The 68,204-nt window shown below is 36.1% G+C and overlaps 2 protein-coding genes across 3 annotated transcripts; one reads left to right on the top strand and one right to left on the bottom strand.

The window, feature by feature from the left end:
- Positions 1 to 10,535: 10,535 nt before the first annotated feature.
- LOC129261048 (uncharacterized) lies at positions 10,536 to 26,981 on the bottom strand. The gene is made up of 10 exons (XM_064114402.1): positions 26,480 to 26,981; positions 21,475 to 21,595; positions 20,695 to 20,865; positions 20,018 to 20,152; positions 19,286 to 19,444; positions 18,654 to 18,851; positions 17,297 to 17,362; positions 16,066 to 16,452; positions 15,383 to 15,597; positions 10,536 to 11,375 (listed from the first exon to the last, which is right to left on the bottom strand). Exons 1-10 carry the CDS (start codon positions 26,912 to 26,914, stop codon positions 10,872 to 10,874), a joined length of 2,391 nt encoding a protein of 796 aa, XP_063970472.1. The 5' UTR covers positions 26,915 to 26,981; the 3' UTR covers positions 10,536 to 10,871.
- Positions 26,982 to 40,939: 13,958 nt separating this feature from the next.
- LOC129261049 (major facilitator superfamily domain-containing protein 6-like) lies at positions 40,940 to 66,122 on the top strand. Of its 2 annotated transcripts, none has more exons than XM_064114474.1 (8): positions 40,940 to 41,144; positions 50,375 to 50,553; positions 53,095 to 53,919; positions 54,907 to 55,142; positions 56,941 to 57,154; positions 57,671 to 57,883; positions 61,575 to 61,769; positions 64,251 to 66,122. In XM_064114474.1, the coding sequence occupies exons 2-8, from the start codon at positions 50,490 to 50,492 to the stop codon at positions 64,334 to 64,336; spliced, it is 1,833 nt and encodes a 610-aa protein (XP_063970544.1). In that variant the 5' UTR covers positions 40,940 to 41,144; positions 50,375 to 50,489; the 3' UTR covers positions 64,337 to 66,122. The 2 variants fall into 2 exon arrangements, with proteins under 2 accessions (XP_063970544.1, XP_054755065.2); XM_054899090.2 differs by lacking the exon at positions 40,940 to 41,144 and adding an exon at positions 42,742 to 42,862.
- The last annotated feature ends 2,082 nt before the right edge of the window (positions 66,123 to 68,204 follow it).

Raw genomic sequence — 68,204 nt, 5'->3', positions numbered from 1 at the left:
GTGTGCATTCGCGCAGTCCCTCGACGGCAAATTAAATAACTTGGAAACAACCAAGGAACTTTTTTAAATGACCATCATAATAAGTGTGATGTTATGCACGTTGTTTTTCAAATCGCGGAGAATAGGTCCTACGTACATCTTGATATCTGGGCAGAGTACCAGGTACCGAGAGACGGCTTCCTTCCCTTTCCTTGCTTTTCATCTTTGCTTCGTTTCTCTAGCTGTATTTTTTTTTCTTTACTTGTCCAGGGTATGAAGGGAGGGAGAATTATGGTTGCTTGTGAAAGGGCTATTCTTATTTTTTTTCCCGTTTTTTATTTCTATTTTATAATTATATTTACATACGCATTTTTGTTTCGATTCCGATTCACTGAATCGTTATCAATTTCTTCAGGTTCTGTATTTTGATTTGTTCATTATTATAACGTGTTGTAACATTTTTTTTAAAGGAAAAGGAAATCATTTTGTATTGAACTAGCTTTGCCGCCATTCTTCATTATTTTGCTTTGTGCGTTATATAGGCCTATAAGATGCTCTTTCTCTTCCAGTGATTATTTGTCAATATACTGCCTCAATGTATTTATCACAAAAAAATGACAAATACCGCGTGGCCTATGCCTTTTTTTTTAAACAATATATTCTGGGGCGGATCCAGCTTTCACTAATAACGGGGCCGGGGTGAACAATATTTTCATCCACATTTTTCCCGATCGATCGGCAGCTCAAAGCTAGTTTTTGTTGGAATCTATAGTCGTAACAGTACTAAACCCTATAAAAAATGCGAGCGTGAGGTATTATTTTCGGACTGTGTATTGTGTCCTGAAAATTGATCTGAGCAATATGATCATTAAACAATTAAGATGCACACTGACGGATAAGGTGCTCAAAAATTTGAATAAGTAAAGGCCTATTTAGTTCCCTTGTTCGTTTTACTATAAGCCCTTCAACAATGTTTCCGTGTTTTGTATTACATTGATCAGTTAATATTTCTTTATGTCTCATACTATTTCGATATGAATTATACCTTGTCATTGTACTTGTTACTATGATTTTATATACTAATAACTCTGAACTTGTGAACCTGTTTAACCATGACTGAATGAATAAATCAATAAATGAATTGGTATAGATGAATATATGTTCCATCGAACAGGCAATGCGAACACAAAGCGCGGGCTAAATTGTTTTTATACTTGTGTAGTGACATGATTGGCTCCCACCCCTCCCCAAGTCTGAATTCCCCTCACCTTTTTTTATTCATTCTTCCTCTTATATTCCCCCCCCCCCCCTCTGCTTTCGTTCATATTACTTTGCGCCGCCAATATCGGGGGGGGGGGGGCGTAACGTCGGCCTCCTGGATCCGCCTATGATACCGGTGCGTAGGTCTGTATGTTATAACCATGTAACATCGATCCCCCTCCAAGTTTCTCTTTGCATTTTTCTTTTCAACTTGTTATGGTAGTATACTGAACAAGAACAAGTATGACGTCTCCTAGGTGCCTCTCCCTCCACCCACTCCTCCTCGGTCCGCTGCATGTGCTCGGATAATAAAATTACGTACTTATCATGGTGATATATATATATAATAAAATTGCAAATTTTATTGCAAAAACTGCATTACTCGTGAATTTGTGTTTCGCATTTCTGATGTCTTATTAAATATATATATATATATTCGAGGACATACAGCTAGGCGGAACTATTTGGGGGAAGGGGTCTTCCATCTCTGTGTGATTCCGAAGTTCCGATGATGGTTCAGAGAATGTACTTCATGCAAAATCACGTTTTGGCATGACCTCTCAGCGCTGGGCATATCGACGGACAAAAAAATGCAAAAATGTGATGGATCGAAATGGTAAAAAATATATATTTTAAAGAAAACCATCGTTATAAAATGCAGTCATACCAACATATTTTTGTTAATACCAGTTTGAACTTAGATAAAAATTATAACCCGAGGCTATATTAGCAGCAGGGGCGGCGGAACCGGGGGGCGGCAGGGGCACTTAACCCCCTACATAAAAAAATCCCAGTAGGAAAAAATGCCTTTTTTAAATGGAGAGTGCACTTATTTCAAAATGATGTACATGAATGTCCCTTTTCAAAATAAAATACCCTTTTTGAAGTCAAACGATACATTTTAGGTTGGAAATCACAAATTTTTTGGCTCGCGCTTCGCGCCCACATCATTTATTTTTTAGGAAGGCACTCACTTTGTTTTGGTTACAACTTGTGCTTATAATGTTCAATTTTCAGGTTTAAATGTCACAAATCTTCAGCTCGCGCTTTCCGCTCGCATCAAAGGTACACATTATGTTCTTGGTTTCAAACTGCTTAGAATATCCAGTTTTCAGGTTGAAATATTACAAATTTTCGGCTCGCCGCGCTTCGCATCAATTATTATTTATTAAGACACACAATTAAGTTCTTGGGTTAAAAAAGTGCTTAGAATGTCCAGTTTTCTGGTTGGAATATCGCGCTCGCATCCATTCTTCAATTAGATGCACATCTTTTTCATAACAAAATTGCTCGGAATGTTTGATTTTCATGTCTTATTAGTCATGTTAGTACAAGCAATGTCTAGAATTTATAGCTCGCGATTTGCGCTCTTAACACCTCGCAAGAATGCTCTTTTAACAATAATTTGCGCGATTTGACCAAAAAGCGGCGAGTTTCACAACTTCAGATTTGAAAATGTTCAAACTGTTTGCTTGCTACGCTCGCTCCCGGAAAAATAAAGCCTAAATAGATATTTTATCAATCAGAAAAGACTTTAAAAAGGTTTTGCTCAATTTAATTACTACAAAACGCACAACTACTTAACACAGATGATAATCTCATGGTGAAAATATAAGTTTGCATAAAAAATGCAATTTTTTGCATATAAGTGCCTTTTTTCGCTTTGTCCCCCCCCCCAAAAAAAAAAAAAAAAAAAAAAATTGAAAATACGTTCCGTCGCCTATGATTCCGTCACCTATGGCACTCGCTGGTATTTGAATATATCATCATTTACACCCTCTCAAAGAAAGCAGACTTACTTTTGCCCTTTATTTTGCCCACAATGGAACTTACAGGAAAGCATATCAAACAGGGTGCAAATGGAGGTCTATTCAGCCGGACGTTATTATACGCTTTGGAGTTTGGATTCTTGTTTGCCTAGAAAACGTAAAGTATTTCAAGAGTTTTTATATTTTCATTACATCTTTGTCCTTATTTCTCTATATCCGTAGCTCTACCATGTGCGTATTCGGGGGCGCCAAAATAGGGAGAAAAGGGAAGGAAAGAAAAAGGGTTGACGAATTGCTGTTTGACATGGGGGGGGGGTGGATGCGCCGAATTGATGTTCAACCTATAGTATGTATATAGCGGGCGCCGAATTGATGTTCGACCTAGGATGTGCCAAATTGATCTTCATCCTAGGGGGGGGGGGGCGAATTAATGTTTTACCTCGGGGCGCCGTATAGATGTTCGACATAGGGGCACCGAAGGGCACCGAAATGATGTTTAACCTTGGGGATGGGGCGCCGAATAATTTTTTTCTATATACGGTTGTCGAGTTGCTGTTTGACATATAGGGGCGCCGAATTGATGTTCAACCTAGGGGGTGCCGAATGGATATTCACCACACGCCAATTTGATATTTGTCTCGGTGCATCAAATTCAGGTTCAATTTACCTAGGGAGGGGAGGGGGTGCCAAACTCATGTTTGCTCCCATCAATTACCAATCATGTTCATGATTACCAAAAGTGCCTAGAAAGTCCTAATTTTAGATCAGAATATAAAAACAAATTCATCCTACTCTTCGCATTAATTGTTAAGTAAGGTGGCGATCCTGTTCATGGTAAGATAAGTGCTTAGAATGTCTGACTTTGTATCAAAATATATAGATTTTTATTCAGCTCGCGCTTCGCGCTCGCATAAACTGTTTTGTTACTGATCATCCTTTTCATGATAACCGAAAATGCTTACTCAAATGTCCAAATTTTAGGTAAGAATATGAAAAAAATTTCATCTCGCTCTTTGCGGACGCATCAATGTTTAGTTAGATGACAATCCTGTTCCTGATTACCAAAAGTGCTTAGAATGTCCACATTTTAGGTCAAAATATCAATCACTTTTTAAGCTCGCGCTTCGCACTCGCACAAATTTACGAGGTCAGAATATCAAAAAATTTGAACTCGCGCTTAGCGCTCGCATTAATTATTTAGCTATATACCCATCCTGTTCATGGTTATAAAAAGTGCTTATGATGTCCAGTGTTGGATTGGGAATTCAAAAATTGTCAGTTCGCACTTCGTGATCGCATAAAATGTTTTGTTACTGATCATCCTTTTCATGATAACCGAAAATGCTTACTCAAATGTCCAAATTTTAGGTAAGAATATGAAAAAAATTTCATCTCGCTCTTTGCGGACGCATCAATGTTTAGTTAGATGACAATCCTGTTCATGATTACCAAAAGTGCTTAGAATGTCCACATTTTAGGTCAAAATATCAATCACTTTTTAAGCTCGCGCTTCGCACTCGCACAAATTTACGAGGTCAGAATATCAAAAAATTTGAACTCGCGCTTAGCGCTCGCATTGATTATTTAGCTATATACCCATCCTGTTCATGGTTATAAAAAGTGCTTATGATGTCCAGTGTTGGATTGGGAATTCAAAAATTGTCAGTTCGCACTTCGTGATCGCATAAAATGTTGATAGATACTCATCCTGTTCTTGATTGCCAAAAGTGCTCATAGATTTTTTTCCCCTCAAATTTTAGGTCAGAATATAAAAAAAATTCAGCTCACGTTTCGCGCTCGTATCAATAATAATTGTTTAAATAATTCATATACATATCATGTTCACGGTTGCAAAAAGCGTAGAATGTTTGATCGGAAAACAGATGAAAATATCCCCCTCCCCTATTGGCGAAAGCTGGATCTAGCCCCGGTTAAGAAATTACAGCTCCCGCACATAATTTTAGTATGGTCTACCACTCTGATGAAAAGTTGAACTAAATTGAAACCCCAAAACGCTTAAAAATTCTATGCTTTCTGGTCGCATTTATTCTTTTCAAGAAGTGGATACAACTTTGATCTTTTTTTACATGGACACACTATGGACACATTAAAAAAAATGGTCTTCGATTGCCTTTTTCACGTGGTTGTGGAATAAGACAATTCAAAATGCATTTAGGCACTTTGATTGCCTGAGTGGTCGGGTCGGGGTGCAATTTTCCGAAAAGTTCACAGGGGCGCAAAAATAGTGACCCCCTCGTGGTGCAAAATCCTGGATATGCGCATGTCCGTCGGGCATCGTTTCCACTTTTGTACCTCTTTATCTATACCGGTGTGATACTATATAAGTCCATGGATCAGTTTACTTCCATTTCGTCTGATGCCAAATCGTCAAATTGCCAACTCGCCTACTATCATTAAAGTCTACCATAATTATGTTCATCCACTATCGTCTAGTAACCAGTTGGTCCAATAGCCATTCAGTCCATATACCATTTGGTCTAATTGGACAACGTGCTATTGTGCAAAATGAATGAAAATGAATTGGATACTGGACCAAATAGTTGTTCGACGAAATATTGATGGACGGAATGGATATGGACTAAATTAAATCAGACCATGTGGTGAGTGCAAGTTGGCACTTGGCAGTCGACGACTTGGCAATTTACCAATGGACCTACTAGGCCACTAAATTGAACTTGTCCGAGTGTGCCATAACACCTAAACTGCAGGCTTTCTCATATCCGATAACCCCCCCCCCCCCCATCCCCGCCGCCCCAAGAAAGGGAAGGGGGGCATGGAGGAGAGAGAAGAAATAAAGAAAGAAGTAGATTGTTGAAAGGGAATCAAAATAATATGAATCAAAGAGAATGTAAACGCAATATCATACTCTGTTTGAATCGCTTCTCTTTCATGGAATTTATATTTTGAATAGATCGTTTCATTTCAGTCTTTCACATTATTTTACTTTCAACCCTGTATTTCATCAGCTTTACTATCAAAAGCCTGCGTAGCGAATTACAAAACGTCCCATCCTTGTTTCACCACCCATGACATTACGTAATTATCATTTTATTATTATCATGTAATGAAATTCATACTGTGTTTACACGCTGCATCTGCTGTCAGTTTGACTACCTTGTAAATATTTATTTACAAGGTAAAGCTTATTTCCAAGGTAATATTTATTTACAAGGTAAAGCCTATTTCCCCACTGGAAAATAGCTTTAGAGCTTTCGTGGGTCATCCTGTGTAAGCCTGTTGTTTTTAATGCTACTGTATATATATTATGGTGACTTGCGAAATAAAATCAATCAATCAATATTTTTTGACGATATCCAGTTGAAATCAGTGGCGTTCAAAATAATGGGGAAGGATTGGGGCTATATGGATTCCCAAATTTGTCACGGCCAATACAAAAAGAAAGCGAGAAGGGGAACTAATATCTGAATATTATGTCAAAATCTATCACCGATAAAAAATGATTTGTGCCCGACACATATATCTGGCCCCTTAATTCATATATTTTACGTTTATTATTTACGCCAATAGTTCAAGCAAGGTTCCTAACATCTTTCTGTATTTTTCGATGTTTACACAATTCCTAGCCTTGGGTTGGGGGTTGTGTGTATTCCTTATGTTCGCATTTTTTAATGTTATTTTTCTATTTATTTCAATATTATCCTCTCCAACTTTATTATGGTATGACTATTCAAGGAATTATAATTACTCGTTTGCTTGCATGCTCCATGACCGCTTTGCCTTCACTCCGGGGGGGGGGGGGGCACTTACATTGACGAGTGGATACCATGCGCGACCCCAAAAACACGTAAAAAGGATGTCTTTTTGTCAAAAACACAAAAATATTAAAAAAAGGGTATCTATGTTGCTAGGAAAGCTACGTGTTTAGGGTAATATTTTCGGGGATGATGAAACAAAATTAAAATGTTTTATAAAGGATGTCCTTTTTGCCCCAACACTACGTGTTTAGAGTCCGACTTGCGCGAGTTGTGGAAGGTGCATGGGGCCGTACTAAACCAAAATAATGATGTGTAAAGGTAAAACCAACGACCGACGGACCCGACATAACAATAAAATATCGCTGTACTTGTTTAGGGGTTCATTTCGGGAATACTTGCCAAGAGTATCGTTTTGTTTCCAATACTTGTTAAGGGTCGGTTTGAAACGCCAATACTTGTTAAGGGGTGCAGTTTGAGAATATGGAAAATACGTGTTTGGGTGCTTTTCGAGACCCCATGGTCGCGCATGGTATCCACTCGTCAATGGAAGTGCCCCTCCCCCCCGGCCTTCACTTCTCTCAGTGCGTATTCAGAACTATTACTGTATTCTCATTGATCCCCCTGGAGTTGTAAAAAACCCATAAAGGCAAAATATTATATTTTCATCGGCAGCACATGTGCATTAATTACATCATCATAAATTAAGTACATCAGGGTCCATGATCAGAAAAAGCGTATACCCATTAAACCTCGCCAGATGGGGCTTGTCCCAAAATAAAAATTTTATTTTTGTCTCGTTTCGAAATTTCATTTTTATTTTGGCTGCTATATGCTTCAAGCACATATTTGCTTACTGTATATAGTTTGCCTATGCATTTTACTCATTATATATATATATTTTTTTATATATTGTATTTCTCCAGTCACTACATATACGATTGTCACTTGTATTATGATCATGTCTCAAGCATTGTAAATTTGTTTTGTATATTATTCCAATAAATGCAAAAAAATCCTGCAAAAAAAGCCACATCACCACATAGTTGAACCATTCCAACTATTTATACGATCAATACGATCGCCTCGACTGATCTGATACGATTAATTATTCCGCGATTATAATTAAGGCCCTTGGAACCGGGGGTGCAAAGCACCCCCAAGATTTTACAATGGGGTGCGGCGTGCATTATTTTCCATGTAGGCAGCTCCCCCTGGAATTCTGGTATAGGTGTCGAATTGGATAAATGTAGGAAAATTACCAACATTTTGTATTGGAACCTTTTTTAATGTTTTTCTTTTGCTTTGTCAAATTTTCCTCAGCACCGCCACCAAAAAAAAAAATCGTGACAGTGTGAACTTGGCACTTTTTTTTCAATCATAAAAAATGATTATATTATTTTCCCGCATGAGTTTTGAAATATTGACACGTACGCCAGAATCTCTTTGGTCCTAATATGAAGCATAAATTTCCACGTCTATAAAACAACAGTTATCATTCGTTTTTCCTATAGTTATAGCAGGGAAATGGGAGTTACAATTCCATTGATAAATAAGTCTAAAATGTTATGCCAATCAAGATGCAAGTCCCGGATGCAAGTAATGTCTTTGTCCTGCTCATGTCGCAGTCATTCACATTTTTTCAACGGTTGAACTGCTCGTGCACACTCTGTATGCGTATAGGCCTTTCCCGGAGGCCTTTCTTCCTCTCATTTGTTATAAAATTTCATCTTTTTATCAATTCTTTCTACTTGTTTACTGTCTATGAAGGGGTAGCAAGTTGATCTCCCATGGGGTGCCCCTATCTATTGCTGCATCATTTGTATCCATTTCTCTTTGACCATCCATTTCTTGGGAAAATACATCAATTGGATGATCCATTTATATATGCCTATCCATCCATTCTTTCAGTCATCCATCCACCGGTCGTGCTGATGGTTTGATTATAGCATGGACGTAATAGGTCCATGATTGTATAAAGTATAAAGCGCCCTACTATATCATTATAGGCTACCCCCACCCCCTCCCCATACTACATAAAAACTCGGCGACCCATGTACACATTTCAAAGCAGACGTAATGTACATGCACAATTCCCTTGTACATGTTGCACCTTGCTGCTTCTCCAGGTTTGCTTAGTCTTCTTTCACATACGTTGTTGCACTTTGCCCCACGGCGTGCCTTGTAAAGTTCTGTTGTAAGACTCTACATGCTGGTCGGCCCTGGAAATCACAACTCTGAAGCACGTGCACCGCGCAATACTCAACTTCTCATTTTTCCATATCTCGATGCAAGCTTTCTTGTGTGGATGCAAAAATAAGAGTTTTCCCAGAAATCTTGTCCCTGACGTCATGTCTGCCCCCCGGGTCTGCCCCCCCTCATTTTTTGACTCATGACGCCTTTACTCTGCTTGTTCGACCTTGAGCCGTTTGTCCCCTGGTTGCTTGCTCACAGGCATTCGTGCTTTCTTAGCAGTCAGGTAAAAACCTCGGCACAGAAATAACAGAAATTAGCAACTTGATGCGTACGTTGGTCACATTCATGCTATCACGGTCTACACAATGTAGACTACACGTACGTACTTCGCATCAACAGGTTTCTCAGCTCACCTTTTGACCTCGCGAGTTCAATCTAAACAAACGAAGAGTAGTCAAGTGTTGCATTGGGATTGTATCTTCGTTATGTTTTACTACAGGCCTATATTTAACCCCGCATTGGGGTTGCATCTTCGTTATGTTTTACTATAGGCCTATATTTAACCCCGCATTGGGGTTGCATATTCGTTATGTTTTACTATAGGCATATATGATTGCATCTTCGTTATGTTTTACTATAGGCCTATATTTAACCCCGTATTAAACAAACCCTGTTTTATATCGTAGAACCTGCTCTGAAAGTGATCGTTTTTCTCTTCGCCCTTTCCCTTCATGCTTGGCTGTAGACAGAATGGTGGTGGCCGTCTGTTTAGAGTTTTAAATATTTTTGGTCTAACTTTTTTTTCCAATTTCTCCTCTGTACTTTGCGAGTGGATCTAAATAATCTGAAACTGACTGAAACATTCAGGAAAGATAAAAAAACACCAAAATATCAAATTAGGGTATGTTGTATCCATATCCCTTTATGATGGCTCTCCTGATTCTCTTTCACCAATCCACTTCTTTCTTTCTTCTCTCTCCTCCCTCCCCCTTTCCTTTGGGGAGGGCCAAGGAGTCAGTATACAGAGTATACATACAGTGAGCTGCGCTATAGCGCCTCGCTGTAGTTCCCGTATATGTATCACGCCAAGCTATACATGAAGGGAAAGGTGCATAAAAGAGCTACAATCCACATGAATAAAGATCAAACTCGGAACTCGGCCCTTGCCCATCTCTGGGATTCTCGTATCTCTTTTAGTCTTGGAGTACTTTCAGATTCATGACATAAGAGTCCGAAAGTAAGCCGTATTGGGCAATCCTTTGCTTCGTCATTCACGTCAGATAATCAACGTGTCTGAATCCTTTTTCACGCGTACGATACATTTATGGATATAGCTCAATATAGTATTCTTATCCTGTGTGTGCTATCGCAAATAGTGGATTATATCTGAAACTAATGCAGAGCGCAAGCATGTCGCTAGCCGCCTAGCATCGGCTCATTGAGCTTGCACGCACCGTTCGATGTTTGCTTTCTACTCAGCTACACACACAGAGTACTGCACTTTGTTGATACGGGGATTTCTTGATACTGCGCATGCGCCATGACGTATTTCATCAATATGCATGAGTCGTAATGAATATGCATGATTCGAACGGTGTTCTAATATCAATTTATTTTTTAACCCGAGAGGGCGTCAATAAGAAAGTTCAAACTTTTATCGTTTAACCGAGATTTGTTATAATATATGTTTCACCCCTCAATATCATGAGAATATAAAAGTTATGCAAGTTTCTTTTCCGTGATAAAATAGAGCAATAATATAGGTATTTAATGAATGTAATAATTTCAAAATTGATTCATTGCCCTTGTCTGAGATCAACCAATCATACACTATACCTTTAAGTCTAACTATATACAAGTAGTGTATTGAATCCATAAATAGTGTTTAAATATTCCCTTCTAATCAAAATCAAAAGATTTTAAAACATGCCCGTTATGGTGGCTTTATATCCTTCATGCATAGCCAGGATTCTGAGGAAAGAAATTGTAGCAAATCAAGGACTTTACCCTTGGGGCATTTGAGCCTGATCTTGTAATCTTCACAAGCATTTTCTTGCGGTACGAGTTTCCACGACAGCACCACTATAGAATCATTCATCGTCTGAGTCTCTACCAAATCTACCGTTGCATTCCCACACTGCACGGTGGTATTGAGGTACAGCGGCGTGTTGGCAGTGGTGCTCATAGCCATAGTGAAGGTGCCAGCAGCACCCATTGTGGCGGTACTTGCTAGCCCACCAGTGGTGCCTGTGAAGGGTGTAGTGGTTGGTTCAGCTGTAGGTCTCTCTGTGTAAGGCTCGAGGTAGACTAGGCTCCCGTTGGCAGCAACGCCATAAAGCGAGCAGCCATATTGCTGTATCTGGGTTGTGACGTTGATGTCGTAGACATCATAGTTGGTAATGTTGATTGTCACATTGAAATAGATGGTCTGATCCTCCTGATAGAATTAAGATAATAGGACAAGGAAGATATTTTGATGTTGAAAGAAAGTTACTTGGTAAGTTCCAGTATCATATAATGTACCTTCCCAACATGGACTATTACCCCAGATACAGTTTCCACATAGACGTTTTCCTAGAATACATCACTCCTAGAATAGAGCTCTCTGGAGGGCGAGTCAGACTCGGAGAACACATATTGAAGCCTCGGCGTCTCCTGATAAATCTTACCAGCTATCAGGGGGGTATTATCCTAAAACCACATTTATAACATTCAGTTCTTGTATGGGCATATTGCATACCATTTCACATCTTTATTTGCTTACAAAGGAACTTGAATATTATCATCATGGCTTTAGCATGGCAAGCCTTTCAAAGAGCACAAACTTTATGTATAGATTAAGTGCACTCTTCTTTTGGCTAGTATCACGAGTATGAATGTAGTAAAAACATGTGATTCTCGCCAGTACTTTCTATTTCATCATATTTCATCGCCCTCATAATAATTTGGACTCTTTGCCTAATCAGTCTTTCCCTTTAAATGAAGCAACGATTCTACAGAAACCATGGACAGCATTGCATAGACTGTAACATAGAGCTTAGACTGTAACATAGAGCTTAGTTATTGATTATGAGGCTGATTTTCAGGTTGATCATGCACAATAATCAATGCAATCAATCACAGAAATCAGTCGCATGATCAATCGCTAAGCTTTACATTACAGGCCCTGGAATCACTCAATCATTTCTTACCAAGAGAATGCAAGGTTCTCATCTTACAGTCTCCCAACATCAAACAGATATATTGCCAAGGAGCGAAGAGACTATCATATGTCTCCAAATGCTCCTGTTTTCTGATTCACATGATTGTCATAATTTCTACTCAAATTCAAAATATTTTCATTTGTTTTATCAATAGGATTTAATCAAGACTACATTTCGGTCTATTATCTCTTTGGGAATCTACCCATTGTGTATTATAAACCTCTCTTTAAGAATGTTGAATCCTCTAATTGGTCAAAAGTGGGGTCATGTATTCCACTATGTCTGCAATTACAACAAACTGAGGTGGTAACCAAGGGCAACAGCATAGTTTACAAGATTTCTGCCCGTTGCCCCCTGATCCGCCCCTTAACTACGGGCATAGTTAAATTTGGCTGAGATCCCCATTTGATTGCATGTAAAATGCTGCTTTCTGCGGTGATTGCGGCTACCATAAAGGTCCGTGCGATTAAATCAAAAATTCTAGACAACTTGCGCATTTACTCACTTATTGTGCAAGTGCGCACAACGGATATGGAACGATACTGGTTTGTGATTTTATCAAGTGTTGTTCAAGAATAAAGACATTATTGGAAAGAATCTAAAGGGAACTAATCACAAACTGTTTAACGGATGGATCAATTCAAGCCTTGTTTTGTTAAAGTTAATACTCAAGCTTATTTAGATTAGCTTGCAAAAGTTGAGTTTGGGGTTTGGCTAGAATCTAGTATTACTAGGGCCTAGATCTAGGCCTATTAAAGTTAGATCTAAAAGTTAGGCCTAACTAACGTTAGAATCGACGTTAGGGGATGCTATTTAACTTAGGCCTAGAGTATATTTAGATCTAGATCTAACCTTTTTAAAGATAAAGTTTCTAAAGATGTGATGTAGTTTTAGATATACAGTGCGTCCCAAAAAAAACTATACACTTTTGAAATGGTTGCCAAATAAAAAATGTAGCACTTTGGGGGAAGAGACTTATAGATATGGAAAGCCAATAAAGTCAACTTTCAAATGACACCAAAAAGTTGGAAAACTATTCATGCTTGAGCGAGCACTGCCCACTGAAACAAAGGGTATGAAAATTAGGGTGGGCCGGAATTAGCCTTCCAATTTTTTTCAGGTTTTTTTGTTTGGTACTTGCAAAGTTGAGGGTTATTTGGTGAATTAAAGATCAGATGTGATCAGTTTGTTGTTTGTGAAAATTTAATGCGTTATTAAATTGAAATTTAATGCATGAGTGATCATGAACTGCAATTTTTAGTGCAGCATTTTCTTTATCATGTGGATCTCAACAATGTGTTCATGACAGTCAGGAGAAGAGGGGGGTAATATGACTAGGTAGGTGAAGTACGTTGATGGGATAAAGGTCAACAGAACATTTAGCAACCCCTCCCTCCATCTCTACCCCCTCCCCCCACTTCTCTCCTGAGAGACTAAGCTTGGCTAGGCTGGGCAGGAATTAGCCTTACAATTTTTTGAGAGGTTAGTCCTTTGGAACTTACAAAGCTAAGGGTTTTATGCTATTTATGAGTGAGATAAGTTATGGTTACTTAGGCTAATTTCATGAGTTTCTAAATTGAGATGTAATGCATGAGTGAACAGGAATTGTAATTTTAGTGTAGCATATTCATCTTGTGGACCTCAGAAGTGTGTTCGTGAGAGTCAGAGTAATGTGATGGTATACCTGTTACAAGCAAGATGGCGAGATATGCTAAGACTTGGTTAAAAGGGCATTCCTCTTCTTTCTGTCCTTTTACAAATTAAAAAGTCATATGTCCCCTCCCCAGCCAGCCCCCCCCCCCCCTCTCTCTCTCTCTCTCTCTCTCTGTCTAACTTCCTGGATTGTAGCCTATTCAAAACTTAACTGCCAAGTGACCGGTGGCTAATGATAAGTTTTTTTATTGAATGATTACCAAGAAATTTAAAGATTATGATGATTAATGAAGTAATTTACTGAATAAAAATGAATGTTTGATTGATCACATTGCACATTGAATGAGTTGATTTACTGATAAATTGTTGATTAAATGATTGATAGGAAAAAGTTGATGCCCCAATTCAGAATTAATCATTAAATCAACATTCTGCTATGGACTTCACGTGTACATGACAATAGCCATCAGTCTCTCAACGGGAGGGTAGGGCGGGAAAGAGGGAGGGGGCGGAAGCTGAATGTTCTGTTGACCCTTATTCCATCAACCTACTTCACCCACTTAAGTCCTATCTCACCCTTTACTCTCCCGACTCCCATGAACACATTGCTGAGATCCACATTATAAAGTTGAAATGCTGCCCAAAAAGAGATCCAAATGATAAAGTTGAAATGCTGCCAAAAAAGTGTAATTTGTGTTCACTCATGCATTAAAGTTCAATTTAATAATTTAAAACATTTGCTTAAGCAACCAAGACTGGTCACGGCTGATCATTAATTTATCACAACGCCCTTAACTTTGCAAGTTCGAAAGGATTTGCCTCTCAAAAACTGACATAAATTGGAAGGCTAATTCCAGCCCACCCTAATTTTCATACCCTTTGTTTCAGTGGGCAGTGCTCGCTCAAGCATGAATAGTTTTCCAACTTTTTGGTGTCATTTGAAAGTTGACTTTATTGGCTTTCCACATATGTAAGTCTTTTTCCCCAAAGTGCTACATTTTTTATTTGGCAGCCATTTCAAAAGTGTATAGTTTTTTTTGGGACGCACTGTAGGTCTAGATCTAAATCTAACATTATAGATCTACTAACATTATTTTGGAAAGTTAGACTAAATTCAGTTCATAAACTGCTTAATGATTCGACTCGAGTCCTAACGTTAGTAACGTTCGGCCTAACGAACGTTACTCATTAAAGCCTAAGGCTACAGATCTAGGCCTAACTCTTAAACTTGTAGATCTATCATCTAGTCTGATTAAGTAGATCTAAATGTTATCTCACCTGCAGATGTAGGCCTAGTCTAGATCTAGGTCTAAGTTAGATCTATTTTGGAGAAGTTTAGTAGGCTTATTATTAATTCGGTTCATAAAATATGGACTACTTTGATATTCGAGACATGGTTTCTTTCGGCTTGCGGGTACCGCACCGGCCAGATCATGCCCTCGGGCATAGTCGCGTTGCGGACCCCTTGAGCCTCTGCAAACAATCACGCCTCTCAAAGCAGTCCATATATCTATAATATTGACCTCCTGAGGGGATAGTCTCCCTCTAAGGATATTTCTAGTATATCTGTGTATCTGAGTCCCAATACCTTTGTACAATTAATCCCGCCTTGTAATGTGCATGGTACAGCCAGAACGTCATCTGTTTCATCATAGTGTAGATCATTAGTAGTCTTACACTGGATATCAACAGGGTTGTCACACACCCATGGTTTCGCTGCTCGGAAATCATCAGGTGTCTCTATATCAGCACCATCCCCAGAGGGAGAGTCCCCACTGTACCAGTCGGTCCATGTTGTAGTTTCTGGGGGGGGGGGGGGGTTATTGGAATATGAGAAAAAAAATATTTGAACAATATATTTTTATTATTAATAGTGACTACATCTACTTTCAATAGGGTTTCAGTTCTGTTTTCAATATCATATACCGTACTTATTTCCCCTTTGAATTAAGAACTGATGCACCTACCAGGGATGGGGGGTAGGCTGATTTATTTATTCAGTTTGTTTATTATTCATTCATTTCCTGTCAAAGCTGGAGGTCATATATAAACAGTATAATACTTTTACAAACGGTAAAAACAGGTTCTTAACAAAACTAAGAAAAAAGGTTTATGTCAACACAGTACAATATTTGAGTATAAAATGATGAGGTGAGAAAGAGAGAGTGAGAAGTTTTAATGAAAAGGGGACTGTTTTTGGAGGAGTTTATACATCTACAATATGATCAATAATATTCGACATATAATTTCATGGCTTACATAGTCACTTACCAAAGAGCTTGCTCTGATAAACTGACACATATCCCTCGCCACCGCACATCAACCCGCCACCGTAGTCATTGCCCCCCTCGCACTCAATATCGCAGTTTGCCTCGTCATCGTACTCAACATCGAGTGCAGCCATCGAGTTATGACAGATACAGTGTGTTCCGTTGTAAAGAGAGGCGTACATATATCCAAGCACATCGCATTCACCCATGCATTCATTGACAGTGATGCCAGGGTAAGGAATGACGGTTGTAACATAGGGTGTGGTTACACCGTCAGTGGTGGTTGGTGCAGCTGTAGTCGTTGGGGCATTTGTAGTTGGTGGTTCTGTGGTACCTGGTTGTTGTGGGGTTCCTGTGACAGTTCCACCTCCTGCAGCTCCTGTCATACCTGGAACATGAATACAGCCAATATCATTATCAATTCTTTATTACAAAGTGTATAGTTGAATAATAAATTGTATCTCTTTAGATACCCTTTTCCTTTTGATTTTAGCTTCTTTTTTCACTAACACTGTTTTTTTATGATAACACCTAAAATACCCCAGTTCTTACTACATTTGGAATGATGTATCAAAGAGCTTCAAAGATTGGATTTTTGTGCGGACAGTCCTTTTGTACACATTGTCTACTCCCTGGGGACCATTCCAAACTCAAATACTTGGCATAATACATTGGTAATCTCATCCTGCTGGGTACCCATTATCATCTAGGTGCAGAGTGACCATTGCATTCAATTCTAATATTTTGGGATATCCTGTATGTGTATTATTTCTCTATCTCCTTTATAGTGCAGATCTTCATTCCAACCCAATATGTGTTTCTTTTTCAGTGTAAAGAACATAGTTACTAGCTCCTTGAGAAAGATATTAAAACAATGGTTGAGTGAGCACACATCAAAATAAATAGCAAGAAATGTTAATATCACTCTTAACTGCACAGTATGGTATTATGTTATATCTTCTTGTAATATTCAAAATGATACTGTCACCTTTAACATCTATTCACTCATTCATGCATGACTTCACTCATGTTTTTACATAGAACTTGTCTGTACGTGAAGGATCACTTTTAATTAGTGAATTTGCTCATATATTATGTAATTATTGATTGAATAATATCAAACAAACATCTAGTAGCTCAATGTGATCCGTCAGGGAGGCCCCTTTAAGTATTAAACAGTTCCATCATACTAGGAAGAAGCTACGCTGTAAATATGTGAGGTATATAATTACCTGAGGCTAAATTAGTGGTCCCAGCCCCAACTGCTCCGCTGACTGGTCCAATAGTTGTTCCATCCTCTGAAGAAGAGATGAATAAAACAAGTTACAAAAACAAAGTGATGAAGGAAGCTTAAAAGCAATTTTAACTAAAAAATTCAAAAAGTAAGCAATAAATTAAAAAAATGAGAATTCTTCCATTCATTATCTGGTTATATTACCAGTATTCAATTCTATGTACTTATGTTTATATTCTTTCATTATATTTTGTATTCATTAATTGATTTTCATATATTTTCATTTATATTCTATTCCCATTCTTTTGTATTCAACTGTTTTTATATTGACATACCTATTATGTATGTATGTATTCTATTCATATATCTTTCTTTCTATCTCCCTATTTGTTTATCTGTATGTTCATTTGTTTACCTTGATTCATTTGCATTTCACTTTCTTCACCCTAGCCAGGTGTGTATATATTGTGAATGGGTTCTTATGATTCACATGACTAACATTTTCAAGAAATAGTCATACCACGTTCACTATACGGGATATAGGCTTAGATCAATGTGATGTATCTCAGATAAATGGCAATCTACATTCTTTGAATATTTCTAAAGTTTCAATGGTAATGTTATAATTATAATAATGATAAATATTCATATAGCGCAACACAAAACACAAAAGTTTCAAAACACTGTTATACAAAAACAAATTTCAAATAGAATTGTATCGTATTAAACAGTGTATCCCACAGAAAAGAAAACCGGAGTTCCTGTTAACATTTTCAAAATACCCAAACGATTTATGGTCTTTCAATTGTATCATAAAATTCAACTTTTCTTCTTCATTTTGATACCAAATATGATATGAATAGTTTACGAATAGAGGAGCAAGAAGAGTTTGAAAATTTAATGTCAAAATCAAGTTGCACGGAAAAATGGGTTGAGTTTTGTTCAGGACGCTTCAACCTTCCGTAAGAAAGGGGTGACTCATTAGCACAGTCATGTTTTGTTTTCTTTGTTAGCTTTCTTTCAATGATCTCCAAGTGAGAGTGGACTGGGTTATACATGTGAGTTTCTATGCAAATCATTTCTGGTACGCCTCAGAATTTGTTTTTACTCCGCACTGTGTGAACAATTAAGAAAATATTTTGCCTTGAATCAAGAAGAGATAAATATTCTTACGATTAATGTTAATTTTATGATGAAAACATACTTAATTAGTGAGGTTACTGAGGTATCTTACCTCTAAACTTGGGTTTCCTTTTTTTATGAGACGCACTTAACATGTGATAAATGAAAGATGGGATGCATTATTCATCCAATCCCCCCTCCACAATCGTGATGGCTGATCACCCAATAATTACCTCCAGCAGTTGTGATCACATCATTTACAGTGGTTTCCTTGTTCACAGTTGATCCTTCAGCCGGTTGTGTGGTCATTTCTTCTCCAAGTGTGGTGACCTTCATGGTAGTGGTCATTGCCATCGTTGTAGGACCAGCAGGCTCAATGACCACCACACCGTTCTTTGGCCTTCCATGGTAGCATCCACGATAGCTGGATCCTGCAAAACGAAATAATATGAATAACACATCATTAATATCAATGAATTAGATTGCAAATAATCAACATTTGTAGTCTGAAGACTACTGCATTTAAAATCGATCCAATTCTGTTTTTCTTGAACAATGAGCATTCCTTTTCATTTCATTGTCCAAGCTGAAAGATTTGTAGTGGTCAATTTCATCATCTTTCAGAATCAAATTCACAAGTTTCATCTGATTGGTTACTTTGCTCAATTGAATTCATCATTTTGCAGAAAATAATTCCGCCTGTCATGTCACGCTCAGCACCTCGTGTATAATGTTTATTGCAAGAAGGAATTATGTCATTTGGCAATGACAGAATAGATGTTATCAAAGAGCTTTTGTTTGTAACAAGAACAAAGGCAACAAAATATACAAGAACATTAGTAATATGAACTGAATAACCTCATACCTGTTGCATAGATAGAGACATGTCCATCACCACCGCATGTGTGATTAGAGCTTGCCGCTGATCCTGGGCAGGGTGTATCGCATTCCCATGTAGCACTAAAATCATCTGTGTGACTTGTCATCATATTTCTTGCGCAATGACATTTACTCCCAGATATACCTGAAAGAATGGTGATTATGATAAGTAGGCATATATATCATCTCAATGAATTTGAGAAATACTTGCATGACATTATCTTTGCCATGTTAAAATGTCAAAAGAAATCTTATCAAACTGTATTAATTTATAACCCACTCATCTCTTACGTTGTTGTAGTCCTACAATTGGGCCCTAATGCATAACATTTACTATAATGGTGACGTTGCCATCTGATGCCAACTTGCATGGGATTCTTGAATGGCTATACTGAGCATCGTTACCATGGTAGTAACTGGGTGGCAAAGTTACCATAAAAGTAACTTATTAGGCAACAAGGCCCTCACCTGGAGTTAAAGTGTACATTGAGTGTTACAAAATTGCGATGAAGTTATATTGTACGCATGTGAAATGCAAATTGTGTCTATTTTTCATAAATTTCAATTAGAATTCAGCTTATCTATGATCATAATGTTTCCTTTATAACTGTCTGAAACTGGAGGATGTAGTTATTGTAGTCATTTTGCATTGTGCCAACCCTCACAAACCATTAATTGTCAAGGCTGTGGAATGTTTGATCTCCTTGGTATTACTTACCAGCAAACCTATAGCCGAATTCCTGACATGTCGCCATGCATCCTCCCAATGTCATCTGGTTATGATCATCGATCTCCACTGCGTTGTAATCATTTTTGAAGTCCGACGTTGAAATACAGTTAATATGCGGGAAAACTGTATAGAAATATAAGATTTATACAGCTAGAATACAAATCATGATATATTAGGCTATATAATCTAAACATAGAAAATCAACTCTATAAACATTATTTTGTTGTGATGAAAATCATGTTGGAACATAATTGATGTGGAGTTCTATATGCCAAGCATTGGAAAGATTATTACGATTGCTATTGTTATTATAATTATATCATTATTATTATTATTGTTATTGATATTATCGTTTTTATTATCATCATCATCATCATTTTTGTTATCACCACCAATGCTATCATTATTATGTCTACATATTTCTCCCTCCATCTAAATAACTTTTTCAATCAAGCATCAAGTTATGTTTTTTTTTTTCTGACACTGAATCTGTACTTGATTAAAATTGGATTTACAGGTTGATATTTTTTCATTTGAAGATGACGGACACAGCTACCCTTTGTCTCTGAAGTCTTGATTAGATACCAATACGCATGTCAATACCAAGTACTATATGCATATCCAATTAGATTTAAAACAAGAAATAACAGACACATTATCATTACCTGTACACGGGACGCCACAATCTCTGACTCCAGTGTTGGGACCCTCACAGTCCTTTCCTCTAGCCACAACTCTTGGGTTGGTACAGTTTCTATATCTAGTCTGGTGACACGTGTCAGAACACTCGGAGTAATCACCCCATGGTGTAAACCCGCCATTTACAGGAGCCAGAGCTGCATTAAACAAGTTGCAAGTTTCATTCATTTTCCCTTATTATTGTTCATTTTTAATTTATTTCCACTCATCATATACAATAAATTTATGTGGAGCCCTTTAAAGACTGGCTTTATTGAAAGAAAAAAAAACAAAGACAAATCATGCAATTGGAGAATATAATCAATCAAAACAAAGATTTGAGTGATTTGATGAGCTTATATGATATTAGATCAAAGTTAGAAGTTAATTTCAATAAACAGTATTTAAATATTTTGATATTGCTCTATAATTCTCTGTTAAAAAGAAGGTGAATTGGCGATTAAAAAGACAATTTCATGCTGATTTAATGTTTTTTTGAGATTTTGATGTGTTGATGAGTAATTATTACTTAATTTGTTTTAGGTTAATGCTAGTAAAAGAGGCTACATCTTGGATATTTGTAGGTCCATGGTATAAAATTGCTAATCGAATGGGGGGGGGGTGCCAATGAGAAGGAAAATTCTATCCTTGTAGAAGGATGTAATAACGGCATTATAATTGCTTCTTTTTGATAGTGTGATATCAAATATTTTTTTTTTAATGATTTTTTCTTTAAAAAAAAAAAGAAATAACTACGATGCACTCACCATCGCAATAAGTGCCCATTAATCCTTCTGGGCACTCACAAGTAAATCCATTGGGTACACATTCCTCAATACATAGGTTTCCTTCATTACATGGATCACCAGCACATGGATGTTGTTCACCCTGGAGAGAGGGGGGGGGGGGTCAATTCGATTAAGTCATTATGTCACAAATAACTTAAAGGGGAATGAAACCCTTGGAACAAATGGGTTTGTGTGGAAAGAGAAAAATCAAAGAATAAGATCATAGAAAATTCGAGAAAGATCGGACAAATAATGAGAAAGTTATGAGCATTTGAATATTGCGATCACTAATGCTATGGAGATCCTCACATTGGCAATGCGACAAATATGTGTGATATCACATGTGAACAACTGTCCCTTTGATGGACTATAAAATACCCCCAAATATCTCTTTTTGCTCTTTCTTATGGTGATACAAACTCTTTATTCATAATATATTTTTGAAAATCTGTATTACAAGCCCTCCTATAGAAAGAATTAATGATCTACTGATAGATGTGATAAAAGAGGGATTTTAGGTGAAATATATACAAAAGCAATGGGAAAGTTGTTCACATGTGATATCACACTTCTTTGTTGCATTGCCAACAGGAGGATCCACATTACAATAATGATCTAAACTTCAAATGCTCATAACTTTCTTATTGTTCATTCATTTTTTCTCAAACTTTCGTTGATCTGTTTCTTCAATTTTTCTGTTTTCACACAAGCTATCTTGTTCCAAAGGTTTCATTTTCCTTTAACAGATTGCCAATTCTAAAATTACATACTGTATATAGCGATTGGAGTTTCCAGATTTCTCTCTTTCTTTTTGTTTGCCTGATTTTTTTCAAACGTTCACAATTCTGTTTTATCTAATTTTCTCCTCTGTCACCCACCCTTTAAAAGGTTGGATTTCCATTTAAGTTTGAGTTATTCAGGTAATCCAATATCTGTGATTGCGTGTGAGGTTATTAACGTGCATGTTACCATGGTAATGATATGAAAAAAGATTGGCTCGATCTTTATATAGCTGTATTGAAAAGGTATGATTAACCGATTAGTGTTGCTTACAATGACAATCCGTCTTGCATGCAGTAGATTTTATGTTCGATGATATTGTCAAACTATGTTTATTATATTTGTGTCACCATAATGTATTGTTATGCAGAAAAAAATAGAATATTATAAATAGAATATATGGATAGCATAATAGGTCGTCGCTGAAACGTTAAGAGGAATAACCCTTCTTTCAGAGGCCTATAATACAAAAACACAAACATTAACTGATTCCCTAGCTCCAATTCGTTCTGATTGGGTTTGGGGATTCAATTCAATAACTTTACATTTTCAATAAGAATGAAAACTGCAATAATCATACATAAGATACAGAAATAAAACATTGTCACAACATACCAAAAAATATTTATGAGAATAAGGGGACAACAAAGGATCAAATAGCCTTATAAAATAGACATTTTTTGATAGACAATTTGATAGACATTCACTTATTGTTCAGACATGTATTATAATTATGTAAATAGTTGTTGTTGTTCTGCTCTGAAGCGCCTTGAGCATCTAATCAAGATGGAAAGTGCGCTATTCAAATCTCATGTATTATAAATTATTATTAAAACGTTGGCCCAGCATCTAAGACACACAATATATATATATATATAGATATAAACACGTATATACAATGAAATTATACGTATACATTGAAATAGCATTACTAGTATATACTATACAAGAAAATTATGAATACAAACTTTAGATGTGATTTATAAGAAAATTCAAAAGATTTTAGAGTTCGACAGATTTTAAAAGAATGCGGATTGTTATACCAAAGACTATATATGTCAAAGAAAAGAAAAATAGATAGAAGAAACTAACGTTTGTACGCGTGGTAAATGACAATAAAAAAAATTGTCGGTGTTGTGCTGATGGATCGAAAAATCAGGCAAAACTTCGACATTGTGAATCGGGAAATAAGTGATTTGGAACAAAGAAACATGAATATTGCAATGTTAAACATATTTATCGAAGTAAGTAAATAAAGATCGTGTTGGAGACGCCCCCCCCCAAAAAAAAAAAAAAATAAAATAAAAATAAAAATGAACAGATGAACATTTGTATTACATTTGTCATCATCATAGTTTTTGATAGAAATGATACTACCAGCATTATCAGCATACATTCCAAATGTATAAAGAATATTGAAATGTTTGAAAAACGGGGAGTTTCCGAAAACATACAACTTGAAGTCGACCATCTTAAATCTCCGTATCATATCAAATTGCAATCGGTTTCTAAATCACAACTTATTTTTTGTGTAAATCAATATAATGTTCGATTCAGATTGAAAAATGAAGAAGCATTTAGTGTAATTAAAGCACCGTATTTATGCTCAATGACATAAAAGATGAGCTGGTCATGAGACCACTTTTATGCGATTCCATGCTAGAACAAGCGTGTAGCCGGGGGGGGGGGGGCGGTAGGGTCTGTCGCCAACCCCCCCCCCCCCCAAAAAAAAAAGTCCCCAAAAAGAAAAAAAAAAAGAAATGGGAAAGAGAGAAAAGGGAAAAGCGAAAGAAAAAAGGGGAAGAAGGGTGTAACTTTATTGTTTTTTTTTCCTTATTTTTTGTCAAATGAATGAAAACATAAACTAGACGTTCTTCTCTCTCTCTCTACATACAAAATTTAGTTTCCGCGCTTGGCGCGTGATAAATATCGAAAATGCTTTTCCCCTGTGTTTCCCACACTCTTTTTCTACTCCGTTTTCCCCCTCCCCGGATATGGGACTTGTGTATTTCTTACCAGAAATTATAAAGTATTATAAGTATTATAAAGTGCATTGACACCATGCATGGTCGTACGCAGATTTTTTGCTGTGGGGGGAGCAGGATGCTTAAACCTTTTTTTTCCAAAAAACTCAAAAAGCGAGGGAGCGAAGCGACCGAGCTTGCCATTAGGTTGCTTTTAGGTGCATAGTGAACGTGGTATCTCAGCATTTCAATTAAATTCGGGTACTAGAGACGCAAGAGACGTCTTCTTTTGATTTGCTTTTTATGAGACATCCAAAACTTTTTAAAAAATAGTTTCGCTCGTTAGTGTGTGAGAAATGGAGGCATGTCATCATGAAAGTAGGTCATAAAGGGCCCCTTGTTCTATTTTCATAACTGAGAGGGCTATCCCTCGTAAAATTTAATGACAAATAATAGAAATGAATCACCTCACTTTTTCTAATGCTTTTTAAAACATTGAAATTACAACTTATTATTCTCACTTAATATACTACTTTTTCCCCCATTAGCGCCCACCTCCAAAAAAGTAGTCCAACTATTTACTCCCTAGCCTATAATATTCGCCAGATCAGCCGTATCTCTTGCGTTCAGCATAACAGCAAAGACAATAACTGCAGCCTCCGCCTAGATTATAGGCTATCTACTCCCAGAATCTGAGGATGGCAGTAACTGATACATGTGTGAAAAAAAAGGTGAAATAATATTTCATATAGATCTCCGTGTATAAATAAAATCAATCTTATCTTATCCAAACGAGAATTTCAAAAGAATGGGGCGTGATAATCAGCTAAACCATTTGCTTATGGAATAATGCGAAACATAGTTATTTGTCATTCGATTCTGATGAAATATTCATTTTTTTCTTGCTTGTGTTTAATAAATTTTGCTACATGTATGTTCAAAACATTTTATTTCAGGCAATCACAGTAAAAACTGTCTTAAAAATCTTTTATACAACGCTAGCTGTTTACTATGATTATATGAACTTTATAGTAGTTGTTTAATCAAGTGAATTTTACGCAACATACTTTTCAACTATTTTTGATATTCAATCTTCAATGAATTTTAATCATGGTTGTTTAACATTTCAAACTAAACAGTTTAACAACTATAAAGTTCATAAGTTTTACTGCACCCCTTCGAAGCCTATATGAATAAATATAACACTTTTTAGCGATGGGCCGAAGAGCAGTTCTTCAAAAATATTATTTTAAAAAAAATATAAAAAATTCGGGGGAGGGGGTGTATTCAAATTAAATTAATGTTCACGGTCGGAGCCGTCACCCCCTCCCAACTGGTGCAATATTTATCAATGCAATCGATCCAAAGAATAAAAGATTTTTTTTGCTGATATTGATTTGCGCGCAATTCATAATAGAGTCTGTCCTTTATTGATTTTGTAGCCAGTGTGGAGAATGGCTCAGGGAAAGTATGAGGTGTAGCCAACTTCTTCTCAAAATGATGTATCATATTTTTTGAAAGAGGAATATCTTAAGTGTTGTCACTTTATTCATGGTTTTTCCATATAATAATTATTTCTGGTACTGGTGTCAGATACAAAGTATTCAAACAATACGTTTTTTTGCGTTATTATATTTGAATTCAGCTATAGTGTCTAAACAATGGAAATTGATGTAAAGACACATAAATAGAAAAAGTAATTAAAATAAAGATATGCTCTCATTCTTATGCACAGCAGTATTAATCAATCAATCAGTTTTCTGATCGATTTCTGACCCATAATATGTCTTAGTATGATTTCACTGTTAGCTGGGTTTTGTTTGGGTTTTTTGGTCTGGGGGCTTTGTTTAACTCGGTCATAAAGAAAAAAATAAGACAACACAGCTAATAGAATCATAAATAATAATGTATTTTTAATCATTATTGTCATTTTCACTATTAGCGTATTATCATAATGAACATTATTGTCTCTGATACATTTCGAAACAAATACGCTGCCTGTAAGTAGTACATAGGCCTGAAATCGGGGGACATAATCTAAAAAAGTGTCATTTTCAAGCGTTTGTTTTATTCTTGGTAGTCACTTTAATGATCACAACATTATCAATAGGCTACAGTAACTCTTTTTTTTTCAATGAAGAACCCCTTCATTGATAATGGATCAAAATTTGATATCCAATGAAAAATTATAAGCATTGTTATTTTTACTGATTTGAAAATAAAGAAAAACCAAATCTTACCACATTAGGATTGACACCATCTGCGTATGTGTATCCATACTTGGCTTCAAGATTTAATAAAGCTGATACTTCGTGAAGATTACAAGTTGTGTTTACCTCATTAAATTCATAGCTCACGCAATCATTGTTTTCTAAACAGCGCATCGCACATCCCAAGCGCGTTGTCGCATACATTTCGGCGATTGGTGTCGCCGATATCCCACAGTTCTCGAAACGAGCCAATTCCATGAACGCAGATCGCCTGGTGGGACCTCGCTCGAACTGGCCCTCGACCACCGATCCATGGATCATGAATACTAAAACGGTCACGACAATGGTTTTCATAACTGATACGACGCAGCGGTGACTAATGGCGACGCGCGTCATTGGACGCGCATTCGCTTTGAAAGAGCCAAACTTGATTCGAGAACGAGTCTTGTCCCCATCCACCGCCATGTTGAATTTCCTGTTGTTAAATGGTGGGCCGCTATATACAAGTCGACAGCTCACCCCTCTTTTGTTTCCTTTCTCTTAAAGAGAATTTTTATTGATTTAACGCAACTTCTTGGTCGACGTTGTGCAACTCAAACAGCAAAGTATCGATTTCCCCAAAGGCTTCGTACGTACACCTTCAGAAAGTTTACTCGTATAAACCTGATTTCTGAATATTGCTCTTTTTTTAAACAGTTTCCTTTTAATATATGCTTACTGTTCCACATTTCTTGCAAATTATTTTGTTGCAGTGTCATTAACATAGCAGATGCAATGTTTAAACAGAATATTAATATACAGAGAAAAGAGATGTGTTGGTGCATTGGCGGAAGAGGGACAGAATGTCCCCCCCCCCCCCCCCCCGCCTTACTATTTTTGGTCTTTTCAGATGGAAAGAAATACATCCTTCAAAATAAAAAAAACATGTATTTTGGTCGAAATGACCTTACATTTTGGGTGATAACCTTTATGTTTTATTTTTTTTGGTCGAAATAACCTTACATTTTGGGTGATATACCCTTTTTTGTGTGTGTTTTTCAAATTTTCGAGCCCCTGGTCCCCTTACCTTTGGAGAGAGATTTCCGCCCTTGGTTGGTGGAGCCGATTCGCAAGAGAAAAGGAGTGAAAATAAAAAAATAGAGATTTGGAGAGAGAAAGGGGGAGTTGGATGAGAACGGAGACTCTGAGAAGAATCGAAAGAGGTAAAAAGCTGGGAGAAAAGGAGGGATGAGGAGAGGGGCGGGTGGGGAAGGGATGATCTGGCTTGAAGGGTCAAGAAACGTACAAATCATCGTGGGGAAGTAAAAATTTCTCCGTGACGTCATTATTTCAACGTCATTGAGATCATCTGGGCCACCAGTTCTTAAAATACTTTCGCAAAATAACCACCCGCATTGCATTAACCCCATTTAAAATTGTGCCTTTCCTAGTGTTTTTATCACGGGCTTGTTCTTTCCTTTTCTCATATCCTTTTCTTTTAATTCTTCTTTCTCCTTCCTCGTCCATTTCTCTTTCTTCTCTTATCCCCCTCCTCCTCCTCTAAGGTAATTCCTTTAATCCCCTTTAAATTGTTGAACCTTTATTATAATTTCCCATTCTCTCTTAAGTTATTTCATAAAGACATTTGGAAGTTTAATAATTAAGAGCCCCTGTCATGATATGCCTAGTCCTGGTTCTCGCGAGGTCGCGCCATTTCTCGGTGTTTTTAGTCGGCAACTCAATAATTCACTAAAACGAAAAAAAGGGGGCGAGAACTATAAAATATGATATTACAGTCTTCGGACAGTGCTTGTCTATTTGTTTCATTTCAATAAAACATAATTATTATATCTAACATGTTTTCAAACTACACTAATAAGAATAATCGCTTACATTATATGTTATTTTCTGAGAAACATTCAATCTTTTTTATTGCTATTAATTGGTCCTGAATAGAATACAATGTAGGCAGTGACGTACAGATCCCCCCCCCCCCCCCGAAACAAAAATCACGATCAAGAAAAAAAAGGAAAGAAAAAGATATTTATATTATTTTCAGAATATTATCTCAAAATCTATCATAAAATTTTATTTTTGTAATAAGAATGTCGATTCTTTTTTTTAATATAAATTTTATGCGATACGCCATATCTAGCCCCCTCAAAATTTTTGGCTCATTACGCCACTGAATGTAGGCCCAGAAGGGACGAAAATACGAATAATAATAAGGTATACCAAAGCTTACCAGGCCCCATATAGGTAAAATTATGAGGGAATTACTGTCATATTGTATGGCTGTTGAAGAGAAGAAAACGATAATCATTAATTTATACAGCGGATTTGCGTATCACGAAAGAATAAAAAAAAAATAGAAAGACATAAATATAAAGAAGCAAAGAAACATGGATAGACAGAAAAACAAGAAGAAGAAAGATTTATAATGATAATAATAATACATATGATTTATATAGCGTCTTTTCCATTTTGATTAAATGCTCAAGGCGCTTAGAAGAGAGCAAAACATAAAAGTAAAGAGAAGTATAAGAAATGGTAAATTATAAATGAGGAAAAATGACTGTCTTCAAACCTAGTACCTGCTGGTGAACAAATGCAATTTTAGGTTGCCCTTAAAGGATGTTAGTGCAGAGTTTGAGGTCTTCAGCTCCTGCAGTGAATTCCACAGGGCAGGTCCGGCATGAGCAAAGGCTCGATCGCCCCAGGATTTTTTAGATAGTGGGATATGCAAGAGACTAGATTGGGATGATCGCAGTGTGCGTGCAGGTATAATAGTGTATATATAAGAGACTTGTTGTAATCGGGTGCGGATCCATTGATGATAATTATGATGAACCAAAAGTAGAATTTTGAAAAATATGCGATCCTTTATGGGCAACCAATAGAGGTCTTTAAGAACAGGAGAGATGTGATCGTGTTTATTTGACAGAGAAACAATGCGAGCTGCTGAATTCTGAAGTTTTTGAAGTCGGGTAATTTTAGAGTTCGGTATCAGAAGACTTACCGAAATCAAGACGAGAGGAAATAAGTGAGTGCACAAGTTTTCTCTGTTGCAGAACGCGAGTTAAATATTTTCGAATTAAACCAATGTTGCGCAATTGATAGCGGACAGATTTACAAATACTTGTGACCTGATTTGACATTGACATTTGGGAATAAAAAATGACACCAAGATTGCGGCATGAATCAGAGAGAGGAACAGGATTACCGGCAATGAAAATGGAGTCTGAGATTAATGATTATCATTATTAATGATTACTTGATTGAGATTAATGATTATTATCATCAATGAAAAGTTGAAATTCCTATCAAAAAGTGATTAAAGGAAAATTCTATTTACATGCAAAAGAAGTTAGATCCACTTTTTTGTTTGCAAAGAGGGGTTAGATCACATTTAGACCATTCCGAGAGAGTCATTTTTTTCTATTCCTTACAAATCAAAGTTTTCTAGATACTATACCCTACCATGAGTGTGAATAAGAACCTACTCTTAAACAAATCTGCGGTAGTCACATTTTGGTATGATCCGTAAAAAATATTATTTTTACTTTGTTGATCTAGCTCCCTTTGCAGACGAAAAATTGAACAATTGAGCGGTGACAATACCTGAGTCTGGCCACTTTTGTTTCCTTTTGATGGTTGAAAATTTAATCAGCATGAAACGAAACATTAATGATTCACGAATACACACACATGCTCATATTAGGTGACTGGGGATATCCCACACCTCTCAAATCCGAATTTGTTTGCAAAAGAGCTTTGATCCGATTCTTTGAAAAAAATTATTAAAAAAAATATGAAGACGGGTATTCACATGATCTTGATGGTAGGGGGGGGGGGGGTGAGTCGGAACAAATTTGGTTAGCATAAATAATTTATATTGCATTCAGTGGGAGAAATAAAAATACTTTCTTGGAATGGTCTTAGGTGTATTATCCAACCTTTCTACTTTTATATAATAGAAGAATTGTAAGTGCAATTACATTCATTTATTTATTTATTTTCTCTTTGAATATATTCATAGCATATAATGATTAAGAATATTCCAGAATGTCTCAGTAAAGCTTTGTTAGGCATGCCTACACCTATTTAAAGGCTGAGGAATTTTGTTATTTCTGAATAGAGATTGCTACACAATAGACTCGTAGTGACAGTGAAAAGAAGAAGCTTCCAGAATAGTGAATAATTTGTATATAAGCCTTTATGCCAGAGCAGTTTATTTCCAACTGGAATACAACATTTATCTTTTGTGGAATTATTTGCACGCCATCAAGGAACTGTTTGCAGTTACTTTGAGAGAGGAATTCTCAGTTCTCATCGAGATCATCAAACTGTTTTAATGAACGCTTTTCAACCCATGGATTGCTGAAATTATCTGTTAATCATCATCAACATTGTCTTCACAGACATTTCAACTCGTTACAGTGACTCTTATTATTCACCGTGCTTCAACATCAATTTCATCATCGCCATCATTGTGAACTTTAATTAAAGGAATCTTCGCCAACTGACTTGGATTTTATTTGGATTTATATCATAACCTGTAACAGACATGTAAGATCATTGATTATTTATGTTTTGAAAAACCAACTCTTCATAAATATGATTATCGTTCATCGTGCAACTCCAAAGATTGACGCGTTAGGTCGAAATTTGGATTTTATATGAACAACTTTTATTAGAGCTAAATGTATTACCTATATGATGTGTTCTTTTATATTCGTAGAGAGAGAAGGGGGGGGGGGGTGGGTATAATGTCAAGTCTTGTCTGGGAAAAGCATGCTAATAGGAATAAGTGCTCTTCAAACTGCTGTTTCGTGCATAGTTTTTTTTTCTGCATCTCTTGGGTAAAAGGCACAGTGTCGGCGTAATTCAAAAGAGGGGGATTGCAAGACGGATATAATATTCTTCTCAACTGAATTACAGGGTTAATTGAATTACACGACCAATGCATCCCTTCTGGTTTAATGTTCTTCCTTCATCTCTCTTCGCTTTCTTCTTATTTCCTTTATTTTCTCCCTTTTTTGCACTGCTTGAAATATCATCAACCCTTGTCACCCTGTATACATAGCGCCACCCGTGTTCGGCAATCGTCATGCCATCAAATAATAAATTCAAAGTTGTACTTGACCTGATTCTCATAACCCCCAGGTTAACATTCCAAACTGTCATCTCAGGGGATAGTAAAAAACAACTTCAAATTCAGCTCAGCATGCAGGCATGTTTTTATTATGCCCGCTATATCTATTTGTTTGGGACGAGTGCATCTGAGATGAAGATTTCTGTGAAATGGAGGAAGTTTAGGATAAGAAAAATAATGCACATAAGAAGAGTAAGTTCTTCCTCCTAAAAAATAGGTGTTCTCATGGGCGGAATAGGGGGGGGGGGTCAAGGGCACGTGCCCTTTTATTAGCTAAATTTGTTCACAAATATTGGGACCTACCTCATGGTGTGTTTTGTTCACCATTTGGGTCCCTTCCAGAGGTGAGGCCTCTTTTGAAGTGAAGACCCCCTTTATTTTTTGTTCGTTATTGTTTTTGGAGAGAGAAAATTAGTGATCGAATTGGGAATGATTAAATCCAATTCAAAGTCGGGATGACTTTGACCTGTGAGTTTTTCCTTGATGGAGACAACAGTCATGAAGAGTTTCATGAATTGACCTTCAAATGAACTTCATTCAACCCCCGTGGTATATGTACGTACGTACGTATGGTTATTAAAGCGCACCATGACCATAATAGAACCTGAAATTAATTGCTGCTTAATTACTTATAATTAGAAAAATGTCAGTAGGCCTATTCGTACATTTCATATTCAGATGGCCCATTCTTTTTTTTTTACTGTAGGCCTAGCTACTTCATCATGACATGCTCATGTGCTTCAAACGAATTTTTATTATCATATACATACAAAAAAAAACCCTCTTGTTATTACAGATCAAGCCCCGGGATCAAGCCCATCCCAGCAAAACGGGAGTTGACTTAGAGGAGAAAGTCAAACAAGGATAGCAATAAAGATTTCATCAATATCGGATGTAAATCATTATACATTTTCAAGTTTCGCTCATTTTCACAAAAGCAGAGCATAAAAATGATAGGTGCATTTTGGTAGTGTTGAGAGAGCCGATGCATGGTGCCACATGCACGTATACACTCTACTTGTATTTTGTATTTTACTATTTGAAATATGAAATATTGTAAATTTTCCTTCAATAATGTAAAACTTGTTTGATTCTTCAAAAACATAAAACCATCAAAGTCAGTAACTCAGACTATATATGAAATAGTAATGTTTTTTATTTTACATTAAGAAAAATACCCCCCCCCTAAAAAAAAAAAGAAGAAGAAAGTAACATCATTGGCTCACACATTTCGAAAAAGGCCGGGATAATTGTAAATGTAAAATCATGTAGCTATGTGTTTAATAGCTCCATGGTAAAATATTATGTTTCCGTACTTGTCTTGGACTTTGTAACGGATTAAATCAGTATAACGCAATAATTTGTCGTTCGATTGAAGAAAAAAAAACACCAATGAAAATGAAAAATTATGATTCGTGAAATTATTGGTGATGATTGAAATAAAATTGAAATGTGTTTTAAGCCTTTTATTTAAATGCTTTGTTTTGCTTTGAATTTCCATTTAGCTCGATACTAATTTGTATTGTACGGGGGAAGGCTATCGATGCGTGTCAACGTGAAATAGTGAAAATCATAACCCCATGAGGTTAGTGGCATAATGAACCAAACATTTAGAGAAGACTAGATATGGCATATCGGGCAAACGATATAAAAAGTTGCGAGCAAATGAAGAGGGCGAACAAAACGGTCAAAATTTTTATTACAAAAAATTATGATAATATTCAGAAAACAATGTAATTATTATTTTAACCCTTCTCTCTTTCATTTTCTTTCCTCTTCTCCTTTTTTTTCTTGGTCGTGACTTTTTTCTGGGGATGATAGGGGGCAAGTACCCCAAGCACTTCCCCCCGATGATCTGTACGCCACTGCATGAAGTCATGGGAGGCAATTTTTGGCGAAATTTGAAAAGTACGGGGTTGGAAAAGAAAATGCATCAACTTCAATAACATGAGTATCATATTTTCGGTCAAAGATACCTTACCAATAATAATTTAAAAAAGAATCCAAGTTTTTGAATCATAATGCTCAGTGATTTGTCAAAACTCCCTATTGTTTTTTCCCCGTGGGATATACCCAATGTATTGGCAGGCGTGCATCAGAATAGAAACGACGAACTGACGAAGAATTATTAATGATCTGATGATGGCATGATGTCTAAGAATAGAATGGCATATTTCATAAATATGGAAATCGATGTCATCGGTCTTACCCCCTCCACCGCCCCTCCTCAACCTGCCCCTCTCCCTCACATATGGATACCCTATTAATGGAGGCACCAATGCACCTGTTTATGTATCGTAATTTGAAAGTTTAGAGTTGAATGTCAAAACGGGTCAGACAAAACAATGGTTTCCCATTGGGGTTAATATAAGGGAAGGGGTGCACGGGCAGGGGTGTCTTTAATCATTTCAGTGCCTGCTATAAAAGGAATCCGTGGAGACTGATGCCGTGCTGGTTGGATGAATTGGGAAATTCTTGTTAAACGTGAAATAGCAACTATAGCAAATGATGATGATCATAATAAGAAGCATATAACTTTTTGAGAATCCACGTTGACATGCAAGTTGTGAGTTCTTCATACATACGGTCTAATTATGAGATAATTTCCTCGCGAAATAACGTTTATAATATGTATCGGAATGAGTAAGAATACAGTCGTCATTTGCATCTTAATAACCTCGATTATTCTCAGATCAAATGCGACCTCGCAAAGTCAAATCATTCTACTGATTTTGAATGCGCATTCTTTTTTTAATGATTGAATTTTCGCTTTCTCATTGCTTCGCGCGATATAGTCATATCCATTTTCTGTTTAACATCGTACGTGCACCATAGTAAGGAAGATAGACCTATAGAAGTATAGCTTGTATTGAACTTATCAAAACACTACGACCCAGCTTCTTTAGGACCAGTTTTCGGTTATTAAAATGGGGGGGGGGGGTATGAATCCGAGGGCAGTCGCAACCCTTCATACCGATCATCTTGAGATTGACTGCGACTTCTCCAATACTTCCGTCTTATTGGCTGATAGTTGGATTATGGAGCCATGAACTCTTTTTTTCTGAACTTTCGTACCGGGGGGGGGGGGTAGTATGCAAATGGCGATCACTTTATGATTTTTCAAGTTATAAAAAAAAAGAGAATAAAAGAAGAGTAATAGGGGGAGCCTTGATATATATATATATATATATATAGAGAGAGAGAGAGAGAGAGAGAGAGAGAGATATGGGGAGGGAGAGAGAGAGGGGGGGGGGGTGCGAGAGGGGAGAGAGTGGTGACATTAAGTTAATTCCCCCCCCCTCCATCACAGCCCTGATTGGCAATGATTACATTTATTCATTCATCGAAAATTACCAATATAGTGACATTGTTTAGTTAATCCTGGATTAACTTGGACCAAGCTTTTATGGAGTCCAGTTATCAACTTATTCACCAATTAAAATCATTCTTATCCTGCTATAAAATAAAAGTTGCTAAAATTGATAAAGTAGTAAAATATAGGAAGAATATGAAAATGCAATAATGTAATTAATTATAATGAATTATTCAGTACATATAATAATTTTCACGAATATGGAAGAAGTATTATGAAGCCAGCGTTCCAAATTTAGACTAGGGTTAAACCTAGGTTTAATTATCAGAAAACATACCCACTATATTTCAGTAAATAAAAATTAAAGGGATGCTCCAGGCTGAAGATATTTATACTTCAATATATAGAGTAAAATTCACAGAGCAAAATGCTGAAAATTTGATCAAAATTGGACAACAAGTAACGAAGTTATTGAATTGTAAAGATTAGCATTATTCCGGTGAAGCAGTTCTAGGTATGTCTTCATGAATATTCATTCATTCAACCACAAGCACCTAGATTCAATAAAAAATAAAACAGTACACTGAGTGAGTTCTAGAAATGACATCTTGTGCTGATTTTTAGAGTTCAGGCTACCCCCAAAGAGGGTGTTGCCGGTCTGCGGCATGCCTATGGAGGCGTCGAGGAAGTCTTAACTGAGTATTAAAGAGCCAAGGAAGAGTTCTTGACAGTTTTATTTCATTTTCTTTATCATTGCATGATATTTCATTGGCTAGTGCGTCAATAGCGAGATGAAACGGTGGTGACGATTGCCGCTCTTAGGTTGCAGGAGTGGAAGGGGGGGGGGGACTTCTGTATCTACCCCCAACTTATGAAGAAAAAAAAAAGAAAAAAGAAGGAAAGTACACAAATGCATATTGGACATATTCCTTTACTCTTACACAAATCACTAGATTGATAGCCAGCTGGATGCAACTGATATGTCTGTTCTTACTATCAACTGCGTAGCCAGGATTTCATTTGGGGGGGGGGGCGGTAAATGCACGCGAATCGTGCCAACCTTTGGTGCCAACGCTTACAGAGTGCGCGAAGCACGCTCCCTAGGGGGTGGGTGCAGGGAGGGGTAGTTTTCCACTCCTGCGCGAAGCTTTCGATGTTTCATAAATTAAAATGAAAAGGAGCCGTCTTTCTTGTCTCTAGAACCTATATCACCTCCAATTCAGTCGACCTTGTTATGATTTTGAATCTTGTTTTCAAAAGTGATTGTGAACGCACAAAAAAGGGATAGAATGGAGGAAATTAAAATAATAATTACCCCGCGCTAAGTGCGGAAGCTAAAGCCTTTTTTTTTTCTAAGAAAAGGGTCCCGGGAAAACAGTATTCTCTAAGTTATATCGAATGCTTCCCTTGGAATGATCAGATTTGATTCCAAACAATTTAGCGACAGTGCATATCTTTAACTTGCAAAACAGAGGATAAAAAATGTATATGCCGGGAGGAAGATATTCCTCCCCGCGCAGAGCAGTGAAACTCTGAAATATCAAAGGGCGGACGTTTCCTCAAATGCAGATCTCTAATAGCCTATCGGCTCTTATTCAATTGATTTTCTAATTTATACCTTCCTCTTTTTAAATAAGGAACTTGTTTGCCTCCCAATTATGTTTGTTTAGTAATGAGCTGAAAAGCGGGAGAAGTTGCCTATATGGGGGTGACGGCAGAAATTGATATAAAGATTTTACCCGCCGGGGGTCGACCCGACCAGAAGTGCGGAAATATTGCGTGATCAATTTAAAAAAAAGGATAACTTCACTGATACTTCGGCCTAACCTTACTCTAATTCAATGCCTTAATAAATATTTAAACTTTAACTGGCAAGAAACACACTAGCTGAGGTGGAAAAACAGGGATAGAGAAACTGTGAGGGAAACAGAGAACTGCAATATTGTCTTTTAACCACGCGAAGCGCGGAAGCAAAAAAAATATGTATGTAAATTCTGAGCGAGAGTGAAGAAGTTTCGTTAATGTTAGCATGTTAGCTCTACATATAATATTTACGAGTTTTACCATTATAGGTGGATTTGAGTTAGTAAAGGCCTATATACAAACATGACAAGAGTGATTCTTGGCTACATCGTCTATTAAAAAAAAACAATAACTGAAAATACATATGATTTCAATTTTCATACACTAAATCATAAGGATGCAATTACGAGATTTGAAAAGGGAATGGAATAAAATAGAAAAGTAAACGTTATTCTTCTTGTTCTTTGGCTTCTTTCCTTCATCCTCCTCCACCTCATAACCACCACCACCACCACCATCATCCATCATCATCATTGTCATCATCATCATCATCCATCATCATCATCCATCATCATCATTGTCATCATCATCATCATCATCATCCATCATCATCATTATTATCATCGTCATCATAACTATCTGTTCATCATGTTCGTCATCATCATCATCACCATCACCAACAACTTCATCGTCGTCGTCGTCATCACAATCACCATCAATGAATAAAAATGAAAATGATTTTATTGTTCGAAACATGAATCTGAAATAGAAATGCTCTGAAAATTCATTTGCCCAATTGGTCGTGGGCCCGACAGCCACTGCGCAGAAAAAAAAATCATATTTTACAATAATAACAAAATATGGGAGACGTAGTCAATTCCTTGGTTTGCATTACGACCAAGATGTGCATTGCCCTATAACTGTTTTATTAGGCGAAAGTTTATTTTTCTTGTTTTTTTATCCGCAATGATTTTTTAATGAATTTTCACTGTTTTTTATAATAGTGTAAAAGTCGAGGGTCAAAACGAGAACAATGTTTCCATATCAAAAGCCTTGGGGTATTTTAGCAATCATTTCGCAGTCCCTTTGTACAACGCTGATAATCTTTTGTATAAAAAAATAAAAAAACTTCATGAAAAAAAGCAGCCTTTGTGAATCAAAATAGTAGTGTCGCCCTGGACTCTGGACTAACGACGTACTTGCAATAACTTTCGACAATGACCCCCAATCTGTCCATTGTGATTTGACTTGCATTTTCAGAGGAATTTGTGCGTTGTAGAAAGCGTATGCGGAGTGGATTCTTAAATAGGGGCCTATACGCTATTATCGACACCCCGCATGTCGCTCGAAAGCACATAAGACTTACCCCAAATTATAGCCTATAAAATATGATGCATTGAAATCCAATTTGTTCAGCTATTAGAAACAAAAACCAACAAAACACAGTTATTTCACTCGTCATAATGTTTTCCCCTATTTCAAGCCCACCCACCACACAGAACACACCAGAGACCAATGATACTATAAGGCCACCTTTTCAGAATCGGAACGTCGAATCATGATTGATGCATTCATGATTCTCGACAATGAATAAATCTTGGTATTTCTCTTTTTTTTCCAGCGTTTCATGCATGTTTGCGTTTTGACCGACACAAATTCCCTTGAGAACGGTTCATTTCTAGAGATTTCTTTTTTTCATAGTATAGATAGGACAGCGGTGAGGCTTATGGAGGTAAACTTGATTTGTGAAAGGGAGAGAGAGAGAAAGGGAGGGGGAGGGTGAGATGGGGAATCGGGGAGGGGATGATAAATATTTACAGAGAGAGAATGTGATATGTGTGTGTGTAAAAAAGACTCTTGGGATGGTGGAAACAAAGGGATCTCACAGCGCACTTACGGGGAAAATTCACTTGTTAAAACATATGCATTGTCAAATCTAAACTTTGTTTCGTCACTAATCGACTGGTTCCTAAATGGTTTCATGTTGAGGTGGAAAAGATCATATTTGAATTTTCGTGGTCAGGAAAAGATCGGATAAAGAGAAATAGAATGTACAAGGATTACCCACAAGGAGGTTTGAATATTATGAATTTTAAGTTAATTGTTTGATGTGGCTTAAGAGATTATTTTATGGAGAACGGGATGCAGGATGAAAGCTGTATTTTTATTTTTGTTTTCGATCAGTTGGGGGAGATTTCTGGTTCTGTGACTTTGACACTTCAAAATTAAATAAAAAAATATTTTATTCACAAATGATGAAGGCTTGGCAAGACTTGTGGAAATATCGATACTCTGAAGAGGAGATTAATCCTATTATATTTAATAATCAAAATATTTGTCTAAGAGGGAAAACTATTTTGACATTGATCTTTTTGATAAGGGAATATTTAGCGTGGATCATTTTTTTAAATAATAAACACAATGAAGCCTGTGACTTTTTTCTTCAAAATCTCGGTATTACTGCAAATCAACTTCTCCAATATTGTTCACGCTATACCAGCAAGTTGGAAAAGATTTTACTGGTTCGATAAAGTTTAAAGATTTTGTAGACTTTAGGTCTTGCCCCTCAATATATTTCTGAACTTGTTTCTCCATACACCCCTCAAGGACACTTGATCATCAACTCAACAACTCCAGTACCTAGACTAAGACTAAAGACGCATGGCGAAAGGTCCTTCTCCTACAGTGCCCCCCCCCATCCTTTGGAATTCCCTCCTCAGTACTCTCCGATTACAAAATATTCCTGGACTTTTCAAATCCCAATTTAAAACATTTCTCTTTAATGAAGCATTCAAATAGACCATTCCCTATACTTATGCTATATGTAATTGATTAATGTTGATGTTGTTTAAGTGTTAGGCCTGTTCTTAGCAAGGAGTGATATCTCCTTGTTGTAAGTCGTTCCTTATGTTGGATGATTTAATTTCTGAAAAGTGCATTGAGAGTCATTGCGGGTCTGAAATGCGCTATATAAGAACTTCATTATTATTATTATTTAGGATAATTATGAAACAGCTTTTGAGGTAATTTAATCAAAAACAAGTTATAACTTGTTTATTACCAATAAAAAAAATTATATAGATTAACACTCAAGGATGGTAACAGTGATTTGAATTTTCCTGATGTAGAAATTTGTAAATTATTTTGAGGTATCAGGAGTACAACTCTTATAAGAAAACAAAAATAATATCAGTTTATGCTCTTACATGGACCAATTATACAAAAGAACATTTGAAGAAATTTGGTTTCGTGGGGGATAATTACTGCTCGTTTTGTTATACAGAAACTGAATCACTCTTTCATAATTATACTCATGGATTGCATGAAAGTTAAACCTCTGTGGCAATTTTGTATAGATCATTTTTTGTTTAGTTGAATTATTAAGAACTACGGATTGGAGGGATATATTCTTAGGATTACCTGCATAGAAATACATGTGTTAATTGTGTTATTTTATTCATAAAATGTGTAATTTCTAATTCCAGAGCTGAAGGCCGGGTATACCCTTTTGCATTAAAATACAAAAATATATTACGGGATGTATAGAGGAAGAAAGTCGCCTGGCAACGAAGTCAGTCAAGTTCAGTTTACATTTATAGAAACTGAAGGTGAATAAAGATTGGAATTTGAACAGGTATGATCTGTAGTGCGAGACAGTGTGAATCGTGGTGTGAATGTTGATTTCGTACTAGTTATTTTCAATTTCTTCCTCTCTTGTATCAATCTGATTTGCAGATTCTTCTTTTTTTTAACCCTGTTTCGCAAAGAATTAAAAATTCATGAACATTATGTTTATCTGTTCATGTATATGTGCATGTGTGAAGGTGTCGATCTCGGGGTGTATGTTGTGTATAATTATGTAAATGAATGTTGTAGTTCGATGTAAAATGGAATTAGGTATGCATTGATTCTGCAAATCATTTAATATCATTAGTAATTTACATAGAGAGTTGGGGGCTCAGTTGTATTTTTTAGGTATAAAAGTATATTTTAAAGCATTTAATTTTATCCTTATATTTGCTTCAGTTTTTTTTTATATTTCTTGTTGATATAAAATGAGGATTTTTATGTGAATTTTGTTGTATTTATATTGAGTTCATGTAAATCATTGGAATGAAATCCTTAATAAAAACATGTTAAAACAGTGTGTGAGAGATTGAAGGGGAGAGGGGGGAGGGAGAGGGGGAGAATAGAGGGAGGGGCGTATGGCAGCCAGTTGGGGAATTGTATAAACCCGCTCATAATGGTGCGACATACACTCGCCGCAACTTCTACTAAAGTTCATGGTCATATCATTATCAAGGGCCGCAGAGTAAGGATTGCCATCGCATCTCTCTCATAAAATATCTGGATGCTGTATATCTGAATGCCCAGTTTCCAACGAATCGAATTACCGAAACTCCGCTGGAAATCATTGTGTGTAACTGCAAGATTCGTTATTTCAGGTGAGCATTTAATGTAAATCTATATGCCATATGGGATATTCTACCGTGCGTGCATCTTCTTTTGGTATTGCATTTTTAAACACTATTTTCCTATATGTATTATTCACTTTTGTTGGAGATAAGAGCGGTCACGTACGTAAATATTGTTCCATCACTTCCATGGTACATGTTAGGATTAAGCGCGATTGATAAATACTACACACAAAAAATATCATAACTGCTTCTAACATTGCATGCTTTGTAATACTATTATACATTTACATTTGCTAATAAAACATAAATATGAATGCAATCGCGACTGCTTAAGTCTTGGTTATATAAACATTGATTTCTGTGTTTTATTTGATCATGGAATTTTGAGTGGCATTGGCGTACAGATGGGGAGGGGGCTCGGGGCGCTTGTCCCCCCTCCAAAAATGAATAAATAACGACTAAGGGAAAAAAATGAATATTATGTTATTTTCTTAAGACACAATTGTCAAAATATATCACAAAATTTGTTTTTAATCAAAATGTTTGCTCGCTCGCATCGCTCGCTCAAAAGTTGTTATTATTTTCCCCCGACGCGCCATATCTATCAAATTCTTTGGGCTCATTACCCCACTGGGGAGAGGCGACTATACCTTTTTCATGTTAGCCTATATAGTTTTAAATAAATAGAGAAAAGAAGGGGCAGAGGGAAACCAAAATAAAGTAAGGGATTTGAGAAGAGGGTTTTTTGTGTAAAAATACTGCAATCTTAATAATAATAATGGTCTTTATTAGGCATCAAAACATTCTTGGCAGACAATAGCTGAATTACATATGTTTGTACACAGCTAAAAGATTCAAATGATAAATTTGACAGAACAGTAGAAAAAGGGAAACACTTGATTAGTGGTACGTTATGAGGTTGATTCCCGGGGGTTGATTAAGCAGTTTGAAAAACAATATTAAAGCTGACATAAAAAAGAGTGACAAAGGAGAACGAAACATGGGCATAGTTGAGTGGAATTGTTGGTAATTGGATTAAATGGGGGTAAATAAAACAGAATAAAGATACAAATGGCGCTTTCCAAAGCTGAATGGAGCACTGAACAATGATAAGTATGCATGAGACTTGGTTCGAAACTTTAAACAAAACTCAAAACGTAATAAAAAAAAGTCCAGTCGACCTCAGCAACAGGCTGATCGGAATGAATAGAGAAAAGAGAAACAATTATTGTCCCTCTCTAGTGGATGATCTTCCTGTCCCTATGCCATTATGATCTCAGGTGTCGAACATCATAGAAAACGAATCAAACGATTATCATAATATTCGGTTTACTGATGATACTCTTTCCGCATAGAGGTTTTTAAAGACAACATTTATCGCGCCAAGTATAATCAGTTTATTATATCAGTATATAGGCCCTACTCCAACACAATTGCCCAAGTCATATTTGTGACCATTAGTTTCCTCCTGTACATAATATACAAATGCATTTAGTAACAAATCTGATATGCTGCATAGGAAAACAAAATTGTGTGAGTAATCATAATTCGTGTATAGCCATAATCCACATGCATGATATGATCAATAATACACTCAATGGTACCGTTTGAGGTCAGAACCTTTATTGTTGTGATGTGTATATGCATGAGGAAATCAATGAATGGCTTCAACAAAATAAGAATGCATTGGCGTTCCGTTTATTATTATTACGGGAGTTTTATGAGGCGCCATATTTGACGAAAAGGTGAGATATATATCCATTCATCTTTATATATTTACTATCATCTCGAATTATTTATTAGATAAATTGCCAAATCGACTTCTAAAGTGTGATATGGCAATCACAGAATGTAAACATGCAGATGACATGCAGACTGAGAGTCAGAGCAATTCATTATGTATACCATTAAACGGTTTGGAGTCGGTTTCATTTGTTTGACTGTGATACCTTTGCAAAATATAATATCGTTTAACTACGAAGAAAATAAAAATGGTTTTACCATGAGCAATATAATTGATCTATCTTATGATGGATGTATGTTGCAGTAAAGATCGAGACGGTAAAATCATATATGGCCATATGCCGTTTTATTCATTTTATCGAGCAAAATGACTCAAATTGATAAGCATACAAGCTTATACTATAATCTCTCATACAGCTTATACTCTGCTTTCAAATGACACCAATGTCATATTAATACGTCTCCATTCAGCCGAAAAATCACGCCATAATTATTGATTGTATGCGATAATTTTTTGGTGTTTTTTTGCATAGAATTTTAGGGTTTCTTTTAATTAACGGTCGCTTATTAAAATTACTTAATTGAAATAAATTGTAAAGAGTGCTGGATTATCATACTACCCACTTCAAGCTTTAAAATGAGACCAAAATTAAGTCTCTCGTCCCCTCTATACCAAAGTTATTCATGTTTAAAATATGAAACGTGACCTTCCCATAGACTTTGTGTGTACCGCTTCCCCCTCCTCAACCAAATACCCTCGCCATTTTTTCGATCAATCGCGGTGTCGCGAATTTACATGCTATTTCGCTCATTTTTTTTATAGACATGATAGAGTATATATTCAGCTTGAAAATTATACCAATTTCATAACAATATATTTCCGTTCAACCGAGATAAGCGTCAACCACCTTTTTTGTGGTGGGGCGAGTTCAAGACACATGGCCATATGGTAATATTACAATGACGTTACCATGGTTATTTTTTTTTGTTTTCTTTTTTTTAATCATTGTTATTCTCGATTGCCAGGAGAGCATTCCATCAGGAGTTGTCAAAGTGCCGGGTACCCAACCATTCCCTTGGGTGGAGAATGGTAAAATATGGATTATGATAAATTATAAGCCGCTATAGGAAATTAAAAGACGCGAGGCCACAGTGATATTTCTAATACGCCAGTTATGATTACAAGGTCAAAACCTCTTTACACCAGGATAATTAGAATGTTTAAATTTCAAATCATGGAAGAATTGTGAATTTTCAATCCTTCAATATTTTCAAAAACGTTCAAAATCTCTTTTCAAGATTTCTTTAAAAATAGTCCGGTCTGTTAGCGTCAAAAACACCCTACTTGTGGACACGGTGGACAAAAGCATGATTTTTTCTCCAGACCTTTGTTTATGTATAAGAATTAAAAATGGGGTATGCTCCAAAAAATCTGGCTGCAGGAACAGAGAAAAAATGGGTGAAAAAGTCAGAATTTATGAGTTTAGATTGGTCTGATATATAGACTAGCGCTGGTGCAAAACTCAATAGCAGTGCATTATTTTGCATTGGCTTAGTTCTTGAATTCAGACCCTTTTTGAACAGATGTTCTGTTTGTCTTTACATCTCAATGCACCAAATATCTGAATGCAGATGCTAAACAAGCCGAAGGGTGGCGGTGGAGGGGGTTGGATGTTGGTATGTATGTACATATTTTGGTCTTGGGGTAAAGATGTGCAAAACACATTTTTAGCATGTGTTGGAAATTGTGTTGCCATGGTAACAACATATTATATGGTGAAAATTGGGAAAAAACTTACAATTCAAACTGCTTCATCAGTTTTCAATTAATTCACATGAAATTCGGCACACATATTGGTATTAAAGTAAAGATGTACAAGGCACTTTTTGTGTGTTGCCATGGTAACAACATATTATATGGCAAGATTTAGGTAAAAACCTTGCAATTTGAACTGCTTCATCAGTTTTGAAACAATTTTCGTGAAAAAGGGCTCACACATTGGCCTTGAGGTAAAGATGTGCAAGAACTTTTTTCGCATTTGTCAGAGAGTGCATTGCCAGGGTAACCACATATGATAGCTAGAAATGCAGGAAAACTCATCGTGGATCAATCTACTTCTCAGTTTTCAGCCTGTGCTCATAAAATTTGACACAAATATTCATTTTGGGTAAAGATTCATATTCAGTGTTAAAGGGGAGGGGAATCCAGCCTTGGTCATAACATGTTGTGTGGAAAAGGAGAAAAATGAGAATGGTGAAAAGTTGAAAAAAATCGGACAAGCAAAATTTATGGCTGCTTTAAAATTAAGATCCCTAAGACTACTAGTATGTAGATTTCAAATTGGCAACTGGGTAAGTAAATTATGACAAGGGGCGAGGCCGCAAGGACAACTTTCCCATAGGGCTTGTACTTAATTATCAGGATTTTTGGTTTTCTCCTAAATCCCTATTCCATTGGGGCCGTAATATGAACCTGGTAGTATATTGTTTTATGTCCTCATGAAAGAAAGATATAATATAAAATAATATAAAACTTTTGAAAAAGACATTTTAGCCAATTAATTATTCCTGTACATGGAAGAGTAGTCCTTGCCTTACATCACTATGACATCACATATGTGGCCAATTTGAAGTCTTCATGGGTATAGTGATTACCAATGTTTACAACCTTTATATATTCACAACTTTCTTATGGTTTGTCCGATATTGTTCAAACTTTGACCTATAAACTTGTCTGATTTTTCCTTTTCCTCTAAAAACAAGTTTTTACTTGGGTTGGATTCCCCTTTAACGTCATAATAGCGCAGGGTATTAATCACCTTCAATAATATTTATAGGTTCTTTCTTTTTTGGGGGGGGCAGAGGAGGTCCTTAAAAACTGACAACATAAAAATATAGAAGGTTAAAGGCCATGACCATTTGGAACTTAAACACCCCTTCTATTTTTTTTTTTTTTTGGGGGGGGGGGGGCTTTAGAAAATTGCCACATAAAGAGTAAAAGGAAATTATTACTAGGAACTTAACCCCCCCCCAAAAAAAAAAAGGGGGGGGAGAAAAATCCTTTACACTTCAGCGTATTAATTTAAAGCCTAAAACATTCTGCTTTGATAAAAGATCGTTTTCGGTGCCCAATTAATCAATGTTTTATTTATATTCTTCTGCTCAGTCTTTGTTCATTTCAGTTCCTACTCTGACATTCTTACATCACTCTTTGTACTTTTGATCTTTACCATACCTTCTTGTTTTGTTTCCTCTCTCCCCCTCTTTGTCTCCCTCTCTAAGTACATTTTTCTTTGCTATTTTAATTCATTATTATCTAGCAACAATTATTCCATTTTGAATGCTTACACCTACACCGAAATATAATAACATGACATTCATTTTTGTCATAATCTTTTAAACTCCATTTTGGCTACACTCTGTCCTGAATAATACTATTAGCAATATTTAATGTCTAGTGTAAAGAATTGAAGAAATTATTGTCATGATATTATATTTTGGTAAAGGTGCATCAAACTCATATTAACAAGGTTGCAGCATTCAGAATGGAATAACTGTTGCTTGACAAAAATGGATTTAGTTATTTTCTAAAAATCCTCTGTAAAAATTTTAGTTTTATCACTGAGTTTTCCCATTCCTGCAGTTACCACCATCTGAAAGGGAAATGACTAGAATATAATTATATGTAGAGAAATAAAAGTAATCATTTGCTCAATGAACAGTGAATAAGTTTGTCTTTAAGGTCACAGAAATATACTGAAAAAATTAAATGAAAGAAAATAGAAGGCTAAAATCCATTGTGCACATATGGATATTTTTGATTTGGTATGTTATTGAGTCATGGATTCGCAAGTGAATTTCTAAAACAAGTGCAGAGATTTTTGTATGTATTTATATTTCTATAATTAGTTGCATGATTAAAAGTACACTTTAAAATATGTCAGAAAAATATACTTGGAGAGAGAGAGAGAGAGTAAAAAAAAGGAGAGAGGAAACAGAAGGAGATGGTATGGTGAAGCTCAAAATCAAGAGTGATGTGATAAAGTTAAAAAGAAAGAGTAGGAACGGAATATGAATAAAAGACTGAGTATGAGAATATAAATAAACAATGATTAATTGGGTACCGTAAACAATTTTTTATCAAATCAGAATGCATTAAACTTCAAATGAATGGTCTGAAGTGCAAAGGACTCTTCTTACCTTTTAAGGGGGGGGGGGGGCATTTGTCTGCTCAAAAAATATATCAGCCCCCTATTTTTTCGGGGGGGGGGGGTTAAGTTCCTAGTCATAATCCTTTAAATTTTACTTTTATGAGGTCATTTTCTAAAGACCCCCCCCCCCCAAAAAAAAGGAGTAATGTCTCGCTTTAAAAATGCAAACACCCCTGAGGGGCAAAGGCGTAGACTGGTTTAAGCATGGGGAGGTAGAACTAAAAGTGGTATGGGGAGGGGTGCACATCTTGGGGAGGTGGAACTAAGGTTTGGAAAATCAGCTGTTGAAAGTAGAAGGGGTACACATTTCGTTTTGCTTGCCAGTGTTGAAACTCCTCTGCCTCAGCGGAAGGTTTCACATTCACCCATGCAGTGTACCCCCAGCCTATGCCCTTGAGGGGATGCTTATTTTAAGAGCGTTTATCATTTTTATGTTCCTAATGGCCACTGCCTTTAACCTTCTTTATTTTGATGTCAGATTTTACGGACCAATCCCGCCCCTCCCCCCAAAACCTAGTAATATTACTGAAGGGGATTAATACCCCCACACTCTGGCGTGAACATTTTAATGCAGAGAAGACATTTGGAATTTAATATGAATCTTTACCCCAAGGTGAATATTTCTTCCAACTTTTATGAGCACTGACTAAAAACAGGAAGTTTGATCCACAATGAGTTTTCCTGCATTTCTGGCTATCATATGTGGTTACCATGGCAATGCACTCTCTGACAAATGCACAAAAAATGGTTCTTGCACATCTTTACCCCAAGGCAAATGTGTGAGCCAAATTTCATGAGAACTAATCGGTTCAAAACTGATGAAGTAGTTCAAATTGCAACGTTTCTACCTAAACTTTTCCATATAACATGCTGTTACCATGGCAACACAATTTCTGAGACACACACAAAAAGCGCCTTATACAACTTTACTTTAATACCAAAGTGTGTGCCAAATTTCATGAGCAATGATTGAAAACTGATGAAGCAGTTTGAATTGTAAGTTTTTTCCCAATTTTCACTATATAATACATTGTTACCATGGCAACAAGATTTCTGAAAGACACACAAAAATGTGTCTTAGACATCTTCACCTCAAGACCAATGTGTGTGCCAAATTTCATGAGAATCGGTTAAAAACAGAGGAAGTAGTTCTAACTGTAAGATTTTTACCTTATTTTTGCCATATTAATACACTGTTACCATGGCAACACAATTTCCAACACATTAAAAAAATGTGTTTTGCACATCTTTACCCCAAGACCAAAATATGTACATACACACCAACATTCAACCCCCTCCACCGCCACCCTTCGGCTTGTTTAGCATCTGCATTCAGATATTTGGTGCGTTGAGATGTGAGGACAAACAGAACATCTGTTCAAAAAGGGTCTGAATTCAAGAACTAAGCCAATGCAAAATAATGCACTGCTATTGAGTTTTGCACTAGCGCTAGTCTATATATCAGACCAATCTAAACTCATAAATTCTGACATTTTCACCCATTTTTTCACTGTTCCTGCAGCTAGATTTTTTGGAGCATACCCCATTTTTAATTCTTATACATAAACAAAGGTCTGGAGAAAAAATCATGCTTTTGTCCACCGTGTCCACATAATTTCGCTAACAGACCAGACTAAAATAAGTGATCGCAATTTCAAAGCTGAATTAATTGACAGATGTTTCATAATTCAAAAAATCCCAATGAAATTAACAAATAAGCAATATAACATAATAATAATGAAATTACAATAACAAATACAATGTAAGTTAAAAATATTACAATGTACTCAAGATAATAGTGATAAGTGCGAGATAAGATTTAAACGCTATGAGGCGATGTGTTATACTAAAGATTTGAAAGACCGTCCGAGAAGGTAAAGCGGTATACTTTATATGAAAGTATAACGATGGCATATCATTTCAAAAACTAATGAATAAAGGAAAATTGTTTTAACCAGTCAAAGTAAACTGAGTAAATCTACTACTACTACTACTTCTACTTAACAGTGGCGTACCTAGGATTTTCCAGGATTTTCGTCAGGGGGGGCAAAAAGGTCTTTCAAGCTCGTCAGGGGGGCAGGGATACATGCATGGGTGGTGGCTCGTCAGGGGGGGGGGGCAGACTGCCCCTCTGCCCCCCCCCCGTAGGTACGCTAGTCACTCCTCCTCCTCCTCCTACTACTACTCCTCCTACTAGTACTACTACTCCTACTACTACTACTACTACTACTACTACTACTCCTACTACTCCTACTACTACTACTACTACCACTACCACTACTACTACTACTACTATTAACTCCTACTATAATATAGGGTTGTTGAGGCGACCAATCCCTTCTAAGTTATGATTTAAAAGGCAAAAGGAGGTGGAGAGGGAAAAAAATAAAGGGTGAAATAAAGACAAGATGCTAAAAGACAGAAAATTTCCACTTGTTCATCACATTCGACTTTGGGGTCATTTTGTTCCTATATACCTTGTTTCCCATTCACTTCTGCTCCCCGTTTTGCTCGTTGTCCCTCGTTGTTTGCAGTGGTGTTTTTTTGTAACAGGTATTTTCTTGATTATTCTATTCAGTTCTTCTGCTTTATATTCACACAATGCCATCCGGGAGTGATTTTTTTAAAATCCCCTCCTAAGGGTATTTTTTGTCATTGACATGATCCGATGAATGAGCATCACAACAAGAACTTTGAACGGTTATATTCCGTAACCATTGAATTTAACTCTTCATCACTCAAACTCTTGTATTTTTTATTTTTTTTTAATCAAACATGATTATCATGTCACGTACGCTTTTACATCTCTTTCGTTTTCCTGTTGATCAACGAGGTCCGTCTGTGAGTGCTGGGGCTGGATTCTGGAGACCTTTAATCTCTCTTTTTCTTATTTCCTTTTCTATTTTAATTTCCCCTATTTCCTTTTAATTTAACTGGTTCATGCTCTAGTTGTTATTTTGATTTTTATATGTTATGCAACTACAAGAATATTTATTAGGAGGCTGCCCTCTACAAGCTCCGCTTTTTAGCAGCCTCCTCCATTTCCAACCTGATATGTAATAATCTTGAATATAATTTTTGTACAGGAATACTTGAAATATGTTTTGTTATTTATATGTTAAAATGTACAAAATAAACTAATTGTTGAAAATGGAAATAAACGAAATGAAATGAAATGAAATATATATATGCTAGTGCTCGGACATACGACTAACGAGAAAAAAACGTATATCGACCCCCTAATTTTATCATTTTCGAACCCTTCTGGAATTTGTTAACCCTTGCTATTTCTTTTTTCTGCAGAATCAGAGGGAAACTAGTTCTGACGTATTTTACCAAGCCTGGGGAAAATAAGATCATCGATTTGTCTGCACTCCACCAAGATCTTTAGATCTTGCATAAAGGAATCGGTTTCAAGATGGCGTGTAACATCAATAAAGACTTCCTGCACATCAAGCTGATTTACTTCACGTATCTGGGAGGTAGGTGAAGAGCACATCTTTGAATACATGGAAGAAGTTTTCAAAGAAATAAAAAAAAAGTTCAAAGAGAGAGTGAGTGAGAGATAAAGAGAGAGAGAGAGAGGGAGAGAAAGGAAGAGAGGGGAGAGAGGGACTGGCAGGGGGTCGAATAAAAAAGGTAAGTATATGGAATGGAAGAACGAATGAGCAAAATAGTCTAATGAAAATGAAAATCCACATTTTGTTGTTCCAATATTCTGACTTCATGCCATGATGATGAAAGCACTTTTTTCTGACTACTTAACCTTCATTCACCTGTGCTATTTCAGATCATTTTTTTTCAAAATTGATCCCACCTCCCACTTTCACATCTTGGTCGCTGATCGCCACAAAAATTACACACGCTTATAGCTGGGTGTAAACTACAAGACTAGAGAAAGATTTATAAAAAAAAATCAAAATGTTTTTAAAGTAATTATGCAAATAAGTGTATGAAATTATGCTTTTGCCTTTAACTCAGTTTTAATACTTAGTAGAATGCTAATTTTGGTGAAAACATTCATTTTGACATTTCTAACAAATATCTACACAAAATGATTAGCCCCAAAATTAAATTCCCTTTTTTTTTTTAATGTTTAAAGTTATTTTCGAACTTGTAATTTTTTTCGATGAACTTTGTCGGGGCCCTTTTGGGGTCATAAATACTATGCAATGTATTTTCAGTTTCCTGCAGCGCCTATACGATCCAAGACAAAGTATGTTCTCTCTAAAAAAAAAGAATTTATCATATTCTGGATTTATCAGTGATGTAGGATAAATGTAAGATAAATAAATAAATGAATATATATATATATATATATATATATATATATATATATATATATATATATATATATATTCATGAAAATCTCATCGGCGTAATGCAAGCGCGAATCGTGAGATGATTTTTCTTTTATATCCTCACCTAAAAAGTGAAAAAGTGCAAAAATAGTGAAGAGGATTTGTATCTCCCTTATCAAATTAGCGCGTGATGAAAAGGTTTGACAATTAAACCAGAAAAAATGTATTTCAGAACTGTTCGTAACTGAGTATTAATGAAGATTAACTAAGCAAAATCCCAACCCGCAGCTAGAGATAAAAACCTATGATATTTGCATTTGAAAAATGATTATTTCAGATTTTTAAAGGACTGTTTGTTAGAATTCTTGAAGAAAATAAGTCACTAATCAAAAGTTGACATGAATATTCATCTCTGGGTATATACATACAAGATTCATTTTCTAAATGTGTTGGAAACTGCATTGCCATGGTAATAGCACAGAACGGGGGTATTAATCACTTTCTTTGGTATTCATTTTCTGCGCCTTTATTCCTTTGGCTTTTCTCTTTATTTTATGTTTTCCTTTTCTGTGTTTGAGCCCCTTTCCCTTTTTGCGCCCCCTTGAAAGTGACACCCGGGGTACGTGCTCCCCTTCCACCCCTTAGATACATGTACACCAATAGGTCGTATATAAATAGATGATTGATTATGTGGGTGATAGATGTGTCAATTATAGGTGATGACTTTCAGGCAGCATCGATAAAGGAAGGCAATGGAGAAGGAAATATTCGGTTTTGCTCAAATTGGTGGAAACTCGATTGTTTCCGTGGCAACCATGGTGATCATCATCATCATCATAGAAAGCAAGAAAGTGAGATAACCACTAGCTCAGATTGTTTACTGAGCGTGAGGAGATGACTTTTATCGTGTTCAAGTACACAAAGAAAGAGAAAGGAAGATGGAGGGAGAGAGAGAGAGAGAGAGACAGGGGGGGGGGGAGGGGAATGGATGGGGGTGAAATAGGCAAATTTACCAGAAATTAGATTAACTTAATGATAATAAATATTGATGATGATAATGCTCATAAAAATAATGATGATGCTGATAACCATATAGTAATGGTAATATCAGTTACGAAAATGAAAACAGAATTCATGATTTTAAGAGAATGAAAATGTAAACAGAATTTATATTTTTAAGAGAATTAATCTATTCCATTCGACCCCGATGAAACAAAGTGAAATATTGAGTCTGTATATAATACCGAGCACGTCTTTCGGATGATGTCAATTAGCCTAATGACAGGTCGGGCTGTTCTGTAGTACAAAAAAATGTAAGCCTGTATTTAATTAACATGAAGAAAATATGTTTAGAGGCAGGTTCCGGGGGGGAGGGGATCCAGGAATTTCCAAGGGGGGGGGGGGCATTTTTGTACCGAAAAATATCTGACAAGCAAAAAAAAAAGGTTTTTCAATACCAAATCGAGGTCATTTCTTCCTGGAAGGAGATCACAAGCAAAAAAAATCACGAACGTATGCATGACATATTTTTATTTTCAAAAATATTTTTTCGGCCTTTTAAAGGGGGCGGGGTGCGTGCGGGATGTGCCCTTACCTGGATCCGCCAGCGATCAGGTAAATATTATCATGTTTCAATCGAAAACGCCTATCTATAATTGAAGCGGACTAGTTATTGACCATTTTAATCACTTTATTTTCTTTCTTTTTTCATGTTCCATGCAGCCTTTGCCTGTATGCTCCCGTACATCTCTGTGTATCTCATCCACATTGGTCTTTCCGTTTGGCAAGTGGGAATCATTCGTTCCTTGGAACCTGTTCTAACCTTCTTCTTTAGTCCACTTTGGGGAGGAGTAGCAGATAGATACAGCAAGCATAGACTAGCCACAAGTATAGCCATAATCGGGGCTGCTGTAGCATACTTCATCTTCATTTTTGTACCTCTGATGACCGGGGTGTCCCCGGACTCCTTACTGCAGGACGCGGCCGAGAACTGCTCTGCTGATACAACAGGGTGGAACATCTCCAATGACCATGATGGCATGTGCGATGATGCTGTCATTGTAGACGGACAAGGGGTGGGATATGATGAAAGTAAGATTGATGTACTGATGGGTTGTATAGAAATGTGTGCAGGTATGCCATCCAGTAACCATGGAAACCACGCAGGTATGATTGGTTATTGTTTGAGACGTGATGACGGATGGGACTGTAGCCCGTGTCCTGGAACTGAGAATCGCCACACTGAGGACATCCCAGAAGACAGTATGACATTGTACGGAATATCATGCGCGTCATCACCAACGGTCGACTTGGTTACTACAGGATCAGGAAACAAGACTGTACTCCTTCCTTCTTCTGTTCGACATACTGAAAACAATGTTAGTGTGTGCCAGCGATCTGCCTGTTGCCAATGTGTGACAAAGAGAATTCCAACACCTCGTCAGGGGGTGACCTTTGCTATATGCACAGTCTTTGCGATTTTGGGAGTGGTATTCAACTGCAACATCCTTATGTTCTTTGATTCTCTCACCATGGAACTCATCAAGGGTAAGAAAGAAAAGTTAGCAAAAAACGCGTCACATTCTCTCATTGAATGTCTCATTATTGTAACTATTTTCCCTCTGACTCTTTTCGTTTTTTCTAAGACTTGACCATTACAAATCTCTTTCACTCTATCCCTATCTCTCCCCACCACCTCCTTCGACTCTACTGGAATCGAGTGATCTCAAGTTCGATCTTATTGGTGTCGGTGTAAAGAGTATAGACTATAAAATAGCACAAACACCAAATGTGGGTTAACACAAAATAATACCAGTTATACATGTAAAGTGAGGTCCGTCATTGCGCCAGTTTCATTTAAAGCTCGATGCTGCGGCTGATGTTAAAATATCCACAACACCATGCTGCTCTTAAAGTGATGCTCCGGGCTGAAAATATTTATATCTAGATAAATAGAGTAATATTCACAGTGCAAAATGCTGAAAATTTCCATCAAAATCTGATGACAAATAGCGAAGTTGAATTTTAAAGTTTAGCAATGTATTGTGAAAACAGCATATGCACTTTGTCATGAATATTCATTAGGTGGGCTGATGATGCCACATCCCCACTTTCTTTTTCTTATGTTATTACATGAATTCATAATTATTTCATTTTGTTATACATGTGTAAATGATATGTCACACTTGTAATGAAACAGGTTGCAGCAATGAATATCTAATCTAATCAGTTGTTATTCCAATATTTTTGGTTCTTGAAGGAAAAAAAAAATCATATAATGAAATACAAAAGAACAAGTGGGGATATGACATCATCAGTTTTCTCATTGACTATTAATGAAGACATGCCTAAAATATTTAAAATGCCATAACTTCGCCATTTGCCATCAGACTTTGATTAAATTTTAGCATTTTGCTCTGTGAATTTTACTCTATTTATTTAGATATAAATATTTTTAGCCTGGGGCATCCCTTTAACACCAAACTTAAAATCACCCATTCACACTCAACTTTCTTTTACTCCAAACTGAACTAGGAAAGAAAGCAGACTACGGCAAGAATCGAGTATGGGGAGCTATAAGCTGGGGGCTCTTTGCCTTTTTGAGCGGGGCGGCCATCGATCTGTACACAGACCTGGTCAAGGCGAAGACGGATCGTTTGGAACCAGCATTTATTATGTATCTCTTCGGAATGTTAGCCTGCCTCGCCATATTTCTTCATATGAAACTTCCAAATCACAAAAAGCCCGAGGCTATGAAGAAAAATTTGAAGGTGTGTAAACATGGTAAACATGTATTGATAATAGGTTTCTTTGAATTGGAGGGGGTGGGCGATCGAGACGTAAGGAGAGCGTTTGATGAAAGGACTAGCCGGAAAATAATCCCGACAAGTCCTGTAAATTTCATATCTGACAGTTATTATAGTAATGATGATTCTCAGCCAAAATCAAGGAATCCGCCAGTCAACTTGTCAGAAAATATTATTGACATACTCTCAAGGACCGTCACAGCGGGATAGCAATTAGGGCAAAGTCGCGATGCACTTTTAATCAAATCGATCAATCCCTGATTATTAAACTTGATATTTAGATCTGATAATAGATCAAATTAAGCACTTTTCAAGCACTATGTAGGAAAATTGTGAAGTGGATATGGATCGCACTTAAGAAATAATTCGACCGCGAGCCAGTGCTTCCACTTTTCAAAACGGAACTTCCTGCATGGAATTTACTCTGAAAGTTCTTGGAATTTTACTAAATATCCTGGAATTTTCTGAACGGTTCTCCAGTCTTCCATATAAATTATGATTCTCTTCTATACACACACACAAAATGAAATATAGGGCCCAGTGCCGTAATTGAGCCAAAAATGTTAAGGGGGCAAAACATGACGTAACAGGAAAAGTTAATAAAAAGTCGCGAGCGAGCGAGCAAAAATTTTGACATTTTAATTAAAATGATCCAATTTTGTGATAGAGTTTGCCATAATATTCAGATAATATAATATCATTCCTCGAAAATGATATACTTCCTGGAATTTCTCACTTCCTGGAATGATCCTGGAAAATAGCAAAACTTCCTGGAATTTCCTGGATTCCAGGAAGAGTGGAAGCACTGCCGCAAGCTGCTATTGTTTTTTATTATTTTTACCTAGGACCGGGACGCGAAATTATTTTTCCCACCGTAGTTCCAGCATTCCTAAGGACCATTTTGTCATCTTATGAAATGATGACTCTCTTCATATTCCTCTTCCTAAGCGCGAGATGAAAATTTTCAATATTCCATTCTGAAAATGGGGACAATTTAGTTATCGGGAATTCACAAAAATTGTATCTTCTTTATTAATCTAATACCCCTTTCATAAACCCAATAAAACCCAATTATGCGGCTAATAGCAGCATAATTTGGTCGTAAAATCAGAGGAGGACAAGAGTTGCTGCTATTATCCGCATAGTAGCGGCATCGGGACAAGATTTTGAGTTTATGAACGTATTTCCAAATAATGCGGATAATTGCCATGGTGCGGTCACAAGGTCACCCTTTTCCAACACAACCGCATCGGAGGGGGCGTGTCCAGTTTTCATGACGATTATCCGCCTTTTTCAGGACGGGCGCTCGTAAAAATAATGCGGATAATTTTCGGAGTTTGCGAACGCAATTTTTATTGAATTATTCGCATTACTCTAAGGCGGCTAATTGGAGGATAGGTTTTATTGGGTTTATGAAAGGGGTATTATAAGCATCATAACGCGAATTTTATTAACAGGCCTGGGCTGCGTCTTACAAAGAGCTGCGATTGATCCGATCAATCGCAACTATGGAAAGCCAGCAATGTCAACATGTAAAATGCATGTTTGTTCGAAATTTGTTCTAGATATAAATGTATTATTCATTGATTTCTTGACAATTTGGTGTGTTCTTCATTGTTTACAAAGGACATATTACAAATTTCTTGTTGAAAAAAATATGACACTGATGGATTTCTATAGATTTGAAACTTAAAATGATCAATTCTTTATACTTCCATAAAGTATGTTGAATTGATTAATTTAATTGAATATTCTATTGCAGACAGTATTGTGCGATTGGGAGGTAATCCTGTTCCTCATCGTGGTCGTTGTGACCGGTATCTCCTTCATTTTAAGTTTCACCTATGTGTTCATCTTCATGAAAGAACTGGGCAGTCCCTACTTGCTTCTTGGTCTGGCTGTCACCTTAACCGCCATCGCTGAAATCCCTTTCATGTATTTCTCAGGAGCTATAATCAAGCGTGTTGGTTACGCAGGTAAGAACGTTTTGGCATCAAAGGACTATGAAGACATGCCATGTGAGCTCTAACATTACCTCTATCATTGGCTTAATTGTCTCCCTGTTTATTCCCTAGCTGTCGCCATTATTTAGACATGAAAGTAGGCCTAAACAAATAATGAAATAATGAACTGCCCTAGCCCATATTGCAAGACATAATGTACTGACGACATTAATTTTAATTCTTCCCGTGCTTCTTTGCTCCACATCCAAATAAGACTTTCAAATAATTTCAATCGATCTCATTTTCACCATTGAACATGTTGAATGTGGGAAGCAAGATCATAGTGGATAAGGCTGTGAAATTTAAGGGAAAGTATTCACTCTCCCCAGAATGTATCAGGCTTAGATTAGTGCTCAGAAAAAAGTAGGTTCATTAGTTATGTCAATTTGTAATTTTATCATGGAGTCTAATTGCAGGCTCTTCGAATTTTATCTTCTGTAAAGGAAGATATGTTCACTAACTCGTCATACAATCTCATGTCTTTTACAGGTGTGATGTATATGACTTTAATAGCATATGCTATCAGATACTTTGGTTACTCATTTGTTTACAACCCTTGGCTTATCCTTCCCGTTCAACTTCTTCATGGTATAACATATGGTCTCTCGTGGCCCATGTTTACAGCATTCGCCAATAAAACAGCGCCTAAAGGGATGGCCAGCACCCTTCAATCAATAGTTGCCTGTTGCTTCATGGGTTTTGGTAAGTCCAATCAGGGAATTGTTAATGAGACAGATCACTGGTCAATTAAAATTTCAAATTGTTTTATTCTCTCAGTAAAACCTTACATAAAAAACAAATAATACAAAGTTGAAATACATGTAATACAAATCGATGTACAAAACAGTCAAAATTGCATTATGGTTCAGAATCGTACTGAGGGGTAACAACCAAAGGGGGGAAAATCCTTATAATTATAGGCCGACCCATCAACAAATGAAAAAGTGACATAAAAAAAGCAATAATAACATTCGGGGATATAGTAAATAATGTTTAAAAAATAATACTTGAAAATACACATAAACAATGAACCAAGACATAAAAAGTGCAATTCCCTATAACACATTTGCAATCATTATAATAATACAAGCGTATACATAATTCATTCAGCTATCATGGCTATTGTAGTTCGCAAAAATGAATCCTTTGAATGTTGTTTTGAATAAATTACAGTAAGTGTTTTTGCATTACGTATTTCATCTGTCAGTGAATTCCAAACTACAAGACCCTGATAAATGATGGATTGTTGTGACAGTGACGTTCTTATTTTAAGAGATGAAAATTATTTGCATTTCTAGTAGGATAATAATGTATGTTGCAATTCAGGTTAAAGTAATTTCATTTTTTTTCAATTCAATTTTTTATTCATTCAAATTCAAATAGGTTATTGATATATGTCATAAATGTTTAAAAGTTTCAAATTATAAAGTATGGGTTAAACTTAAGTATGGGCTAAAAAGATGAATGATTTAATATTCTTATTGCACGTTTTTCTAATTCTAAACGTCTATCAAGATAAATGTTGGCTGCACCTCCCCATACATAAATACCATAATCAAGAAAAGGGCAATAATAGCATTGTAAATCATTTTTAAAATCACAGATGGTAACATTTTGATTCTGAATAATATTTCTAAATTCTTTGATATTCTATTACAAATGATGTTAAGATGGGGTTTCCATGTCAACTTGTTATCAATTGTCACGACAAGAAATTTCAAAGATGGGACATGTTCAATAGCCAGCAAGGCCTATGGTTATTTGATCGATATCAACATCATGAAATTAGTTTTCTTTACATTAACTGAGTTTGTTCACATACAACCAATTTGAAATGTAATTAAGATCATCATTAAAATACTTTGTAATTCAAATGGATTTTTATGTGACAGAAAGGTGCTAGTGTCGTCGGCAAATAAAACGTACTTTAAAACCTCAGATGTATTGCACAAATCATTGATATAAAAGAACAGAGGTTCAAGAATGGACCCTTGGGGCACTCCACACCGTAGAGGCTTCCTCTCTGATTCAAAACCTTTGACAGTGACAAACTGCTCCATACGTTGCAATTAACTTTTGAACAAATCATTCACAGCTCCTCTAATACCATAAAGTTGTAATTTGTAAATCAAAATATCGTGATCGAGCGTTTCAAATGCTTTACTTAAATCTAAAAATATACCTAGCACCACTTCTTCATTATCAATAGCATTTGTTACATTGCGAATAAAATTGGTTAAAGCATGATATGTGGAATTCCTGGCTCGAAAACCACACTGATTTAAAAACAAAATATTGCACTTTTGAATAAAAGATAAAAGACGATTGTATATGCATTTCTTAAAGACCTCTGAAAAAACTGGCAAGACGGAAATTGGCCGATAATTTGATAGCGCTTCTCGAGATCCACTTTAAAAAATTGGAATTACACGAGGTAATTTCAATTTATCTGGAAAAACACCACAGTTAAAACATTCATTAATCATTTCAGACAATGGTTTTCATATAAAAATATTGAATTTCTTAACAACTTCCATACTAATATCGTCATAACCGGCACTTGTATTGCTCTTGAAATTCTTAATGATATTAACAATTTCACATGGAGAGGTAGGATTGAAATGTACTTTCCAACATGGTTATTATTACATGAAACAACATTTATTATTCAGGTTGAATCCAACTTTGACAAAAAACCATTAAAAACATCTGAAATTACCTTTTCATTAAAAACACTACCATCATCAAGAACTATTTTACTAACATGAGTTTTCTTATTCTCTTTACCTAAAGCCATGTTAATGACATTCTAAGTTTTGGTCATGTTTCCTTTTGCTTTATTTAGTTGGTTTCTACAATATTTTTTCTTAGCTTGCTTAATCTTATCAACAGTTTTATTTCTAATTTGTTCATATACAGTATTTATATATATTGCTTTATTATTCAAATAGAGTTTATATAACCTGTTCCTCTTTTTCATGAGTTTTTTATTTATTTCTTCATTGAACCAAGGTGCACGTATAACCCTTTTCTTTATTCTTACACGACTCATACGCCTTTGTGAAAATATCATGAAATTTATCATAAGTTTCACTGGTATTCAGATTAAAAAGTACCACTAAGTGTTATAAAAAAATTAATGTGCGCAAATTGCAATATGTTATCATCATTTATATCTCTTTTATAAATAAAATTGTCCTTTCTCGGTATGCTTCGATTTTTATGAGCAATACGAAATATAGGAAAGTTGTCACTGATATCCGATATAAATAGCCTGAATGACATATTTCGGGATCATTTTGTAAGTGATCAATGAGAGTTAATGAAATTGATGAAATACGTGATGGATATCTGATTAAAGGAAACAAGTTGTTAGAAAGCATTGTATCAAGAAATTCATCTACCTATTGCACTTTGCCCTCATGTTTTATGTTAAATCACCTATCAAGTATTTCTTTTCTGATTGCACAATATGTAAAACTTCATTTAAATAAGTTAAAAATTGGTCTGTCGATAGGTTGGGGGTATATACAATAGACCAATTAAAATCTGTTGATGGTCAATATCAATTTCAGCCAATAAAATTCCTGTTGAAGAAGAACTCAAATTCATATCTACTTATATATACTTTTCTCATTTAGTGAATATCCTTGCGTATGTACATCCCCACACCTCCAACTCTCTTTGATTTACGTCCATTGCTAATGAATACATGATTATTAATATCACAAAAATCAACAAATCAATTCTAATTCAACCAGGTTTCGGCTAAACCTATGATTGTAGATTGTAAAGAAAGCAAAGAATAAAAACGACGACAGGCTGTCAAAATTTTGAAGTAGGCTTCTGCAGTTAAAATGGAAACAACTAAGATGCGAGGTTTTTTTCATGTTTACATTTTTTTAAATAGTTTTCCTTCAAATCTTATATAATTGAGGTAACATTTGAAGAAGCTGAATACCATTACATCCAGCAATGCAAACATTGCAAACAGGAGCCACAGGTGATAGACCGGTTTTGTCATTTTAAGTGATGAGTTAAAAAGAGCGGAGTCCTGGGAAATGGAAAGAACAGAAAAAGGGAGAAAGAAATGTACAAATTGATTTTCATAGATGATATACATTGGCCTTTTTATCACAAAAAAGATGTCACCATTACGTTTGCCTAATGCCTATGACCACCGTCAAACAATACTCCAAATTCCTCCTATCCCCGGTTTGCGGCAAAATCTTATTGTGAAAAAAATATGTGATGTGGTGTGGATGTGGACTTCGAATATCGCATGATGAGATAGTGCCAGATGTATAAGGGCACTTGACCATGGTGAGCACGTGCACTGCAAATACTAGGGGAACATTACTTTTCCATTCAGCTTTCTTGCTTCCTATTGTAGGTGCTGGAGTTGGTAATGCTGTGGGTGGTATCATCTATGAAAACTATGGTGCGAGGCTACTGTTCAGGTGTACCGGGACTCTCTGTCTTTTGACACTTGTCATCTTTTTCTTCATCACCGTTTTTGTCATGAGACGAAAAAAGAAAGAGGAGGAGGCAGACGTGGATGAAGAACCGGAGAAATGCAAAATGAAGGGTATGAAATTCATTTATTTATTTCCGCTTTTTACTTAACATATAAGGCCTACGTACAATAAATCTTATGGAAACTTTGAAAAGATGAAAATATGGAGGAGCCAAAAGGAACAGGAAATGGTGTATTTTAGTGAGAGACTTTTATTGTATGTTCTCAGTTACGTTTGGTTAAATAGGGAAATTTTCTTGAATATCATCTGTTAATGTAGCTCATGTTAATGAGAATATTCAGATGCGTGATTCGTTCAATTTTTCAGTAAACGACGTGCAATGCCATTAATGGCTGAGTTTAATATTTCAGAAGAGATTTAGATTATATTCTTGCTATAATACTTGACCACAATATAATGACTATTTTACAACTTGATGATTTTCAATTCAGCGAGATGCCTATATTTTATTGAACCCGAACAAAAACAATGTTCCCTTAGTTCTGATCTGGGTTATTTGGGCGTTATTATGATAACGACTGTAACTTTACAACAGAACACACCATCAGGTTCAAAGGTATAATCTTTTAAACAGGATCGATGCATCAGGTTGGGCAGGATGCACAACGCATCTTAACTCTTTTTTTAAATACAAACAGACGTATATACAAGAAGGAAAGACGAAAAACGTGCCAAGAGACAAGATGAACTGAATGTCTTGCACGGGCAAGACGAAAGACTTACGTGCGTAAAGAGGAAAAGGCAAAAGAATTACACTGAGTGGACAAGACGAAAGGCTTGCAATAAGGCAAGACGAAAGACTTACAAGAGGGCAAGGCGAAAGACTCACATGAGGACACAAAGGCGAAAGACTCAAGAGGACAAGACGGAAGACTTACAAGAGGACACATAGGCGGAAGACTTACAAGAGGACGAGACGGAAGGCTTACAAGAGGACAAGACGGAAGACTTACAAGAGGATAAGACGGATGACTTACAAGGATAAGTCGGGGAGACTTACAAGGGGGCAAGACGAAAGACTTACAAGAGGTCAAGACGGAAGACTTACAAGAGGACACATAGGCGAAAGACTTACAAGAGGACAAGACGGATGACTTACAAGGATAAGTCGGGGAGACTTACAAGGGGGCAAGACGAAAGACTTACAAGAGGTCAAGACGGAAGACTTACAAGAGGACACATAGGCGAAAGACTTACAAGAGGACAAGACGGAAGACGTACAAGAGGACAAGACGGAAGACTTACAAAGATAAGACGGGGAGACTTACAAGAGGGCAAGACGGAAGACTTACAAGAGGAAAAGACGGATGACTTACAAGGATAAGAAGGGGAGACTTACAAGAGGGCAAGACGGAAGACTTACAAGAGGACAAGTCGGAAGACTTACATGAGGGGAAGACGAAGGACTTACAAGAGGGCAAGACGAAAGACTTACAAGAGGTCAAGACGGAAGACTTACAAGAGGACAAATAGGCGAAAGACTTACAAGAGGACATGACGGAAGACGTACAAGAGGACAAGACGGAAGACTTACAAGAGGACAAGTCGGAAGACTTACAAGAGGACAAGACGGATGACTTACAAGGATAAGACGGGGAGACTTACAAGAGGGCAGACGAAAGAATTACAAGAGGTCAAGACGGAAGACTCACAAGAGGACAAGTTGGAAGACTTACAAGAGGACAAGTTGGAAGACTTACAAGAGGACAAGATGGAAGACTTACAAGAGGACGAGACGGAAGACTTACAAGAGGACAAGTCGGAAGACTTACAAGAGGACAAGTCGGAAGACTTACAAGAGGACAAGACGGATGACTTACAAGAGGACAAGATGGATGACTTACAAGAGGACAAGACGGAAGACTTACAAGAGGACAAGATGGAAGACTTACAAGAGGACAAGACGGAAGACTTTCAAGAGGTCAAGATGAAAATAATATACAAGACAGAATTAGACTTATGCGGGTGTCGATTACTTCAGGGGCAAGATAAACAAAATACAAAAGTTTACAGTAGGAATTAAGAGAGACTAACGAGAGGGTATGATACTGGTAGTGGAACATTCTGATCAGACAAGAGGCCCTTTGGTCGAACAATAATCTTGCTATTCTCAACTTTTGTCTTATCTGAATGTAGTGGCGCCACTGGGTCGAGATAAAAGGCTACAAGAGCTAGGGCCTTGCAAAAGTACATGACGAATTGTTTATTAAGAAGGCAAAACCTTTAGCTTAAAAGAACCAAGACAAGACCTTTAGGAGAGAAGACGAGGCAAGATGAAATGCTGGCGAAATGTAGTTTATAAAAGGGATCGATTACAACTGAGACGAAAGAACGACAAAAGGGTAAAGGGTAGGGCAGAAAATTGACAAGAAGAAGATAGATATTGTTTTGCAAGACGAGGACTTACGACACTCGAGGCGAAAGCGATAAAAAGTTTAAACAAAATACAAGTATGAAACAGTTTGCCTACATTTTCATTATTAAAGTAGTTAATCTATCGTCTTTTTCTCTGTGTCTTTTCCTTTATTCAGATGCCCCCTGTGACGCCCCAATTTGGGAGGATATCGAGAGAAGTGAAAAGGAATGTAGTACGGATCAGGATCAAGATAATGTTTGACAAAATAATATTAATCCTGATATTCATTCAGTGAACATAATATTGGAAGAAAGTATTGTTCTTCGCAGGCATTTTACGATAGCTACCAAGGATTTGGAACGATGTATTGATAAATTAATATGCAGTAAGATGTCGTCGTTGATCGTTGACATACAAGCATAATATTAATTGCCCGGAAATGACGCCTACACTCTCCACGACGTTGGACGGACGTTAATTGATAGCTGTTTGTTCCAAATAATATTTATCATCAGATCATACATTGTTGAAATGCACTTCCCGCGGTAAATTGCTTAAAATAGAAATGAAAAGTTCTTCTTAAAGGACTACTGATCAAAAAGAGATGTTTAAAGACTTATTCTGTCAAATACTGCATTTCATGAGCGCATTAACACGAATCGTGAAGTTATAAAGTAACTGTTAACACATCTAGCATACGTGGTCAGCGTGGTGCAATAACTGGGGGGGGGGGGGGGGGTATTGTGCATACTTGGCAAGGTTCAGTAGAGACAAAATAATAAATTGTTATTATTATATTATAAGAAGTAGCCTTTTATATTTTATTGTCTGAAATCGAAATCCTCCGAAAATTCATTATGCCCAAATGATGGTGGGCCCGGCAGCCACTATGTAATTCTATCTCTAAATCCTAACAAGGCCGCGCTTTTTTGGGGTGTTATGACCGGGGGTGTTGATTTGACCCCCTTGAGATCTCGGCCGCCGATCCGCGTGAACGCCATGAAAACTGGCATGATAGTATGGGATGTGATTTGCAAGGCTGTATGGTTAATTTTCCGAAATGATAAGATTTTTTTTAATATGAATTACGTTATGCTTACACTTTTTCCTCTATTCACTAAGAAAGCTCCTATAATGCTAATTTTTTGGTGTTGATATTTGTATAATGTCTAACAATTACAAAGGAAAAAAAAAGAACTTATGTATTTCGTTGTTTTCTGAATTTCTTATGTATATTTATTTGTTTTTCGACCTTTTGTTTTTCTTTGTTTTTTCGCCAAATTTATAGCAGAAACCTTTTGAAGCATAATTATGTTAAAATCAATTAATTTCAGCCAATGAAAGTAAAAATAGTCATCTTTATGAATAAGATTTAAAAAAAAACTAATTTACATTGACTTTGTACACAAAATCACGTTTTTGAAGCAATTTGGGGTCTGACGTGGACTTCTGGATCTGAATGGGTGATGTACAAACGCCTGGTGTGGCAATCCCATACACTAACGTAATGTTGCGTAATTTTTCAATCGCATACCCGGGCATCATTATTAATTGGTCTCAAAGATGCGCAAGACTTGGAAGTATAAAGTAAGCGAGCGGCGCGGTCGACAAATTTCGCGCAGCGGAATGGCCGCGGAAAATGTCGAGGGGGGGGGGGGTGATTCAACTCCCCACCGGCGGTTTTAGGGTTAAATCGCCGAACGACAAATACCCTTCTTTTTAACGTCTTTGGTCTGACGCACCCGGCTTGAGCTCCCGATTTCGGTTGTAAGGTGGACGCTCTATACTTATTGTGCCAACACACCGGCATGCCGCGGCAGTAGTATAGATTATTATTATTATTATTTACTGCTACTACTACTCCTACTACTAGTAATAATGATAACCAATCAATCATTGGAGCTCATATTGCGTCACCAGCTGACGATATACTTTTAACTGAATTTAACGAAATAGAATTTGTTTGAAGACGAACATTCCTAATGTAAAAATGGTAATGTGTGCTACCAAGTGGATAAATGTATTGTATTAAAATTATTTCTGAAAGAACCGATCGTGAAAAATAACTTGAATTTTGTGCAAATTTCTGGGTGTTTTTATACATAATTTTGGATCGTTTGCATGGGCGGATCCAGCCTTCGCCAATAAGGGGGGGGGGGGATTTTTTAAGCCACATTTTCCCAGATCGGCCGCTTGAAGTTGAATTTGTTCGTTTCTTTGAAAGTGTAGTCCTAATAGTCACTTCTAAGCTATATTCTTATAAATCAACATAAATATATGATAATTTCATAGGCCTTATTTAAATAGTGCGAGCGCGAAGCGCGAGGTATTTTAAAAAAAATGTATTTTGTCCTAAAATTTTGGCAAAATTGAGGATAGGGGAGAAAAAAGAAAAGCAGATAAACGAAGAGAGAAGAAAGAAAGACTTTTTTACTTTTCAAATGAAAACTTTATTTACAAATCATAATCACACATGTCATATATACAATAAAAGAATTGTTTTGACATGAATATTCAAAGGAAATCAGGTGGCACAGTTTTTCAACTGTTGATTATAAACACAGAAGTAAAACCAAATGTTATATGAGCCATCCATTACTGCCCTCGCTAATGGTATAAAGTAGTTCATTCACTGATCCACTAATCGTTTGGCTACATCGTCTAAAAACAGAATTCTGTTTTAGACGATGTAGCCAAACAATTAGTCGCCTCTTGTCGAGGCCATGTCGGCTGCTTTCTATGAGGCGCCGAATGTACCAATATTATATAGAACAATTATTTGTTATATAATCATTATTTATTAAATAATAACTATTATTTATATATAATTTACATTTTATTTGTAAATAAATACTATTATATAAAATATCATTTCTAATTATTTATATATAATTCCAAGTAATACTTCATTATTTGTAAATAATAATAGTTCGACATTCCATTATTTATAAATAATGATTATTTGTTTTTCATTATTTATAAATAATGATTATTTGTTTTTCATTATTTATAAATAATGATTATTTGTTTTTCATTATTTACAAATAATGATTATTTGTTTTTCATTATTTATAAATAATGATTATTTGTTTTTCATTATTTATAAATAATGATTATTTGTTTTTCATTATTTACAAATAATGATTATTTGTTTTTCATTATTTATAAATAATGATTATTTGTTTTTCATTATTTATAAATAATGATAATTGGTTTTTCATTATTTATAAATAATGATTATTTGTTTTTCATTATTTACAAATAATGATTATTTGTTTTTCATTATTTATAAATAATGATTATTTGTTTTTCATTATTTATAAATAATTTGTTGAGTTTTCCATTATTTATAAATAATGATTATTTGTTAAATAATGAAAACGTCTACTTCATTATTTATAAATAATTTTTTCGAGTGCACCATTATTCTCATTATTTATAAATAATCATTATTTAATGTTCGAGTTTTCCATTATTTATAAATAAAGATTATTTGTTAAATAATGAAATATCTACTTCATTATTTATAAATAATAATTTTGTTTCAATATCCCATTAATCATTATTTATAAACAATTTTTACAGTTTGCCATTATATACAAATAATCATTATTTATATACAAATAACCATTATTTATTAAATAATGCCATTATTTATTAAATAATGCCATTATTTATTAAATAATGCCATTATTTATTAAATAATGGAAAACTCGCTATAACATGCAAATGTGGGACCGCCCATGATATGAATATTCATGATGCGATTTCCTTTTTCGTGATTTTTCTTCACAAATTTTTGTCCATTTCCTCTTCATAATGACATTTCTTGAAGCAATTTTCTAGGGATATGGTCTGATTGTAATATTCTTCATTTTCTATATAACTTCGTCTTCGTAGAAATATCAAAAAGTGTAATTTTATACGATTTTTCCTACAGTTCACAATCCCCATAGGCGCGCGTGTACGGTAGGGACAACCGGTGAATCGACGGAGTGCTCTTCATCGAAATACTACGTTGGTTGGTCCCCGGAAGTGGCGGGCGGAATTTAGCCCGAATCTTAGATGGAAGTCGATCAAGTGCATATGAGCTGAGAGAGTGAAATATCAGTGTACTTGTACAGGCCCT

This window comes from Lytechinus pictus, unplaced genomic scaffold (genome assembly GCF_037042905.1).
Source record: "Lytechinus pictus isolate F3 Inbred unplaced genomic scaffold, Lp3.0 scaffold_19, whole genome shotgun sequence".
NCBI classification, from domain to species: domain Eukaryota; kingdom Metazoa; phylum Echinodermata; class Echinoidea; order Temnopleuroida; family Toxopneustidae; genus Lytechinus; species Lytechinus pictus.
The sequence above is the reverse complement of the archived record's forward strand: the minus strand, read 5'-3'. Positions and strand labels throughout refer to the sequence as shown.

Coding starts and splice junctions, on each gene's coding strand:
- LOC129261048 (XM_064114402.1), bottom strand. CDS start 26,914: ATGGCGGTGGATGGGGACAAGACTCGTTCTCGAATCAAGTTTGGCTCT. Junction 16,453..17,296: donor GACCACTAATTTAGCCTCAG/GTAATTATATAC, acceptor TTCATGTTCCAG/GTATGACAGGAGCTGCAGGA. Junction 15,598..16,065: donor TTATCAGAGCAAGCTCTTTG/GTAAGTGACTAT, acceptor CCCCCCCCCCAG/AAACTACAACATGGACCGAC.
- LOC129261049 (XM_064114474.1), top strand. CDS start 50,490: ATGGCGTGTAACATCAATAAAGACTTCCTGCACATCAAGCTGATTTAC. Junction 53,920..54,906: donor CACCATGGAACTCATCAAGG/GTAAGAAAGAAA, acceptor AAACTGAACTAG/GAAAGAAAGCAGACTACGGC. Junction 55,143..56,940: donor CTATGAAGAAAAATTTGAAG/GTGTGTAAACAT, acceptor ATTCTATTGCAG/ACAGTATTGTGCGATTGGGA.